This window comes from Pygocentrus nattereri, chromosome 15 (genome assembly GCF_015220715.1).
Source record: "Pygocentrus nattereri isolate fPygNat1 chromosome 15, fPygNat1.pri, whole genome shotgun sequence".
In the NCBI taxonomy this organism is placed as follows: domain Eukaryota; kingdom Metazoa; phylum Chordata; class Actinopteri; order Characiformes; family Serrasalmidae; genus Pygocentrus; species Pygocentrus nattereri.
Genome location: NC_051225.1, coordinates 26,600,563 through 26,661,510, shown reverse-complemented (window position 1 = coordinate 26,661,510; position 60,948 = coordinate 26,600,563). Strand labels below are relative to the sequence as shown.

Genomic DNA, 60,948 nt, shown 5'->3' with positions numbered 1-60,948 from the left:
AACACATGCAATATAAAATATTCACTTAAATATAGACTTACAGACAAACAGAATACCGACTAATTATAGTTTACAAATATAAATAACACATGAAAATATTATAACTGCAGAGGTGCCAACATTTTTGACACCAGACTTGTTTGGATGAAAATGGAAAGAGAAAAGGGGGCTGGGGAAAAAAACCTCAAAGATTTAAAAGGTGTACAGTGAAGTGTCAAAGTCTTTACAAATCATTTTAAAGGCAATGACAATAAGAAAAAGTGATTAAAACACCGTTTGTTCACTTTCCACAAAGCTGAAAGCTTCTTGTTCGACAGCTTCTTATTCAAATTTTCTGCTTCACCTTAAATGATGTGGCAGTTACATTCTGGGGCCTCAATATGTTTAATCATCTCAACAGGTTTGCATAAACCTCACACGAAAAGAACTGGATTAAAGTTGTGCTGGTTCTTGAATTGGACTTGTAAAGACTTAGATTGATTTGCAAACACAGCTAAACACAATGTCATTGGTTAGGCATCACCAAAGATAGTGTCTGTTGTGGTCACTCTCAGTCAGGCCCAGTCCCCCAATGATGGAAACACACACACACACGTTCTGAAACTGTGTATCCTTCTGGGTCGTGGGGGGAGCTGGAGCCTATCCCAGCGGTCACTGGGCAGAAGGCAGGAAACACCCTGGACGGGCATGATGGAAACACTGGAGTTCCAAAATCACAGGCTGAGCCACCATGTCTGGTATGATAGTCTGTAGACTGTCATAAGCAAATCTGTATTCCAGTCACAACAACCTTCTCAAAGAAACATTCTCCAAGCTCCATGGTGTCCACGGAGAGAAGACATCACAGAAACGTACCACAGGCCTCACAGATACATAATACATACACCCAGGTGTCACAAATATATTCTTAAGGAATATATTCTATATTATTACTTTACTGAGTTAACACAGTTAACTCATTTTCTAAAACCAATATTTATTCAGCTTGCCCTCGAGACAAGGGCTTAAACAGATTATAAAGAAAAAACATTAAAAATTAAACAGTGTGTAGTGCATAATAAGAACCTGTAGTTTCACAGACACTTTATATAAAAAACAGAGATCGAACAACAGGATAATAAATCTGTACCTCCAAACAACTTATAACCTTAAATGACATAGTAAAACTGTCCCATATGGAAAGTACTAGAGTACACAGAATTGACCCAAGTCATATTACAGAAATATTACACTATAGGTCAGGTCAAGGTTTAAAAAATCCTTTTGAATACTTACAGCAGACCTAACACCATGCAGTGAGACCATATACATCTAGTGGGAACCTGCAGAGAGAGAAAACACATGCAGATCTTTAAACTACTCACAACTTCTCGAACTATAAATAAGACTCAAAATTACAATGCAAATCTTCCTTTCACTTACAAAAGTGAACTTACACTTCACTTACACTTCACTTTTCACTTACAAAAGTGAACTTACAAAACACAGCTGTAGAAAAGAGTCTGGAAACCTTTTACCCACTCCCACAGCTGGAGCTAGAGAAAATGATCTCTTCTGCAAATTGCACAACCTGCACACTCGATGCAATTCCATCAAAATTACTCAAAGAATTACTGCCAGTTATTATAAACCCTATCTCAACTATTGTAAACTCATCCCTTAGTCTGGGCCATGTACCCAAACTTTTAAACTTGCTGTTATCAAACCTCTGATCAAGAAACCAAATCTTGATGTCACCGTTTTGTCCAATTACAGGCCTGTTTCTAACTTACCGTTTATATCTAAGATCTTAGAAAAAGCTGTGGCCCAACAACTTAGTTCATATCTACACAAGAACCATATATATGAAAAATTTCAGTCTGGATTCAGGCCACACCATAGCACTGAGACGGCTCTAGTTAAGATAACTAATGATCTTCTTCTTGCCTCTGATCAAGGTTACATATCTCTCTTAGTGCTACTTGACCTTAGCGCGGCTTTTGATACAATAGACCACAATATTCTCCTAGAAAGGTTAGAAAACATGGTTGGAGTCACAGGGACGGCCCTATCATGGTTCAGATCTTACCTATCAGAACGTTATCAGTTCGTTAGGGTAAACAATTTATCTTCCACTTATTCAAAAGTGAGATTTGGAATTCCGCAGGGGTCTCTATTAGGACCATTACTATTTACACTATACATGTTACCGTTAGGCACAGTTATAAGTAATCATGGCGTAAACTTTCATTGTTATGCAGACGATACTCAACTGTACATATCAGCCAAGCCTGATGACCAACACAGGTTAAAGAAAATGGAGGACTGTGTAAAAGACGTGAAAGGCTGGATGTCACGCAACTTCCTCCTATTAAACAGTAACAAAACAGAGGTTCTCCTTCTGGGTCCAAAATTAGCAAGAAGTAAATCACCAGATTTAATCCTAAATCTCGCCGACTTTCCAGCCGCACCTGGATTAGCAGCAAAAAATCTCGGCGTTATAATAGATTCAGATTTATCATTCGATCAACACATAGGCAGCATCACTAGGACAGCTTTTCTACATCTTCGCAACATTGCCAAGATCAGAAATGCCCTATCCCTGCGTGATGCAGAAACACTAGTACACGCTTTTATTACTTCTAGGCTAGACTACTGTAACGGCCTACTGTCAGGATGTACGAGCAGGAATTTAAACAAACTCCAACTAGTCCAAAATGCTGCAGCCAGGGTCCTCACTAAAACTAGAAAATTTGAGCATATTAGTCCAGTGCTATCATCACTTCACTGGCTACCTATTAAATTCCGTATTGATTATAAAATCCTTTTACTGACTTATAAAGCCCTACATGGTCTTGCTCCTGAATACCTGCAAGACCTTATTTCTCATTATGAGCCATCACGACCACTCAGATCCCAGAGCGCTGGCTTATTAATAGTTCCTAGAATTCAGAAGGTTTCATCTGGGGGAAGAGCTTTTTCTTATAAAGCCCCCAAACTCTGGAATGATCTTCCAGAAACTGTTCGGGACTCAGACACAGTCTCAATCTTTAAGACTAGGCTGAAAACTCACTTGTTCAGTTTAGCTTTTGGTAGGTAATGTCCCCCCCCTAGATAAAGGCAGCAGATCCAGGGGTCCATGGACACAGGGAATTATAGTAAACTGAGACGCCGGTGCTGTCGTCCCGCTGCTCGCACGCGGTCACTCAAGTTTGTGGACGGTGGAGTGGAGGGATGCCGAACTGTTTCAGAGTGCTGCCGTGTCTGTGTGTCCTTATGGTTCTCTCCTTTTAGTTATCAAAACACATTAACATTAAAAGTAAGATGTTGTGGAAGAAAGATAGAATGGTAGGCAGGGTAGGTGAGGGTGCAGCAACAGGGTGTTACCCTGGACACTGCACCTTTAATGTGATCTGTATTACTGTAAAATGGGTAGGTGCTGCTGTTTGTGGTGCCGACTGGCACCCCCTTGTGGCGCTCCTGTACACCAAACACACCAGGAGCCGGTCCGAGATCCCCTTGTTTTTATTTTTATGTAGCGGTCAGTGATCAGTCTTCATATCTTACTGTTCTTTTTCTAAAACCTGCATGTTTGACATTTACCTTCCAAACATTATTTCACCTTCATGCCTGTTCGAACTTCTGCTTCTTCACTTTTAGTGTTTTAGAGTTTAGTGGTCATGGTCATGCTGCAGGCAGGCCAGTGGGATGCATGTGGTCACTTATTTTCTTTTCAGTGTGCTTCCCAGTAATATGAAGACTGTTTTATGAAAACATAAGGTTTATTTTAACATTATTACTTTAATTCACATCTTTGAGATGTAAACAAAGTCATTCCCAGCGGTTTGGTGTGAAATGCTCCATTCCAGAGAAACTTCTGTATGAATTCTTCACAGTGGTGGTGATAGGGCCCAGATGTCTGAAGTGTTTAATGCCTTTAAAACCTCCCTTACAGAAAGATATTACATAAAGAGGTTATGAATACACTGCTTCAAGCTTGAGATATTATTTTACAATAATTTTATGACCAAATATTGGCCTTAAATGTACTTTCTAAATGTATTTATGGTGGAAAGATACATGCAGAATGTTGTAAGGTGAAACAATACCCAAAAAAACCTCAGATTTTCAGATTTGCCACTGTTTCACCATCATCATCATCACTACATATAAAAATTCAGAAGACATGTGTAGGCTAACTGGTTGTTCATTACAGTGAAGAACATGGATGTATTTTTGTTGTCGACATTCTGGCCGCTGGTTCTTATCACCACCATCAGTAGAAAATCAATCAGTAAGTTTCTCTACAACAAACCATTTGATGTCCAACCACTCCAAATGACATTGTTTACATCTCAATGATTGAATTATGCAGAAATTTAAGTCAGTGTAAATCCCACTCAAACGCTCCACATGGAAAGCTACATAAATTGAGGTTAGTCATATTTTTTGCTGATATTGTTGTGCTCTGTTTTTTATTATCCTACAAATTCAGTACAACAATACAGACCTTTCTGTCTCTGCTCTTCTCTGCTCTTCATTTGAATAAAATGTCAGTGTTATCTCACAGTGAAGTCTGTTGGCTAAATATGGATCCATCTGGAAATGCCTGTTGGGGATGATGTTGTCTGGAGCAAAGCACTGCAGATGGGATCCCAAATGGCTGTCTCTTCTTTAGTGGACTGGTTTTTTTGACACTTAAAATGACAAATGTATTACAAATTCAGTAAGAAACATGAGAGTGTGTGTTGAACAATGATTCATTGATGTGATGATGAATTCTCCCACACATTTGTGCATTAAAAGTGAACTAAACTGTGTTTTTTTTCAGAATTTCTGCATAATCAGGTCGTGTAATGTGATTTGGCTTTTAGAGGCATTAAACACTTTGAACATCTGGTTCCTATCACCACCATTGTGAAAAATCTACAAGTTTTTCTAGAATGAAGCATTTCATATCAAATCGCTCTTAATGATTTTTGAAAATTGGTAAAATTATCCTTCAACACAAATCTGCTGCACAAATCCAGAAGCTTGATTTCACATCCATTTTTTAAACGAATGACTTCAGTTCTCACAGCTGGAAGCCAAGTTTACACAGCATAAAAAGGTTTTGCCTGAAGCCTTGTATTACTCTTCCATAGCAGGTACCAAATACAAGAATAAATGTGGTTTGAGAGTTATGGCCTAAACTGTGTAAGTAAACAGTACGAGTCAAACCCCAGTTACAGGACACAGCACTGAGCAGTTGTACAACAGGAAATAAATCAAAACAGACTGCTCTTTTGGCATTTTTGAACATAAAATATGTAACTTTTCTATCATGTTTTAATCAGAAAAACATGTTTAATCTACCCACAGCCATCTTACATAGAACAAAATTTCTGCTGTTGAGATTAGCTGATTTAAATATTGCTGAGTCAGACATGGTTTTATTGGATTTCAAGTACCTCATAGAAGTGACACTCTCATTCACTCATGTTTAGCAGGCTAAGATTGTTCCACAAGGGGGCACCAATTAGCAGTCAAATAGCTTGGCACTCTGTTTGCATGTATATATAACCCATATATGGAAACAACACTGCAAGATCAGCTGCTTTTAAACACATTTATATACATCCACATATTCAGCCTACAGCTCTGGCCATTCATTCTCAAAAGCACAGCAATAAAAACAACTTGTCTAATTCTAAAGGAAGAACAGAGTTAATTAATTAACAGCTCAGTGTTTTAAACACCTCAGTGTCACTGTTGGACTGAGAATAGTGACCAACCAACAATATCCAGCCAACAGCGTCCTGTGACCACTGACAAAGGATTTAGAGGATGACCAACAAAAACTGTGCAGCAACAGATGAGCTACTGTCTCTGCCTTTAGATCTAAAAGGTGGACCAACAAGATTGATTTGTCTAATAAATTGGTTTGTCTAATGGACAGTGAGTAGACACAACTCCAGCAGCACTGCTGTGTCTGATCCACTCGTGGCAGCACACCATGTGGCTGTGTTAATGTTATGGTTGATCTGTGTGTTTTTATTGGTCTAATATTCATCATCCCTTCATTGGGGATTTAGAGCTGGTGGCACTTTCCATGAACAGAGTTCATGTTTTGGTTTGAAACTCTTTATAACTTATTTCCTTTAGGGTTTTTTTTGACAAAGTATTAATCAAAGTAAGTGCTTAACATACAGAAAATGTTCTTTTTCCACCACAGACTGTCAAATCAGATAATAAATGAGCTGTTTTCACCATGAATGACTTAGTAATAGGGTTGAAGCGAGTAATAGGACAACACTGAGATCAAATTCCCCATTAACCTGATATTAATGCAGTAAAAAACATAAAATTAGAGCCCAGAGCAGACACGAAACCTGAAAAATTGTTTCAATTAAAATGCTTTTATTAAAATGTTTTAAGCCATTTTCATTTAAAGTAACTGAAGGTTAAAAAGGACTAAGGGGGTTGCAAATGTAGCCTGAAACAAGCTAATAAGCTAAAATTCAGGAGTGGCTAGCTCGACAGGGTGCACATTTTTTTACACAGCAGTGCTGCTAGAGTTTTTAAACACTGTCCACTCACTGTCCACTCTATTAGACACTCCTACCTTGTCAGTCCACATTGAAGATGTAAACTCAGAGATGGTAGCTCATCTGCTGCTGCACAGTTTGTGTTGGTCATCCTCTAGTTCTTCACAAGTGGTCACAGGATGCTGCCCACAGGGCGCTGCTGAAGGATATTTTTGGTTGGTGGACTATTCTCAGTCCAGAAGTGACACTGAGTTGTTTAAAAACTCCAGCAGCACTGCTGTGTCTGATCCACTCGTACCAGCACACACTAACACACCACAAGGTCTCTACACCACATCAGTGTAGAGCAGTTCAATGTCAGGTGGAACGGCCCAAAATCACTATTTTAAAGATGGACACAGACATTTGAAGTGTTTAAATGTTCATTTTAATCGTTTGATTTTAAGTTAAAGATCCTTTCACTTTTTACAGGAATAAAAAAACAACTACGGTCAGTGTATTTCTTTTAAAAACTTAATGGGCCATGAAGTGAACTCTATTTATGGAAAGTGTCAGGTAGGAAAGTTTGGTTCAATCCAATCCAGACCCAAACCAGCCAGTCCACCTTTTAGTTGCGGTCCAAATCCTGACACGCCTGAGGCCAGGTAAAATGCTCTATATTCTGAGGCTTCAGGTATATTTGGAGTTAAACGGAATAAAATGGTGAGATGGATCGACAAACCGGGCTGGTTTCGGGGAGTTTCCCGCTGACTAAACGTCTCCATAAAGACTCTCATGTGATGTAGCGCGTCACGGGTGAAGCTGCTCTCAGTGCGGAACTGAACGCAAACAAGGAAAAGCTTCCCTTCATCAAGAGCCACGACAAAAAGCAGAGCTCCCTGGTTTACAGACAGAGTCGACGGGTGACTAACATTTACTGTATATTTATGAATCAGTCATTGACACTATGAACAGATGCTCAGCTCGCTTTTGTGTGTTCTTCCTTCTTTGTTTACTTTCTGCTGTGACGTTAGCTGCCTAGCTAGCCGGTTAGCAGTAGCGCTTCCTGGATGTGGTGACTGGATGTTTATTTGCTCGTTTCCGCAAGGTTTTACATGAAACTTCTCAGCTTTCGTTCCATTTTATCAACGGTATAGTGATTAGTATGTATATATTTGCGAATTTGTTGACGGAGTTAATTTGTTCAGCCACCTTTAAATGGGTGACGTAGCTAGCATAGCTGTCTTGCTAGCTAATTGGCTTCATGGAAACCTCACTTTTCGTTGCTGTTAGTCTTTCAAGTAGGTGCTTCAGTTCTTTCTTGCTCATGTTTGGGCAGCAGGTTACACTTATATCTGCTTAGCTGGAAATAGTGGGAAAAAGCTGGCTGAATGACTGATGTTGGTGTACAGTCCTTTTCCTGATAGCTACAAATGCCCAGGGGTTTATGGTTATGGTTTATGGTTGTGTTATACACATAAAAAATGATGGTTCTCCAAGGGTTCTTCAGTAAATGGAATGGTCCTGTGTAGAACCATCAGTTCTGTATATAAACAGTTTTACCTCAATCTTTATTTGGATGGTAAAATGGTTCTTCAGCTTGATGGAGGGTGTAATGTAAATTTAAAGGAATATATAACATATTTTGAATGCAGAACTGTGTACCACCAAAAAAGATCTTGCTATTGCTATGATGGTCATAGTTAAAGAACCCTTTTGGTGCTTTATAGAACCATTTTACAAGAGGTTCTATATAGAACCATATACAACACATTCTTATATTCAATCAGAATGACCATTTCACCATCCATAGGAGCATTTAAGCATGAAGTGTACCTGAATAGGACGATTCCCTTTACTAAACAACCATTGAAAGACCACCTGTTTTATGTAGAGCACCCAAAAAAACTGCTGTCATAATGGCCACTGCTGAAACATTCATTTCTAGCTGTTAGGCTATCTTCTCAAATCCATGCACGACTGAGTAAGCTGTCTGTTGTCCACAGAGGTCTGTCCATCATGCTTGGTGGTGGATTTAAGGCAGAGAGGCTGCGTGTCAATCTCAGGCTTGTCATAAATCGCCTCAAACTCCTTGAGAAGAAGAAAAGTGAGTAATTTCTCTCCTGTGTGTCTGAATATGCACATTTTAAGACTACAAATATTAACTCCCATTGTGTCTTTTCTTTGTCAGCTGAATTGGCCCAGAAGGCACGTAAGGAGATTGCTGATTACTTGTCAGCAGGGAAAGATGAGCGAGCACGGATCAGAGTGGAGCATATCATCAGAGAAGATTATCTGGTGGAGGCAATGGAGATCCTCGAGTTATACTGTGATCTGCTGCTGGCACGCTTTGGCCTAATCCATTCTATGAAGTGAGTTACCTAAACTACCGTGTAGAGAACAGTACCTTCATGATCCTCTTACCAGTGTTGGGTTCATTCTCTGAAATGTTTTTTTTTCTCCTCCACAGAGAGCTTGATCCCGGCCTTCAAGAGGCAGTGTCCACGCTCATCTGGGCTGCTCCACGACTGCAGTCAGAAGTCTCAGAACTCAAAATTGTGAATATGTATTTATTTGTGCAAAGAATGTGGGAGTTCTGTAATTTCATAAAATGTTGTTTTCCACTTCTTGATCACACCTATTGTGTCTCACAGGTTTCAGATCAGCTGTGTGCCAAATACAGCAAGGAGTATGGCAAGCTTTGTAGGACAAATCAAATTGGAACAGTCAATGACCGAGTATGATGCAGGCTTGTATTGATTTCACTAGATGTTATGACTTAATCTTTGCATTTCTGCTCTTAATCTTTACTTCAATTGTTTTCCCAGCTCATGCACAAACTGAGTGTGGAGGCCCCACCTAAAATCCTGGTGGAGCGTTACCTCATTGAGATTGCAAAAAACTACAACGTTCCATATGAACCCGATGCTATGGTTCGGGTAAGACTCACAAATTTCAGTTCAGTTCTTCAGATATCCAGTTAGATGTTCAGATATTGATTCCATTCTCTTCTGTTTAATACTGTACATACAGCCAGAAGTGTGCCAAGGAGAAGAGGCTGATCTCATAGATGTGGACAGTGACTTCAAGAAGCCTGGTGGTGGAGGTGGAGGTGGTGGAGGCTTCACTGCTCCTGCTGCTACTATGCCCATGCCCATGCCAATGCCTATGCCCATGCCCATGCCTACAGCCTTCAACTACCCTCCACCTAAAGGAGCTGTAAGACAGTCATTTATACTAATCATAGATGAATCACTGTGGTTAAAACTCATAGTTTAGGTTTGCATTTGCCATGAATTTGAATTAAATTCAAAATCCAGTAATGTAATGCTATCAATGCCTAATGCTGAATTCACATTTGCATGTGCAGCTGTTGGTGTCGTGAAGCTACACAAACATTGGCATGGTGATTGTGGTGCCAGAGAAAATGGATGATTATCAAAGAAGAGCTTTTAAGACTCTTTATTTAAGTTGTAGTAAAGCAGGACAATGCTTTGTACTCCTTTAATATTGTTGTGTAATACTAAGTTAAACTGGAATTTAACAACAAGACATTTGCCGTTCATGACTTCCTAAAAATCAACATCTGGTTTATTACATTATTAGTGTTAAAAGTTGGGAAAATTTAACTCTTGATGGAGCGTTTTATTTACTGTTGTGGACCGTGGAGAATTGGCGCTTGCATTGGCAGAATTTTCCCTTGCTGCTTTTTTGAAAACTTTGCTGTAGTTCGTCTCCCGCAAACGTGGACTCAGCATTAATGTGAAATGAATGCTAGCTAAACTGTCCTCTTCTGTCTGTAGGAGCCTTTTAATGGTCCTGCTGGCACCTATGATGGCTTTGGCAACTTCCAGCCACCGGTGAGAGGAGGGCCCCCTCCGCAACTTCCAAGTTGCCCCCCCACTTATGAGTCTGTAAGTGCAAGTTGTCCCTGCCCCTTCCCATCCTTCCCGACAGACCAGGACGACCTATTCGCCTTTCAGGGAAGGAGTTTATTATAGTTCATACATCCTGCTGCTTGAGTTTATGGCAGTGCTTTCCATCAATTCTTATTCTTACTTGGTGAGCAGTTGCAAGCTATGAACTAACCCCTAGAGATGTCTCTATGTCTATGTCTCTATGTCTCTGTTTTAGAGTTTTGTAAACTTGGGATTATATAGATTATAATCTATATAGATTATATAATCCCTGGTTAAATGAAACATGGGTACATCCTAATGTGTTTCACAGTTGAACATGGTGGGCACGTGAGGATGTAAGTTTAAATTTAGGTTCAGGTGTTTTTCCCCAATGAGCCTTGAAAGCTGGGTGCATATTTATCTTTACTGAGCTACTTTCCCGTGCCTGGGAATGTGTTGGGGGTTGTGCTGATCTAGCATGGGTCTTCTCTGAAATGAGAAAATATTGAAGCTTTTTCCACAGGGAAATAACACACTAACACCATTGCCTGAATGTAGCATTATGTAATGTAATGTATGAATAGTGGGGCTGGCCTGTAAGTATACTGAAGTGTTTGTTCATTACTTGGGCATTTGGTTCTCTGTTTAGTATTCGGAAGCTTTGTTTTTTTTGTGCTTTGCGGCTGGCCAATTAAGCAAGTGAAGATGCTTAAGAAATGGCTTTAAATTATCTTCTGATATGAAAAGAGAATACTGCAGAGACATAAGTTTGATGAATCATCTAAAATAAGTAAGTGTAGTTATCCTTATTAGAATACCGCTTGAACCACCTTGGTGAGAGTGATGCTAAAACCAGGGAGCTCAGAGCCTCAAACTGGTTTGTAATGTTGAGTTCTGGAAGTGGATGAAGATGGAAGCACCCATGCTGTTGAGTCTGAGTCTGGTATGGGGGTGAAGTTAACTTTTTAGTTTAAAAAGTTAACCACTTTTTAGTTTCACACTTCGAATCTAAATATGTGACTCATACACTGTATATAAACAAGAGGCTACAACCACTGATTTTGTCACAGCAAAATATTGTGCAAGAGCAGATGTTTATACGCGCTTCAATGTTGATACATCACCACTTATCCACCTATTGGATATATTTTGTACTGCAGTAATGGACATACTAAAACAACAAATATTGTTTTTAAGGATGATTATGAGAATAAGTATGAGAGTACTTATTCATAAAAACCAACAAATGCTGTTCAGGCCAGCCCTAATGAATGCATAGCATAATTTCTAAATGTTGATGCTTTTTCTTGAAGATTGATGACTTGGCTGTGAAACCATCTGATTCTCCCCAGGTTGTCCCAGGTATGTCCAACTCATGTGCTTATCATAGTTTGTCCTTATGGGATCGTTGTTCTGGTTTTATGTTTTTCCAACCAGTTGACTCTGCTTTCACTCTGTAGGCCCTGGCCCGTCGTCTCAAATCTACGATAACAATGCACTTCCCGAGCTCCCCTCTGTTCCTGACACACTCCCTGCCTCCTCCTTGGGTGGGAACACCACAGCTTCAGACGACATTGACTTTGACGACTTATCACGACGCTTTGAGGAGCTGAAGAAGAAGACCTAAACCCTCAGATGCCCGCTGTGCCCGCTGTATTATCCTGTTTATGGATCCTTCAAGAGATGGAAAGAGCCCTGGTCAGATATCTACCCAAAATCTTCATCTGCAGCAATGATTTCTAATCATTACAGACATCTGTGTAACCTTACCTCATTCAAAAACACAGTGGTGTCTTTCTGGTGTACTTCTGGTGGAGGTTTAGTATTTTAATCATAACTTGGAAATGAAGGATGTGATGGAGTTTGAACGTTTGTGAACTATACTGGCAGAAATTTGTACACCATTCTTTAGACTTTTCACTAAAACTATTGGTATATAAAAAATGGAGAAACCCTTTTTAAGCACTTTGCATATAAGGCCTTTCAGAGAGTTGGATGAAGTTAGGTATTTGTAGTGTAGTATAGCCAATGCTTTGCCACACCCAGGTGGCATGACATCATTGTCATTTGACCTTTTAGCTTCGTCACTTTCAAGTAGGTAGGAGTGCCATCAGTGAGGAATGACATGTGATATACAGAAGAGTTCAAACCAAAAACCTATACCCTTGTTGCTTGGATCTGTTTATAGGGAGTCATCAGTCTTTTCCGGTAGATTAAAAGGACAGGCTGGTTTAACCTGTTGTCAGATAACATCCACGGTACTGGTAGGACTGTTCTGAATGACCGGTATTCACCCTGCGCTCTACGTAATTGCTGAATGGGGCTTATCAGCTGCCCTGTGCGAATGACTTGCAGAATGTCTTTGGAATAACCCAGCTAGAGGAGTTGTGGACAGCACTTTTTCAGTTACTTGTTTGTCCTGTACTTCAAGTAATTATTTATCAATCTGCCATAAGCAGAGCATGTTTGTTCTAGATTTTGCTGGCTTTCAAATTGAACTGACCGAATCTTTCTGCGTTTGTTAGCATTGTTTGGAGTTTCAGTTTCAGTTTAGAGCTTATGTCATGATAAAGACTGCTGTAGACTTGTGGTAATAGTAAATGGCTCAAAAGATAGAGGAGGCACCGCTTGACTCCTGTGAAGTGTAATTCAAGCTGTGGAGAACTGAATGTAACAGATCTAGGATGGCTTACACTGCTGTTAATTCATTTTGCGTTCTTGCCCCACTGCATTTACATTTGCCTTTGCTCTGACCTGATTATCAGTGGCCTTGCCATTCTACTCCTCACTATGGGAAGTGTGACCATCCCGTCAGCCGGTGCAGTGAATACGACATTCAGATAACTGACTGTATATTAGTCTTTTCTTCGGTGAAGGTTTTCATTTTATTATTTGTTTGTTTTTGTTTGTATGAATTCACATTGCTTCTGGTATACGTTAATAATATTTTTTGAGATAGGAAGAAGGATTGGTTAATGTTTTATCTGTGTTGTTTCTCTGCCTTTGGTGTTAGCTCCCCCCACCCCCCCACCCCCCACCCCTCCCGCAGCCATTTATTTTCTCCTCTAGCGTGAGGCCTGTAACACTACTGCGCTGCACCCCTTGCGGTCAGTTAATGGAGCAGTATGGGGTATGGGGAATAGTAGGAGTGCTTAATTCTAATTTTAACATGTATTGGAAACGTATCAGATGGTCATATAATAAAGTATATTTGCTCATATCGTTTCTGACGCTACTAATAAATAATGGTTTTATTAAAGGACTACTTTGAATCTTGCGTTGGAATGTTTTTTTTCTCCACTAACACTGACATTAATGTGTGTATCAGTGGGATGAGCGCCAATTAAGTTTCTAAGAGCATGTAAAACTTGGCTTACTGCTGAAAAACAGAGTGCATGTTCCTTATAATAACCTCTAGAGGGTGCCATCATTCCATCTGCTGCTTAGTTCTCAGCCACAGATGACCTTGGAGGAATAAATAATGCACTTTATCAGATCCTGCCTTTTGTTTTTGTTTGCAGGCTAACATGGTTGTAACATAATATTGCTCTTTTTATTCCAAAATGCACTTAGTTTTTTTTTCCCCTGCTCTATTTAAGGTGGAAAGGGAAAATTCAAACAAGAGGCTGGCGAGTAGCTGACTTCAGCTTCATATCGCTGAAGAATTAGGGTTGGGTGATAAAAAATTATTGCATTCCCTTCTTTGAAAACACATATGATGCCCTAAATGTAACTAAAGCCCAGCAGTGAAGAGCTGAACTTCACCCCCCTCTGCTGTCACTGCAGACTGGCAGGGTCGCCTGCAGAGCGACGCTAGTAGCTGTTAATGAAGTAATGTTCTTTTTATTTTAGGGTCCCATTTCATAGAGGGAGATTTCTCCATTACTCCTTGTAATTCTAAGGGGCAAGATCACCCTCAAAAACAAGGGCTAGGGATAAAAATAAGAAAAAGGATTGGGCCCAAGTTTTCATTTCACATCAAACCATTCTGAGTAACTCTATTTGCATCTTATCAATTTAATTATATAAAAAGTGTGAAAAATCTGTGGAATTCCTTTTGTTTGTGTTTGTTTGATGTTAAATTATTGCTTAAATTGGAATTCTGAAGCTACATTAGAGATGTTATATTTTTGCTTATTTCCTGAAGCTGTTCAATAGCCTTTTCAGTTCTCCAGACATTCAGAGAAGGTTTTCAAGTTTTTACTGTTCTCCCTGCCAACATTTCCTAACCCCTACATGTGAACTGAACACTGCCGTGTATTGAACCAGTGGGTGAACATATGCGACTGGACGTTTATGCAGTGGAATTTGCAGTAGCAGCATCCATTCAGTTCAGCTTGCATCTGTAGTGGGGAAAGTCTATTAGGCACATGAAAAATGTTAGGGTAATAGGAGGCGATAGCTCCTATTCCCTAAAGACCAACTGCCTTGCAGTTTTCTGCTTTTGCAAGTTCTCAATTCTCTCCAGCACATCTAATTCAAGTTCTGAAGATTTAAGGTGTCAATTGCCAATAGGTTGCTTCTCAGAGTAAGAAGAGCACAGACTCAAGGGGGGTCATGTAGGCCAGGAGAGCAACCGAGGTTGCTTGTAGAGTGATAACACATGCAGGACAAAACAGTAGAGGGGAGAGGGGACGTGTAAAAGAGGAAATGACACTACTATCTGATTGTGTGAGCGTGTGTTGAGGGTTGTGCTGCACTGTCAACCTCTGTCAGCTTCTTCATGAAAAGGTCTTCCGTTGTCGCACCCACTTAAAACGGCTATTTACAGTTTTGAAACATTTCACATCTCATTAGCTTCTTGCAGAGCAAAGCCTACAGTGCACTGTTAGAGCTAAAGATAGAGTGAGAGATGTATCAGGGGTCACAATGTCTACAACACAAATATAGCCATTTCATTTACAATTGTTTATTATTTGTGTTTATGTACTATCCATACCAACTGGTGGACCTACATGTCTTCTGAGTTTTATGTGTAATTCTGATGATGGAAAAGAGTAGCAAATCTGAAATCAAGTGCATTTGGGGACTATTTGCAGGTGTGTTGAAGATCGGCTGTGCTGGCTATTAAAAATGGTGCTCATCAGTAGGCAGAGGTCAGTTGAAGACGTTGAGAAGACGTCTTTTACTCACATTAGCCAGCAGTCGGAATGTGACTACTATCAAAAGTATTTCAATATTTTACTTCTAAAGTACGTTTATAGTTATAGTTTTATAGACTAATAAAGTTATAGACTGTAGATTTAGATTAGTGTTCTGGATATTTATGCATTAACAGTTCATATGATTGAGCTGTGTGTAGAATTGCATACATCGCTGCAGTCACATGAAATACATTAACACAGAGTAAATGAGTCCTTCATTTAGTAACGCCTGTAGCTGCATTCTCTAGTCTCTAGAAGAACCGTTCCATCGATTTTTTGGAATTTCTGCTTAATACAATCGCAGAGATGTAAAGTCATTGAGAGATATTTGATGTGAAAGAATTCATTGTAGAAACAAACTTGCCTCCTCAGATATCTTTATAATGGTAGTGATAGAAACCAATCAGTGGACCTTCATGTGTCTTCTGAGGTTTTATATGTAACGCTGATGATAGAAAATAGCAGTAAATCTGAAGAAGAAAAAGAAGAAAAAGTTTATTCGTGGACTATTTTGCCTTGCAACACCCCACATATATCTCTCCACCAGGAATGAATTTTAAAGTATGTTTTATGCCAAAACCTTAACCCCAAACTATTGTAAGACAATGCTTGAGGCATTAGATAGCGAATTCATAAGCACTTCATTTCTTATCTTTTTGAGAGGGAACTTTTAGAACCATTAAAAGCTTTGGATGCCTTGGACTGTAAACAATTCAGACTCAGTAGGCTTCTCTCCAATCAAGCATTTCACATCAAACATCTGAATTATTTATTCATTTAGAAATGTACAATTCCCCTGCAAAGTGATGGTCTTAAACTTGGATACAGGGTTTAATAAGCCAGAGCATTTCATGCAGAAATTGGAGAAATAACTTGGTATGGCCACTGTTTCGGCTATGTCAACATACTTTTGTCCACTTTATAGAAAAAAACTGTGTCAAACAGTGTTAAATGTTTGTGTTTGAGGTCTGTAGTTTGAGGCCTGAAGATGTAAAAGCCTGTCTTCTGCCATGCTTTCCTAATGGTTTGCTGGCATGGAGGTGACATCTAATCATAGGTTTAGAGATGTAATGACCATAAATATCATCTTTTCCAAATCTCCAACTGTGATCCTTAAAGACATTTTCACCTCTTTAACCATCTTTCTTATTGCACATGGGCATAAGATAAACATGCAAGTTTAAGTTCATGAAGGTCACTGCACTTGTGTGATTGCATTAAATTTTTTTATTGGGCCCCTGCAACATGATATATTAATTATTTATCTATTTAAAGGTGGTCTACTGAGAGCATTTAGGATAACATTAAATGTTATTGGGTGTCATACTTTAAGAGAACCAAGTTGTTTGAGACATACACTATATTACCAGAAGTATTCGTTCGTCTGCCTTCACATGCTTATGAACTTGAGTGACCTCCCATTCTTAATCCATAAGGTTTAATATGATGTCGGCCCACCCTTTGCAGCTATAGCAGCTTCAACTCTTCTGGGAAGGCACCTGCTATCTATCTATCTATCTATCTATCTATGGGACAGGTCCATTATTTTACTTTGTACTAGGGCCCTAAGTTACATCATGGCTCAGTTCATTAGTGTACTCTCTAATGTTCCCCATGTTCAGGAATGAATAAAGGAATGTGGTTTTTGTGTCACCTTATATTTATACTTTATAGTAAACACAATATAAGCACTGTATATTTATAGATGCATGACTACTTATGGGAACAGTTGTTAGTTACATTTTGTTCCTGAAATTGTCTTGGAGTGGCACTAATTGTGACGTGGTTTTGTTAAATTTTTTTTTTTATTTGTGTTTTCTTTTGCATATGGCTGTGTTTGTGTCAGCCTCGTACAGTTACAGAGATTCCGTAAATGTAATTATAGTAAATGCAGTATGTCTCTTTGCAAAAGCTGCTAGTAAACTGTATGCATGCTTAGATTGTAAAGGGAAATGAAGACATACACATAAACACATGCTTATGATACAAACCACACTATCATCTACATTAAAATCTACATCTTAGAAACTACAAGGTACTTTTTTCCCCCTTGTCTTGGTCCTGGTCTTTACTCAGCATGTATCAGTACATCTGTCGTCCACAGTACAACTGGCACTTTTCTCGTTGTTCTGCAAAACAAAGCACATGTAAAACCATACAGTTCTTCACTGAAGGTGACAGTGTGGAAGAATATAAACTTGACAGTTTCCCTTTAGTCCAAATGTTTTCAGTCAACCTAGACATGATTGGTGTCAGAAGTTTGCTGCTTTTGCTTTGCACTGGTACTACATGGCTAATGTTTATAGCATTGTGTAGACTGCTTGCCTAAACCATCACACAAGGTCGTTTAGACTCTCTTACATGTTATGTATAAAAAGGATAGAATAAAAAGTATAACTGCAAGATGACATAAATGGTTTATGAAGAACATCATGTTTGTATTGGCATAGGCAACCTTTAGCGTGACTTGGTGTTGCTATGGTATCCCAGGTGGTTGCTATTATGTTGCTAGGTCGCAACTGTGTTTAAATGATTCCTAGGTTTTGTTAGATGATTGAAATGATGTTCTGGATGGTTACTAGTGTGTTGCTAGGTGGTTGCTAAGGTAATCCCATCGCAACAATGTTATGTGGATGCAGTGGTGTCCTATATGGTTATATGTTACTACACTCTCAGAAAAAAAAGGTACGCAACTGTACCCTTAAGAGTACATCTCAGTACCTTTATTCAGGGAACACAGTTGTACCATAATCCATTGAGATCATATTTTCTAAGTTGTATTGACTTTGCACAACCGTCTCGTCCCCAGGCTTTTATTTTATTGTTCTGTTTTAAAGCATTCGGTTATGAAAAGGCACAAATATGTACTTTTCACACATAAAAGCATATTCAAGGTACACAACCTTAAAACCACTGTTGTACCTTTAAGGGTACATTTACATTGTTTGCACCTTGATGAACAAAAAATGTACCTGAACAGCACCTTTATTTCTAACAGTGCAGTGTACTTTTATTTGTGATGTTAGTGAGATAAGCAAATTTTAGCCCATGATTCATTTCCATGGGAAAAAAAAACACAATTTATGTATGAACAATGTATGAAAACTGTACGTCTGATCAAAAGCATATGTATACAAGCACACCATTCATGATCAGAGTTGGAAATGCAAGACAAGTTTGCCAAACAAAATCCGGCAGAAAAACAAGAAAAAGAAATCAGTGGTGAAGCAATGGACTATCACTAACTAGTCTTCTGCTTTAGAAGTTCCATTATTTGGGAATGATGCTTCATAACAGTGTTATAATAGGAACACAATGTCTATCACATCAGTTTAAGGCAAGTTAAATACAACATCTCATGTTATCTTGCGAGCTGTGCATAAGTATTGCTTCACAAATACATTATTCAATGCTAATGTGTGTGAAATGTACAATCTCTATGTTAAAAGCCTTCAAATAAAGCGTTACCCTCACATTACAGCATTAGTCAAAAATAAAGAAGCAAACTTAAGACACCAAACATGTCTCTGCTGATAAAGTACGTTTAGGCTAAGGGGAAAATTGTGAAAATGTGATATTTCACCTTTCACTAGGACTTTTGCTGTAAAGTAATGGCAGTCTGAAACTTTTGAACTCGGCCAGATTTTACATTCTTAATACTTAATATCAAAAGAGGGAAAACAGCTCCTTTCAGCTTGTGGTTTGATTAAAATTGCATGGTCTCTTGCATATGCAGCACTTTAGTTAGTGATCACTGCAGAAGACCTTGATATGTCCTGTTCTTACCTTGCAGCAACAGCTCCACCTCCTCTCTCTCCTCCACATCCACCGGCCTCAGGATGAGTGCAAAGAAGATGGCCAGACCTACAACCTATGGTTTCAGCCCACATTCATAAATTATGTCATGTTCAACAGCTGGATGACATTATCACTTGAGGAGTGACTGAATGTGACAAACATCTTTCATGCTCACCTTCAGGGGCTGGACGATGAAAATACTCTGGAAGAGAGAGAGCGTGAGGGTGATCACCCATCTAATGGAGGACTCCTTTCCATACTGAAAGCCATAGAGTAGGGTGAAGAAGGTCGAGACGCCACTTATGCCCAGAAGGAGAAACCATGCGACGAAAACGAACCACCAGGGCAGCTTGCAGCCTGTTTTCTTCTTTATTGCTGGCACAGACATAGGGCTGAGATGAAAATGAAAGGGGGAGAGTGGTGAAATGATAATAGCTAGACCAAGAAGGCAGTGAGTCAGGAGGAGAAGGTATTACAGCAGAGCTCTGTGCAATGTTTTTGTAGTTGGCACGGGCTTAATCCTGTGCTCTCGTATGGCTTTTTGTAATTAATTGATCATGTTTTTAATAGTCAATAATCTGTTTTATACCACATTATGCTTTGAATGTTTGCAGTGATCTGCCACCAAGAATGGATGAGTGATTAGGCCATTGAGGCCAGTGCCCAGGAGCCTCTTAAAGCCAGGGACCCTGGAAGGCCTTTAGACCACAAGGCTTGAGATGGCCTAAATAATTGGACAATACCGCATATGTCCACAATAGATGAATGAATAGCCGCTGAACTTGTACAAATGAGTAATGAGATACCAGCTCTCAGGCCCCAATTTACATTATTATTGACACTTATTAGTGACTGTTGCTGTTCAAATGGGATGCATTAGACAGTGTGTGGAAAGTGTTAATGTTTACCCTTCATGACTCAGTTTAGCTTGAAAAAAAGAAGAAATCATGACACAAATCCTACACAAAAATCTTCAAATCCTACACAGAAAAACTGTTGGAATGTAGATGCAGATGAATGTTGCACATTAATAAGGACAATTGACTTTGCTTTCAAACTATGAAATAAAACATTGTTAGTCTCAATTTTTTAGGGCTTCTTTTTCTGTTTACACGTAACTGTTTAAGTGTGGGGGGCCCTCTCACTTAGGGGCCTCAAGAGACCATGATTCGTTCCTGTCTGCCATGAGTATCTACCAGCCGTTTTCATAGATAATCGCTGAACATAGAGCTTTAGCCTGTGTTGCTAATGTTCAAAGCTTACATCGTTAATAATTTCTTTCTGATAAGTGCTAAAAAGTTAGTTCATTATTGTGGCTAGTGTAATGACAGGTTTCTTTTATTTAGTGCTTTTGGTTAAAGTTAACCTATGCCTGGCCCACACTGCAGGATTTAAAATTCTAATAAATGTTGAAACCATAAGAGACATTATGTAGAGCTGGGCAGTATCACAATATTTATCATTATTCTCACAATATGTCACAAAATGTGTTGTGGATATCGCCAGTACTTAAAAACACTCCCCAGCTTCAGCTGTGATTACAAAGAGAGCACAATTAGTCCTATTTAACTGGAATAATGCAGCATAGTGTCTTAAATGTAGTCATATATTCGTATCATTGTATTGATGGTTTTTAATAGTATTGTTAATAGTGGCACTACTTTGTCTGTTCTAACTTATCAGGTGTGGGGGAAAAATACATATTGTGACATATTGTGTATCGTGAAAACTTCCTGGAGTATTGTGATGTTGCATTATTGTCCAATCGCCAAGTTCTAACATCACACATAATGACAAATTCACCTGAGCCCACACTGCAAGATTTGACCAGAACAAAACACTACACAATATCTACTGTACCGTCTCTCAAATCTTCACATCTTGCAGAATTTCCTGTGATCAAACATAACTTTGGATCAAAACAAACACAGCAAGTGACAGACTACTTTCCTAGTTCTGCTAGTTTAGCAGTGAAAGTATTTGTAGTTTTCTACATTATTGAAATTATTTTTATCTTTTTGATAATTTCACACATTAATATTGTGGTTTATATTTCAGAATTGGCATTGCAACTCTACACTTTACAGGAGTCTGAGTCGTAAATATTGAACAGGTTGACTGTTGGATTAGGCATATGCCCACACCACAGATAATCTGGGAAGACAATCATTCAAGACCGGCCTAAAATCAGGCCAACTTTTGCGAATGTGGGAGAGGCGAATAAGCTTCAACACTGGTCAAGTTATCCTGTAGAATGGGCCTGGCATAAGCAAGCATTTTCTAGCTCTGCTAAAGCTTTAACTGTAGCTACATTACCATGTCATGGCAATATTTAGGTTCAATCTTTTTCATTCCTTAAATATTAGCTAAATATAAAATATTTCAATAATAAAACAGGCACCAAAATCCCATGTACATATATTAAGAGAAATGCTTTGTTTATTATTTCTGTCAGAATAGCCTGATGCAAGAACTGGCAGAAGCAGGTCATGCCCAGAAAAGAACTGCTAACAAGAACTGAAGTGAGAAAAAGGACGAGGAACAGATCAAAAAGTCCTAATGAGCACCAGAAGACAGCAAGAGAACCAAAGTGATGGAGTGTTTACAGATGACATCAAATGAATAGCTGCGTTATGAAAGTGTGAAGTGAGAGAGGAGATGAGAGGGAGGCAGGCATGGACAGTGACAGAGACAGTTTTCATGAAAACGTTGAATAAAATCAGGCAGGCAAAGAGAGGACACACTGCCTGTGACAGTTGTTGACTGTTATTGCATCACTAAGCCTGTTCCAGCCAAATGATTGTCACACGACTTGTTGCTAGTGTGGTGGTTTCCTGTTTGAAGGATATTCCTGTCCCGTACATCTACCTGCCTACCGCACCCACCTCAACTACAATACAGACACTCTTGGGTCCCTGCTGTGTATTTTATTTATTTTTTTTTTTATTTTTAGCATGTAGCATAGAAACTATTTTATGTGGCATAACACATTTTCTCAGACAAGTAGTTGCTAAATGTAATGAGATTATGTAATTTATGAAGCATATTATGGGTCAAAAAATTATTTTGGTTTTATTAAAAATTCAAATGCATGAAAAGAAGCTTTTGATTCACAAAATGGAATAGTTTCAATTAAAACTGTGTAAATAGTATTTATACATCCTAAAAATAACAAAATAAATAAACACTGTTGTTGATCAGTCATTTATGTCATGTTTTTTTATGAATATGTCTGTCCCACATTTTATGTGCTTACTGCAATGTGGACCTAAGAAACCAAATATCTTTTCATTATTATTTAGTATTCAGTATGTTCTGCATTTCCTTCCTGTCCAGCTTAAAAGCTATGCATTTGGGTAATATCCCTAAAACCTTTCATATTCATGTGAAATACAGAAATATTAGAAACCGTCTGCCAAATCTAATGTCACAGGCCACGCACCTTGCCATTTGTACTAAAAAACTGCAAATGACTCTACCTGACACATCCTGACCACAAGAGTGTTATAAAGACAAAATTCAATGAACCCCCTTAAAAATGGTTGGTGTAGTGTAGTGGTTAATACCTCTGCCTTCTATGCTGTAGACCAGGGTTCAATCCCCCACCTGGGTAAGCACCCTACACTATACCAATAAGAATCCTTGGGCAAGACTCCTAACACTACCTTCGCCTACTTGTGTAAAAATGATCAAATTGTAAGTCGCTCTGGATAAGAGCGTCAGCCAAATGCCGTAAATGTAAAGAGGCTCCTTATTCATGAACTACAGGGACTTCAATTCAAACTAATGGAGATTTTCTTAGGATATAGACGTGTGTAATAAAATAAAAGGATAAATTCATATTTTGCATAGTTCAAAATGACTTAGATCCATATAAATCATTTTTGTTTATAAATCCATTTTCTAAGAATTTGGACAGTCAAAGGCCTATGTAGTTGCTGAGACACTCCATTACGTCATTATATTTAAACAGTAGGGTGAGATCGCAGTACTAGCTCTGGATCAGGCATGCACAACTGCAGGCCTAGAGGGCCAAACACACCTGATTCAACTCTGTTCTCAAATTTGTTAACTGCCACGTTTTGTGCACCTGTTTAAGTAGAGGAGCTACCAAACAGTGCTGGACAACTCCAGGACTGGAGTTATGCACCGTTGTTCTAGATTTCTAATTTTAAAAGGTTTAAAAAATAGAACAAAATGAAAGCAAAAACTTCTAATAATGCTGGACCAGAACAAATAAACAGAATTCTGACCTCTGCATGGTATGGCTGGTAAACACCATCTCAGCCTTTTTTAGCAGCAGATGCACGGTGTTCATGGCCTGCTGGAGCTCCTCAGGGTTAGGAAAAGCTTTCTCTCCAGCGTGCTCCAGCAACAGAGACAGATGACACATGGAGTAAAACACGAAGCGGCTGCACTGGACCCAGTGTGGGTCACTGTCACTCTCCCCTGAGTGGACACAGATGAGAGGCTTTCAGTCTGACTTGTGGTACTCGTATTCATTTAGCAAATGTAGACAGTAGATGGCACAACAATACAAGTATACAGACATCCAGGAAGAACACCATTCTCTAAAGACAAGAGCTTTTGTGAAATGTGTAATTCAACTAGATATACTCTAATCATGTTGTCATAAGCTAAATGTAACTATACTAGCTAGCTATATAAGCTAGAGCCACAACTAGTACAAAGAAGTGCTTAGAAGCTTTTGAATGAAAGAAAAAACACTTAAAGGGCCCATATTCTATATTATTCTAGCATTTTATTTTCCCTCCTGAAATCCACTTACAGTTTTTGCATGGTTTATATATCTGTCTTCACACATTTGTACACTTTGTCTTATAAACCCAAATTAATTAATATAACAGTATTGTGCAAAAGACAGATCACCTTTTATTTAATTCATTTCCAGTCAAAAAGCCCATTAAGTTACCAGTTATTAATTTTTAACGAGATATTTATGAGGTTAGGTATATTTGAATCCAATTGTATAATAAAGGAGAAAGTCAAAGGAAAGCAAATCAAAAACAGGAGTCTCTAAAACAAAAAAAAAAGGAGTTCAAAAACTTATTCTATACTATCATAAAGATGCAGAGAAAATGGGGCTGGTAGGCAGATAAACGGGACATAAAACTCTCATCTTTGGGAGAGAGGAAAAATTCAAGCTGTTTCAGATCTGAAAACATAGGTGTTTCTGTTCATCCCTCCATTGTGAGAAGACAATTCAGCACTATAGGTCTGAAAGGATGTGTAGCCGTCAAGACGCCCGTACTGAGTAAAGGACAAAAACAGAAAGAAAATTTGCAAATCAAACAAAGAAGCTCCTGGTCTTCTCAGAACAATGGACTGGCCACCACCTCAGTCCAGACCTCAAAATCACTGACCATGTTTGGGATTAATTGTATTGTGTGAAGGAGAAACTTCTAAGACCGAACTTTGTAGATGTAGTAAATCTCCCAAAAACAATGAAGGCATGTGATCAAAAGTGTGACAGCACAGCCATGATGAATTAAAATAGCCTGTTTGTTGCAGCTTAGGTTCCATAAATGGGCTCTATATACAGTAGACATGTCAAACTTGGGACTTTCCAGGCCAAAGTGCTGTGGAGATCAGTGTTTCCCCCCCATCTAACACTCTGAAATGCACTTCACAAATGCCTTGCTGATTAGCTGACGAACTGAATTAGGTGTGTTCAATGAGGCAGTGCGCTGAAGTCTGCAGTGTTTTGGCCTGCAAGGACTGGAGCCTGACAGACGTAATATACAGGGTGAATTAAACATTTGGAAGTTAATTAAAAATAAGCAAGAAACATTTGGATTTCCATGATATGGGCCCTTTAAATGACCTATTTTTTAACATAATCTACACCAATTCTTTGGCATTTTGAGAGATCCTAATGTCAGTTGTAAGCTCCTAACATAATGTCTGTTCACTAAATGATGTTCAAATATCATTAAAAGTAGAAAGTAACGTCTATAAGTGAGAGAGGCACCTTGCATAATCTGAATGACATCATGCACTTGATTTAGAGCTGAGAACAGATCTGCACTTGACTCTAGCTTCAGCTGCGTTACCACCGCTTGACATTTGGGGCTTTTGTTGAGAAGAATCATCATGTCTTGTGTGTCCTAAAAAGCAAAATGGAAAAAAAAAAACACTTACATAAGACCTCGGTGTTGAGGAGCAGTGGAGGTTTTCACTGCAAACTTGTTGCTTTCAAAACTATATGCTTTAAGAGCCACTGCATAAGCGCTCAAGGTCAAATTTGCAAAAGAATTTTCACTAAACACAGCAGAGCTGCAATAGTACTAAAGTGTTGTTTGACTCTGGATGATGTACAGGACCTTGAGAATAGTCTGCATGGAAACAGCAGGAGGTTTGCTGCAGTCGCTGGTCTTGGGCCTCTCCTGAAGATGAGGAATACGGGGCTTAATGTTGCGGAATATGGTGACGATGAGTATGTTGATGGGGAACATGAGCAGGGCACTCTCCACCGCGACCATTAACTGCTGCCAAGTGAGGGAAAAAGACCCTGTGGAGGCAAAGAGACGAAAACCTCAGCTCAAGTGCTCTAATTCAGGTGCATGTGTTTGCTGTGCTGCTATATTACATCAATCTTGTAAAATGAATTCATTCATGTAGGAAATGTGGTTTACTTTGAAAGTTTGAAATCTATAACACCCCCATCAAAAGGTTTGGTAGACTTTTGCATACTTTTTGCAAATTTTGAGAAAATTTGAATTCTCTCATTGTTTTTGTCCCAATTAAATAAGACAAATATCTGCTTAGGTTCTTTTCTATGGAGTGATGCCATAGAAACACCACTTTTGGTTCACTAAAGAAACTTTCAATGGAATTAACCGTTTTGTACATTGAGTACAATGAACCTTTTTAACCCTTGTGTGGTGTTGATGCGTTTGTTACTCAGTGGTCTGGTGGACCCATCGCAATATTGATTGTTTAAATCAATACAGCCAGAACAATTTATGTAAAAACACCAGATGTTCAAAATATCACAAGCGGCTAGCGTAGGGTTCTCCTTTAGCAGCTGTAACCAGTCAGCAGCCTGTCCATGTTGTCCAAACTCACAAACACACATACATACACACACACACATAAACAAACACACACAGACACACACACTAACAGCAGGCCATGTAGGAGGAGAACAGAGTGAAGGACACAGCACCTCCACTCTTTTGGTTCACCCAACACCATGTGTAATATAAATGTGTGGGGGGTGAACAGTGTGAAGTGTGTTATTTTACATGTTCTTCACCGAAAATGAGCAAAGGCTAAGGAACCTGGGGTTGAAATAATAATAAATCACATGATTTATTATTTTGCTAAACATTGAAAATGGGTCCAACAGACCCCAACACCACACAAGGTTTAAAGCATGAAGCATGAACTGGTTGTATATAGAACTCATGGTTTTATTTAGAAAAGCCCTTGAATGACCATCTTTTTACAAGTGTATGTATGTAGACTATGTACTTTTGATGGGCAGTGTGTGTAAAACCCCAGTCCCTGATGTTCATATCACGCCAACTACACATGACTTTGAGTGTCCTGAATTTACACAGCGGCAGATGATGAAAGTCAAGGGTATAAAATCTTCACTTTGATGTTGATTGCTCCAGGGAGGCTCTCTGACCTATCTTGAAGATGACAGGAGAATCCTCGTTAGTGGGAATATTCCAGAACATGATGTTGATGGCCATGGTGCACAGCAGCAGGGACATACAGCAGGACACTCTTTGCACACGAGTGAAGGGGCTGTGCCGCGGGGGGTCAACTATAGACATCCAAATGTGCTCATCCCGGAATCCAGTTGAAGTCCGAGCTTGGAAAATATTGCTGGGGTGAAACACAGGAAGTTACATTAGTGACTTATAAGCCAAATAAACTGATGTGAATGTTGAACAAATACAAAGACAATGGCCCTCATTCTCCAATATCTTCCAAAATAATTTCTTAAATGCGTTCTTGAGAAAGTTCCTGAGAAAAAGTCTACATCAGATTCATGATGTGTACTTAAACCGCAGAACTCTTCGCACATTTGTGCTTGTGTGTGCAGATTCTGTTCTAAACTAAGAACAAATCCCAAATACGAAAACAGTGGCGAATGTCAGAATCTTCATGAAAACTGTATAAGTGGGATTTAAGAAAAAATTTCTTCGTAAGAACGGTCGGAGAAAAAGACCCAACCTGAGTGATAACTACAAAGAATTTTCTAAGCAATAAAGATCACTGAAAACACCACTTGCCCCATTGGCCTACCGGCATGCATTGTGACAAATGCATCATCACAACCTCTGCTCAAAATAAAGTGAGTTTTTAAGTGATCTCAATTACATTATGTGGTTTCTGAAACTATAAAAATCAACTTTTTACAGAGCTTATGCCTTGGGTACGCTACAAACGCTGTCAAGAGGCCAAAAAACTGAGTCTGTGCCCCCTCACAGAATACTCGATTCTCTCTCCAACTGTTGACTTTGACTGACTCAAAAATCTTTAGACTAGAGCCAACTAGCACAGACTCAGCCAGACCAGGATTCAGGGCTAAAATCGGGGGTATGGCTATGCAAGGTAGCCCTCGGGTGGACACCACAACCCTAGCGTAAAAAGAGTATCTAAGAGAATTTTATCTGTGGACTACTAAATAACCCTTGAAGAACCATCTTTTTTTAAGTGTGAAGCTAAAACAGTTTTGATTTTTTTTCTGCAATTTCTGTAATAGACTTTTTATAGAAGATGTCATACAGTGTCAGAAACCACATATGAGATTAATTAACCAACTGACAGGGTTTAAATAAAGTCAGTAATTATTTAAGCACACTTTTAGGTTAAAAGCTAAAATAGTGGCTATAATCTTCCTTTACATGTTACATACATGATCCTCATAGACTCCAAAACTAAGCAGTAGAGGTCACACAGCAAACACGTCAGCTGATTCACTTATTCATTTATCCTTTCATTACCCAAAACTGGCGATCTCATTCTTCTTTGCTGGGTTGAATGTCATTTTACAAGTGCCATCACCTTTGGGTTTCAGCCAGGTGGAACACAGGAAGTGCCAGACTTTCTTTGACTGCAAGTCCTGCACTGTTACTCTGTTCAAATACCTGGTGGAACAAATATCTTCTGTTCAACTGATATCATTATTACTGTGCATTAAATTACAGATACCCATTTATCTACAGCAAAACTCTTTTGTGAGCAGGTCACATGTATTTAGAGGAAAAAAGATAGATTAGAAGCATTAAAGGCTATTTTGAGCTGATGAACTCATCAGGCTCTCCTGAAGGGAGAGCGTAATTTGGTGATAACATCATGTCCAAATGGCTTCAGAGAAGCTTTCAAGAGCTTATTGCTAAATGAGTTTTCACACAAGCGACAAAGTCAGGATGACTTTTTAGAAGGTAAGGTCAATGTGAAAATGTATTCAAAGCCTATGCAAAAAAAGGCATATTGGAACACATGTTGACCAGTCAGGGTGGCCTCCAGAGTTATCGTGCCAAAGTTTAATGTTCTGCAGCTCTCCCAGAGAAAATGGTGCGCTGAGCAGGAACATGTCCACCCCTCCCCGCTCAAACACTGGCTTGTCTGGGTCAGACAGATGATGGGGCTCACTCTCTCCTTCGGTGCCCTCTAGGGTCATCATAACCTGCCAAAAACAGACACTGCATAAGAAAAAAAAGATACATGACAATACACTGGCTGCCCTTATATGTATGAGTTACTGATACCTTTACATATACTACATGAACATATCACTGTTGTTGGAACAAAACCTCGTATCTCCATTTTTGTCTGGTTCCACTGACTTACATTAAAAGTAATGTATGTTTTTCTTTCTCCTGTAAAGTTTATTTTGGAGATACAAGGTTTTGATCTGACAGCAGAAATATATTTATTTGCATTTAAGTAGTGTATGTTATTTGTTTCTGTGTAGTTTGAGTCTTAAAAGCAGACAATATTTAAAATAAAAATTTAATTGAAAAATAATTTGTAATTTATTTCTCTCATTAGGCCACAAATCATTAAATGATCACAAAACAAAATGCAAAGCACATGTACTGATGCACATATTTGGCAATATTACTGTTATTTTATGTGATACAGAATCCAGTAATTACCCATCTTCCTATCACAAATGTAGACATTCATGGTCATATACACATTTAAAAGTTATTCATGTAATATAAATGCATACATTTTCTACCAATCAAAAATCTGAATAAACTCGACATCTTAATAAATATTGTTGTTTTATTGATTAATACTTTAAAAGGAATAAAATACTGAAGGTGTTTTCTTTTTAAAAGATATTGTTATTCCAGGTTTTTGGAAACTATTACACAGTCATTATCTGTTAATGGTCATTTCTTGTTATTTGCCTCTAGATTTGATTAAACATTTTCAGATATGAAGCATTCTGGGTATTAATTTTACTATTCCAAAGATGGGGATTTGAATTGGTGACTCAGACTAACTTGTAACTCGACTCAGAATTGCTCTTAACTGGTTCATAACCATCCTACCCATCCAGAGAGCAAGGCCAATTGTGCTCTCTTTAACTCCCAGCTACAGATGGCTGTTGCATCACCAGGGATCAAACTCATGATCTCCTGATGACAGGGCCAATACTTAGACGGTTGTGCCACTCGGGAGCCCCCAAACACCAGGTTTAATGCACGCAGCGGGTTGTTCTGTCCCTTTCTATATTGAAAGGTACACTATTTGAAGCCATGTCAAGCCTGACACATATTTGGAGGAATTCACTTTTTGTACAATGTAAAGCTTTCAGTTAACAACAAAACTAAACGAAATATCTCCTCTTATTTCTTAGCCTCCTACCAATTATTGAAACCTGTGAAACTGCACAAGACTAGCATTAATAATTTTGTACGTTTGAGTGCAGCCAAAGTGGCTTCTCAAAAACATCTAGATACAACTTTTTAATGGTACTGTATGTCCACAAACCTTAGCCTAATCAGTTTATTCAAACGAGACACTTTGACTCACCCTGGCTGAGGTGCCTGCCCCGTTGCGATGGCCTGTCTGTATGTTTAGCATGTAGTTGTAATGAGCACATGGATGGTTGTCCTCCAGCAGGGTCATCTTCCGCTGAAAAAGACAAAGGATACACGGTCATCTCTCTCTGTGGTTTATGTGTAGTTATGGAGTTGTTGAGGGATGTCAGTCTGTTTGTGCTCCGTACCGTTCTGAGGGCTCTCCGATCTGTGTACCACGCCCACATTACAATAATCAGATATAGCACATAGAAAGCACCGAGCACAGCAACAACCACATAGTTTTTTGTCACTGTGGCGAAGAGGGCCGCTGTTCGGGACAGGTCCACGTGATTGGGCATCACAAAGAATGAGCTCCCATAGAAAGTGTTATGATTACACAAACAGTGGGTCATGTTGGGGACTGATTTGGGACCAACCTGTGTGACAGAGGTTACATACAGATACATACCATCATCAGAGAAAAGACACAATGAGAGAAATTAACCAAGAGGGCTTTGAGACACTGACAATAAGTCGGCATTAAAAAAACTGCATTTGGCACTGATGTATATCCAAATCTGTGGATTGTACTCTATTTGAATGGTAATGAGTGGTGAGCAAGTTATTTATGCCATGTGATTTTGAAATCAATGACAATGGACTAAAGGCAGAAGAGTAGACTGGATCAATAAATCATGTAAATGTAATTTGTTATGTAATTGTGTTATTAATAAAGTATGTATAAAATACTGAATATAATAATAATAATAATAATAATAATAATAAGCACAGCAAAAGGCAGTGGAGTGTCCAGATCAATTATAGAGGTGGGGGTTAGTGAGCTGTCCAGCCAAAGAGGGTGGATGTGGATTCTTAAACAGGAATACACAGGGTCATTGAGGTGAAACACTGCTCTTATGAAGCAGTAAAAAGGCACCCACATGTGGAGAACACTCAGCCTGCTAAATGTGAGTAAGTTGCAAGCCTGGTCAAGAAAGGTTACAAGAAAACTTTTTACAGCAAAACTCCTCTTTCGAGTAATTGAGGAAAAAATATTTATATTATACAACAGTTCTCGCCATGCAAGCTGATTGGTTGAGAAACATTCTAACTGTGCTGTTATTTCACATTGTATCATTCTGCTGCAATGCCATTGCTAAGCAATGAGTAGGACAGCTGAAGAGACACTCAAGCCATTTGAATGCTTTTATTTCTTACTTTGGGCACAAACAGAAAATGGACACTTTTAAGATCACATTTGACCAGCAGCCAATTTGGTCAGACTCTGAAGATGAGACTATACTAAATACCCAGACTGTCATCACCACTGAGCAGCTTTTCAGTCGGTAGTAGTGACAGAAGAACAGCTAAAAAACAGCTAGAAATTGTCTCAATACCATTCGCCAAATGTGTAGTCTGATCTTCAGAGTCTGACCAAATCGGACTGAGCCATAAAACTGCAGCAATAAAAAAAATAGCTGCTCAGTGGTGATGGCAAATTGGGAATTTAGTGTAAGGAGCTGGAGAACAAACTGCTGGCTATGTAGCAAGTGGGCGGAGCTCGTTACTCTGACGATAAGCAACAAGCTGCTTGTTAAGGAACTATAATTTGGTGGAAGGAACTGCTAACATTAAACCATGTTCACCAAATTATTTATTTATTACATTATTTATTTAACTGTTGTATAAGACAAGGGTTGCAAGGAGAAAGCCACTGCTCTCCAAAAAGAACATTGCTGCTTGTCTGCAGTTTGCTAAAGATCACGTGGACAAGCCAGAAGGCTATTGAAAGAATGTTTTGTGGAAGGATGAGACCAAAATAGAACTTTTGGGAAAGGGAAACACTGCATTCCTGCATAAGAACCTTATCCCATCTGTGAAACATGGTGGTGACAGTATCATGGTTTGGGCCTGTTTTGCTGCATCTGGGCCAGGATGGCTTGCCATCATTGATGGAACAATGAATTATGAATTATATCAGAGAATTCTAAAGGAAAATCTGTCCATGAACTGAATCTCAAGAGAAGGTGGGTCATGAAGCAAGACAACGACCCTAAGCACACAAGTAGTTCTACCAAAGAATGGTTAAAGAAGAATAAAGTTAATGTTTTGGAATGGCCAAGTCAAAGTAATGACCTTAACCCCTTCGAAATGTTGTGAAAGGACCTGAAGCGAGCAGTTAATGTGAGGAAACCCACTAACATCCCAGAGTTGAAGCTGTTCTCTACAGAGGAATGGGCTAAAATTCCTCCAAGCCGGTGTGCAGGACTGATCAACAGTTATCGAAAACATTTAGTTACAGTTATTGCTGCACAGGGGGGGGTCACACCAGATACTGAAAGCAAAGGTTCACGTACTTTCACCACTCACAAATATGTAATATTGGATCATTTTCCTCAATAAACAAATGACCAAGTATAATATTTTTGTGTCATTTGTTAAACTGGGTTCCGTTTATCTACTTTTAGGACTTGAAAATCTGATGATATTTTAGGTCATATTTTTTTTTAGAAAATTCTAAAGGGTTCACAAACTTTCAAGCACCACTGTATTTATTTAGTTAAACAAAATCACATTTTACCCAGTTAAATTGTAAGGTTTAGTCAGGTTGCAGTGATTCTACTCTTTTATTGTGGCTTTTCAAGTTTTTGTCACTTGTCACAAGCATCATGCCACTAAAAGCATGTATAAAATGTTCTTATTCGCAAAAAAGAAGTGCTGCAGAAACATTTCCCTCTGCATGCAGTGCTGAGCTGCTTTTCACTAGGGTTAAAAATGTAGCTAAACATGTGTATCTAAACAGTCCATAGCACACTAATAGATGAACCCTTACCCAGCAACCTGCTCTGCTCCATTCTTTTTGATGTGTGTCCCAATACACGCATTTGAAATTTAAAATGGAAACTGAGAGCATGAGCACTTGGCTTGAAGTGTAGTTGATCGGTGTTACATTCACATGCCAGGTACCGTTACTGCCTCTCATCATCTCTGGGGTGATCAGCCAGCGGTAATCCTCTATTTCACAGGTTAGCAGTGAGCAGTAAAACAAGAAAAGGTTAAACATCCAAAACAACACAGCTGGTAATGATGTTATATTAGAACTACATTCTTTGATTTTCAAAGGAATTTAAATCTTTAAATCAGCTCTATGGTAATGTATTTGCACAATTATGCTTGTGGCCAGTTTCTTGTAAATCTAGTTTTTCTCAGTATGTGAGGGACATGCTAATATTTATGTGCCAGATCTGTGGCTGAAACAACTGCCCAGTGACTTGCATTATGAAAGGCTTTCTGGTTCTGTTTTCTAAATACAAAAAAACTGCTAAATTATCGCCTGTGGAAACCAGTTGTGTGCTACAGATGTAGAAGATAGAGGTTAGGTTTGAAAAAGTTGGACTGCTCCATTAGTCCTTATGGTAAATCAATGAGTTTGTTTACATGCACTCAATAATCCCATCATAATCTGATTTCTGCAGTTATCTGTTATGTATTATTCAAATGGTCATGTAAACAGCAACCTAATTTCTTAGATCGAAGTAAGGTCTAGAAATTCAATTTAAAATCTGATAAAGACAGCTGGAATTCTCATGCTGAAACTACATGCTTGATGAAAAAAATCCTCATCTTTTAGATGATATATGTTCATATTTTCAGGTAAAATTGCACGATGCCTTTTTTTTAAAAAAAGCTGCGGCATGAAGTTTAACATTGTATTTATGTCACATCTTCTTCTTTGAGTTTATTGGCCAGTTGCAAAGCAAAAATCTGATTACTACCTGATGCTTGTAGAGCTGGTGTTTTCCATCTAAGCACTCAAGTGAATGTAAATGCGTTGATCGGATTACTGACAAAATCTGATTTTCTATCGGATTATTAAGTGCATGGAAACGCACTCAATGGAAAATGTTTTTTCTTAAAGGACTTTACCATGTCCAGTGAGAATGGTTCTTTGCTGAACATTGCTGTTGTTTGACTGGTAAAACTGAGAAAGAAGCAATTGAAGGGAAATGTTCTGGTCAGGCCTTGCAGAAACGATGACAGTCGAGTTTACATCAGAAATATTGAAGGACGTGATGACAGCAAAGCCTTGTATCAAGGGCGTTTCAATAGCTGTGGGTTCCTCTGCTCCAGGACGAGGCAGAAATATCTGCAGTATGTGTGTGTGAGAGAGAGAGAGAGAGGGAGAGGGAGAGGGAGAGGGAGATGGAGAGGGAGAGGGAGAGAGGGAGAGAGAGAGAGAGAGGAAATCCCCTTTATCTGTACAAAATGATGTATTCTAAGATTAAGTTTTGCTATGTTATTATGAATTCTTGTTACATATAAACATTGTTTAAGAAAAAAGCCACACCTCAATGAACTCTGTGAGATTCTGAAGCTTGATTTCAGACGTCTCATTTTTCAAAGACAAGCTGCAAACGCTTCCAGAGATGCTTTCATTTGATTCTTCACTCAGTGGATTCACATTGAAATCGAACATCTAAGAGAAATGCAGAAACATCACAGGTGAATATCATACAAATCATATCACAAAATTATATTAAATATATTCAATGCTAAATTCTGTTCGCATCTATGAATCCAGCACCTGGGGAGTCAGCAGTTTGCATCTTTGTGTATTTATAGTACAGTGCAAAAGTCAGATATTATCCATTTCTTTAATTTACAATCAAAATTAACATTAACAACAAGTTATTTATTTTTAGTGTTGACAAAAAAATAGGCCTGAATAACTGAATATTAAATTTTTCAGCATTTAGTGCGTTCATTCTTGCCTATATTACAGCTTCCATTGTTCTTCGTAGACATGCATTCAGTTTTTGACAAAAATCTGCAGGGATATTTTTCCCAAACCTCCACAGTTGAGTCTTGGAGGTTGGTTACATTTTCTGCTGCTCACAATCCAAGGAATTCTAAATACATTCAGAGATGTTGAGGTCAGGACTCTAGGATGGTCAGTTATGAGAAAATCGACAGCTTCTTTGCTTAAATTATTTTTTTTATATCCATTCTGACTCCTAGTGTCGGAAGAAGTGGACAGAAACGTCTTCACATCTGAAGCAAAGGTGCATCTTATTTTGTATGCATCGTCTCTTTCAAAGATGGAAATCAAGCTCAGTCAGTGGTGACAGATTTGGTGGTCTATCAGGTCTTGCACTGTTGTTAGGAATCCTGTTTTTTTTTAACTCCAGTTTTGGAAACTCCTATGTTTTCACTCACTTTCCTTTGACTTCCTCCATCCTCATGCAGATGGATTCTCTCATATTTTATCACCTCAGTAATATCTGAAAAATGGTTAACATGTAATTAATTACTGTCCTAACTAGGAATTGAATAATTTAAGGGTGGTCTCTGACTTTAGCACAGTAGTGTACATGATAAAATGGCCAATGAATGTAGGTACGAGGCAGGGGGCCTAATAAACAGGTAACTCAGTAATTTGTTATATTCCACCAGCTTTTGGAAACCCTGAAAAGGATTGAGCTTGACTGAATAGCACATGTCAAACCTGAACATTGACAGAGCCACTTGACAGCTGTGACCGCATTGCGGAAAAAGAGGGAAACTGGAAATAAGGACCTTTATCCTTTGACCCAATGACCTTTCTGTCCATCTCTTGTGGCTGCTGTCTTTAGAAGAAAACAAAAGAAGAAAACTATGTTAATATGCAACATAAAAGTAGTACCAGTTCAGTAATAAACATCTCTAAATACTACTCAGTTTTCTGTCATTTGAATTGCATCGCATGCCACTACCTACTTGCTAGCATAAAGGGTGCCAGTAGGAAGCTGCATGACAAGTGGCTCAGTGCCTAAATTGAGCCTCAGACTATTTATCTCCGTATAAATCTTGGAAGCGATCAACAGCAGGTCCTCAAACTGTTTTGATTGAAAGACATAAATGATAAGCAACAGCAGGTATAGGCTGTGAAAAACTACTGGGGAAATTTGGCCTACATGCAAATTTAACTTACATGTTCAGCTGCAGTGCCTCCCTGGTCACATTGCTCCAATGAGTACAGAAGCATGCCACCGGTGCAGTTGACAATGAGGTCCAACGCGCCATTACTTAAACCAACTTTTATTCCTTGATAGAGACTTGTGAAGTATTTGATCTATCCATTGAAATGGTAAAGCGATTGTTAGTTTACATATGCTTTACTCTGCTATGCTTCGCTAAAATTTCACCAATATTTCATAATGTCTGCATAATTAAATCAGTGAGAGGCATAAATAAAGTCATTCAGAGTGTTTTGCCATCAGCTAGTTTATTGTAAAAACTTAGTCCTTACAATAGTGCTAATCGGAACCAGGGGTTCCTACAACACAAATATAGCTATTTTAGTTACTCTCTTAAACAACCTGTGAACATACATGTCTTCCCAGTGTTTATATTTAATGATGATCATGATAAATCTAAAGAAAAAAGAAATGTTTTCTTCTGAGCCTATTGTTATTGCTTGTACCCCTCTGCCATGAATAGATTTTAACATATTTTAGGCCAAAACTTTAGCTCAGTACTATCATCACACAATCATTTGGGCAACAGGCAGCAAATTCATGTTTTGTGAAGCAGCTTTTAAAGACATTAGATGCTTTCGACATCTGGTTCCTTTCACCATCACTGTGAACAACTTGGATTTGGTAAGTTTATCTAGAATGGAGCATTTTACAACAAACAACTCTGAATGACTTTGTTTACATCTTTAAAATGTAATATTATTCATACAGTTCACTTGATCTCAAATGCAGAGGCTCAGCCAAGACTTGCTTGCTTTGCCAGTTTTGAGCTGAAGCTACATGGCTAATCATGCTGTCTGAATCATCACACTTAGCTCAAAACATGTCAAGTTGTTAAGTAATCTCAAATAAACATGCTTATGCAGTTTTGACACTGTTGTTTCTAAAAATGGACAACAGTGTGTCACATAGCTAGCTAAAATCATTGCTGGTGTCCATCTAACTTTCAACTCAGGCTACCTAGTTGCATCTCTAATACTAGTACTTAAAAAAAAGGAAAAAAAGTAGTGCAAAGAAAAATGTAGAAGCACAAACCATGTATTCATTAACTAAACCAACATGAAAGCAATTGGTTTTCATGTCTAATAAGTAGGATGTTTAAGTGTTGGAAGCTGCCTCTTCAGATGAGCTAATGCTGAAGCTAACACTGGAGCTAACACTGGAACATTATGGTGCTTTTCCACTGCACAGCATGGCTCAACTCAACCTTTAACTTCAACTTTTACTCACTTTTGGTACCAGCTACTTTGTTTTCCACTGCAGATGTAACACCCCCTCATTGTAACTGGTCATCATAGTGACACCATATGAAATTGTCATCATGTCAAGGAGACAAACTTTGTTCAGGAGAGGCTGATATCAGCTGAAAAAAAACAGGAGAGCATGGGAAAAACTACATCAGAGTTCAGATGACGAGGTGGTTCTGGTTGCTCAAAGGTGACACAAGCAGGTACACTAACCTGATGTTAGCATATGTGTTTAGGGGGGTAGAGAAGATTCTTTCCAACCAATCAGTAGCCTGCAGTTTTTTCACATCACCTTTTGGTGTGGATTCTTGTTTGAATCCTCAACAGAGGTGATATCAGAATGAAATCAGTACCAGGTACTAGATTTGCCTAATAGAAAACTGAAAAAGTGAGTAGAGACAGTTGAGTTAACTCTACTTGCCTTTTTTGGTTTTCCACTAGGCAAATCTGGTACCTAGTACTGGGTACTATTTTTGGTACTACCTCTGTTGAGGTTCCAAGCGAGTCGATACCAAAAGGTGACATAAACACACCTAAGACTACAGATAGGTCTGAGAGAATTGCTGAACACATATGCTAACATTAGCTACTAGATGTTGCTTTTTTTGAGCAGCCAGAATAATCTCGGTGTCTGAACTGATGTAGTTTTTCTGAAACTATCAGCATCAGCATCTTCTGAACAAAATTTGTCACCATCACATCACAGCAGTCTCCTTTGGCATTGCTATGATGAGCAGCTACATTGAAGGGGGTATTATATCGAGTCAGGTCAGGCAGGGACCATGCAATAGAAAAGTGGCTTTAGATACTAAGAAAGAAAGAGTTGTAAATTATAATGAAACAATACAAATAATGCCATGAGTATGAGTGCATTAGTCTTTATTAATGTTTTGAAATTGTTTTAATCACAAATACATGCACAGTTTTTAGCAAGTAGTAACCCATATATATCTTAGAGCCAGCATTCTCTTAATAGTTGTGAGTGTGGTCTTGCATTCTCTGTCAAGATTGACTACTTCTTATTTTTTGACCAAAAGCCAAAAAAGGTATAACATTAATACCTCAAAATAAATCCAAAACATATCTTTATCTTTTAGCTTTTTCTCCTCATCTTCTCCTTTTTGAGACATGATTAACCACTCACTTTTTCCCTCATTCTAGCATATTTTAGACAGCATACTGGTAACTTACATTAGCTACCTAAAAGCAGCTACTTATGTTGCTTATTAGGTAGACCCAATTCTGATATTTTCATTGAATGAACATGAATAGTATAAAAAAGAATGAACTGAAGTAACAAATAAATTGAGGGTGCATAGAGATACATCACCTTTCCATCATGTGAAATCTGTACTGGTTGATTTTCCAGTGTGGTCAGTGTTTTCTGAGCAGTCTGAAAAATACACCATGATGTTAATCATGGTACCAACAATTGTCTAATCCATCATGCTATGCAAGAAAAGAAACACCTCACTTACTCCAAGAAGATTATTTATGTTGAGTATTTCAGAAGCCATTTCATTTAAGAGATCACTTACTGTAGAGGGAGAAAGAGTGAGATAAGAGTGCTTGTATATAAAATGTATGACCTATAATCTTCTGTTGTTGTATCATGTTGACTTACTTTGTTGATCCTCCCCTGCACTCCTCCGGTCTCTAGTACTTCCAGAAAAATTTGTTTGTATCTCAAAATCTGTAAGAGTAAAGAATCATAAATCTTTATTTTAATTTATAGAGTTATATATCGGTGTTATATTTGCTATACTGACTCAAAATACAAGTAAGGTATGACTTTTTTTTCTTTACCTAGAGTGCACAGGTAACCAAAGGTCAAATCGCAGTTGGGTGTGGTCACCAGCTGAAAAGGTTCCAGGATCAAATAGGTGCAAAGAAGTGGTTTAACACTATCCTTCTCACTGCTACCTTTAGTCTTACCAGAGGATGAACCTGTACGTTTATCATAACACATATTCAAAACATAGTTACATGCAGAAAATAAATGGTCGCTACATATTTGCATCCAGCTTTCACTGAGGATTTTCTACACCTGTGCAACACAGTTACTGCGGCAGTGTTAAAATAAACAGAAGATCTTACATGTGCACAGTGATTCATGATAGTGGTCAGAATTAAAACCTTCAAAATGATCAGCAATTTGACATCTTCACAATATAGTACATGATTAACCCATTCCTGTCCAAAAAAAATATCTTGGTCTAAAACTATGACAATTTGTCTAGTTGCACCTTGAACTAACATCTAAAAGTACTCATTTATTCATTTATTTTACTTACAATCCAATTTGAATTTTCTCTTGCTTTGTAGAAAGAGAACAAAAGATAATACTTAAAGGGGACATCCACCACTTTTTCAAAAATTCATCATAATTCAATCGTGGCGATGTAAATTAATTAAGTGAGTTTTAATGTTTTGAAATTTAATCTGAATTTGGAGGTGACAGGAACCAGGAGTTGTCATGTCTACAATGCAAATATAGTAATTTTCTTTGCCGTCCAAAATGACTATTGAACCCACACCTGTGTTCTGAGTAAATCCAGAAAAAAGACAAATTTAAGTAATTCTTTTCTATGAAATGCTTTGCATGTATTTATTTTAAACAAACATGTTTGAGTGATCATTTATGAGAAACACAAATCTTGAACCTCAGGCATCAGACAATGCATTCATAGCTATTTCATGTAACTTTCTGTGAGGTAATTTTTTTGGAGCATAGAACTCTGTAGACGTCTATCACCACCACTGTGAACAATTCTGAGTTGTCAAGTTTTTTACAGATCGTTTCACAACAAACAATTGAATGACTTTGTTTACATCTTAACCATTTAATTACGCAGAAATTCACAAAAAATCAATTTCTCCTTTAATATGATGAATACTTGCTTTTTTTTTATTTTATTTGTTCTCAGGCAATTTAGAAAACCAAATGGAATTTAACATTTTATATAAGGACATTAATGGGTTAATCAAGATATCCCTATTCAAGACATTAGACCAAGCCAAGAAGCTAACCCTAATCATTTAATCATTAACTCTTTAAAATCCCAGCCTTATTACATCCTACAGCTTAATATTCAGTAACCACATAGACTACAGTGCATTTTTCTTAGGTTATCAAATTGTATACAATAAAGGTATTGATCTGCCAGCAGGTCCAAAATCTTTTAGTATAGCAGCTTGAAAAAGCTTTTGAAAAAACTTTTTAGAGAGATAGGTACAACAGAGAAAGTTATCCCACCGACTTTAAAATGATAGTGTTACAGTATTCTTTTCTACTCACCACTAAAATTATTATTATTGTACAGTCCCATCAAACCCTCACCGATCCACCAGCCTTTAGATGTAGTCTCAACATCTGCGATCAGATTCAGTAAAAACGCCTTAATTTTGCAGTCTATAAATGTAAGAAGTTGCCCTCTTCGTTGTCTCTCACATGCCTCTCTTGCCTGGGCCCAAGTCTTCGGCTCTGCAGCAAATTCATAGCACACATCCCCAAGAACACATTTGGCCATATGTCTGTAATCATATATTTGGCCCTCAGTGTTATTGTCACAGGAATCAGCAGAAACAAGAGAAAGAAAAGCCCATAAAATCCAGCAGTAAATGCATATCTGCCTTAAGAAAGCCATGGTGGAAGAGTTGAAAAGTAAACTTCACTTCCAGGGAAGACTACAGAGACTGGGAAACAGGCAGTCTCTGTCCATCTTAGGCAAATTTGGCAATGCATTGTGAAAACAGTGAATGTGAGCTAACTTCATTAGGAAAATAACAGCAGACACTCAAACTACATGCAAAGTCTTGACTTACCTTAAAGTTTCATTTCTTGCTTGCTTGGTGTCGGATGTAGCAACGGGAGGCTATGGACAATATTTTGTATTTTTTACCAAATAGTGCAGTAATACAATATGAAGTAAAATGTAAGCGTATTTGACAGGTTCAGTGGCCTACTGTCAAGTGGAAATACAAATCTGTGAACCATGGCTAGCAGGCCTAGCGGGTGAGAAAATAAGGAAGGCTAACACCAAGACTCCCTAATATCTACAGTAGAACTGGTATTTTTTATTCTTATTCTTAAAAAGAACACATCTTACTGTAACACGCTGTAATATATATCATACATATGTAAATATAGCATAGCAATTATAAGGAAAATGACAAACATAAATCTGAAGATATACACATCATTCGCGGGAAGGGTTTCGCTGGGATGATGACGTGTACATCTGCGAAAACTGGCGTGCTCGATATCGCGAGAACTCATGGAGGACGTGAGCCTCGCGGGAAGCGCTTCTAGTGTTTACAACGTGAGTGAGCATGGCGGCGCAGCTGAAGGTAACTTTTAAGAAGTGCTGCATATTTCTTCTATGATTTATTTGCTTCCCCATGTATTTTTTCCCAAATAATGCTAAAATAACAAGCATTCCGCCGTAGCAAAAACATGCCACAGTTGTAACGGTTTAACTGTAGTGCTTTTAACTCCTAATCGGTTTGCTGTGTGTTTCACTCACATGGCAGACAGAAATGCGGAGTCCAAGCGAAGTTTTACCTCTCACAGTCAGACTTTAGGCCTTTTCTCTATTTTTGTTACTCATTTTCTATCTTTTGCCAAAATGTATGTTGTGAGGTAACGTTATAGCTACGACTGAAGGATTTCCTCAGAGCAACACTGCACATGACCTAAATGCCTCAGCTAACTAACTAATCAGCACTTCGCTCTCATTCTGCCCCGTTATCCGCAGTCAGCCATTGATCAGAACCCCACACAAGCCCCTCTGTCTTTTAAAGTGTAAATGCGAAAGCGGTTTGAAAACCTATTTATCTCAGAAGCCTGCATTCCTCAATCCAAGGTGTCAGTAGTTTTAGCTAGAAATGCACCAGCATTTTTTATGTCCATGTCTGCTAAAGCTGATACACGTCTTTCAACGTTGAAATTTGGGATTAAATCCACCTGGATTAGCATTATGGGGAAAAGCAGACATTTTAGTACAGTATTAAGCCAATGTGCCCTAAATGTGAATGATAAACACGTCATCAAATATTATTTTGAAATTTTGTCAAAAACGAATCATCTGTCCAATGCTGGTAATTGTTTTTAGGCAGTAATCTGCTGACACTGAAGTGGTCCTGATATGACACTGATCATCGTGCATCCCCAGTTTTGACACCCAAATTATAAATGTTGCTTCCCTGGTTTGTACAATCCAGATGTATGATCTCTATAGAGATTTCATTTGGTGCAGTATCTCTGGATTTGGTCGACAGTCTGTGAGCCAGAAACTGTTTAACTGAGAGCACTATTACGGACTTGTGAACTTTGGACTTCTGAGAATGAGATGTAAATTATATCCATTTAGATATGCATGGGTTTCAGACTACACTTGAGGCTATAATCACAAGCTGTTGATTGAACACCTTTGAAAATGATTAAAATCAGTCATGGCCGTGGCTGAAAGGCGGTTATTCTGATTGAATCCGTTGGCTCAGAATGACCAAATCAAGCTGCTTGTTATGACAGTAAGCTGTTCAAAAGTAGAAAAGTTTACATTAACATTTGCGGCGATCTGTGCGCCCTGCCAGCTCTGACAGAGGTGTCCCTGAGTTACAGAAGACATGAACTTATGTATGAAGTTTCTGTTTGCTTGCAATAATGATAATTATTATTAAGGGACATCAAATCAGTTCTGGCTTCTGGCGACCATATGGATAGTGATTCTCCAGCATATTCTGTCTTCTGTTGGGTGTAGTATGTTATCCAAACTATGTGGGCAGCCATTTTCTTGTTTTCTTTTTGATAAATAGCTGTTAATCTTGAGTTTTTGAACTGAAGATATATGTTTAAGAATAAAAACAGAAATCGCATCGTGCATGCATGTGAAGTGAAGTTGTGATTCGGCACAACAGCGTCATCTGAAATGACTGTCCACCAGTTTTAGCTACATAATCAAGCTTTGTTCAAGTGTATTGTTCAAAGTCCATATTTATTAAAAAGTCTGTATGTATGTATGTATTTATTTATTTATTTTACCCAAAGTTCTCCCCAGTTTAGTCGTTTCCAATTCCACCCACTAGTTAGGACTCCCTCAATCACACTATACTATCAATGATACTACAAGGGCTAACACAGGCTTCCTCCGAGACCTATGAAACCAGCCACCGCTTCTTTTCGAACTGCCATCACTAGCATCATGCTGAATGATGGGCGAGAGGGGGGACCATCCTACCCACCCAGTGAGAGCAAGGCAAATTGTGCCCTCTTGGACTCCTGGCTATGGATGGCTGTAGCATCACTAGGGATCGAACTCGTGAACTGATGATTGGGCCAGTGCTTAGACGGTTGCATCACTCGGGAGCCCCGAAAGTCTGTATTTATTAAAAAGGTTTAAGTGAATGGGTTTTGGGTGTTTTTGGCAATGTTTGCCTCCCAGCTCCAGCAGTAAACTAAAGAAGTTCACCCTGATGGGGATGGTTGACTACAGTGTGTTCAGCATTATTAAAGTATTTGAAACAAACACTGTACTTCATAGTACCCTGATCTAATGTTCAAGCCACAAGTTAATATGTTAGCCATTATGTGGAGGTTGGCAGTATGACAATATTTAATTGTTATCGTAATAAACAGTGTACTTATCTGAACATATTGCTGATATTGTCAGTACTTAAAGTACACTGATCAACTGCATGTTTCATGATAAAGTAAAATTAGTCATATTTAATTGAATTTAGAGCAGCACTATACATGAAATATTAAATAAAGTTATTGTAAATATAAAGATCTTCAAACTGCACCCTAAAATCTGTAACTACTATCCAAACGGTTAGACTTGAGTATGTCTAAACACAAAATTACATACAATAGAAGTAAGCAAATGACTCGCACGCCAAACAGGGAGGCAAAATAGCCACAAAATGAAAATATATTTTGAAAGACATAACTTTTTTCTTTATGTTCCAGATATAAGTGCTGAAGTGCAAAAGTGAGATAAAAACAAGGCAGCAAATGTTTGTCAATAGACCTTCATCAGTGTAACACACTGATGCTAGACAGTGTCAGAACTAAATGAATACAAGAACACTGTCAAAAGTTTACCCAGTTTAATAAATTTTCGTACCCAGTTTTTGAAATGTGCCAGTACTAGTTCATTGTATGTATCAGATGATTTTTTTGTCATAGTGGCCACCCCTAACATTATGCTACTTTATGATAAATTGTATTTTTACATCTCCAGTAAAAAATGTTATGTCTTTCTGTCTGTTTGTGATCAGATTACTTGAGATGGTTGCTAATATGTGTGAACTGGACCTTTGATGCTGAAGTGGCCATAGAAAGTTTGCTGTACATACTGCCTGATTCATCTAAACAGAGTCTTCTTTACACAGGAGCGGCTGAAGGATGCAGTAAAGATTTTGGGATGTGGCAGTGCTCTGTTCCTGGGTTACCTCACTGTGTCTGGAGATGAACGGTTCTACGCTAGCGCCCTCATGCCTGTCCTGCAGAAGCTGATAGGAGCAGAAACAGCTCATGTGATGGCTGTGCGGCTTCTCAGTCTCGGCCTGGTGCCCAGAAACCGCTACCAGGACCCTGCCTCACTGGTCAGTTAGCAGGATGTTCATCTCTCCATTTACATCTTTTTGTGGATTTTCTGTTCCTCTCAAAATTTGTGCCTTTGGAATATTGATGTAATGTGATCATATTTTTATGCTTAGAAATTGAAAATGTTTATTACTTTATAAAGGTATTACACAGATTTTTCCAAATCATTGAGTGTTTTGAAGAGAGATGGTTACAGAAACATACCATACTTTTGTACACTGATGGTGACCAGAACCAGGGCTCATGTCTATAATTTTATTTACAATCAAAAGTGGTCTGTGAATTTGCATTTGTCCTAATAAGTAATGTCAAATTTGAAAACAGTGGTTAATCCAAAATAGGTGTTCTTTGGGGACTATTTTATCTTACAACAACCTGCACATGCAGTGCCCTCAACAAATATTGGCAGCTATGGGAAAGATGAGCACAATGAGCTGTAAAAAACATTCTTTATTGCTCATCTTTTTTTTATCTTTTATTCAAAGTATTAACAATCAAAGTGTTGACCTTACATTAACAATCATGCCTTAAATGTTCTGCAGTTTGATTCAGCCCAGTCATGTTTCATGCTCTGAAAGCCAGCCCTGCTTAAAGCATGTCTAGGTTTTATGTATAATTTAATTGCAGGTTTGAACCACTGCTTTCGTTTTCCCAGGAGGTGAATGTGATGGGTCAAAGATTTAGAAACCCTGTTGGGATCGCGGCAGGCTTTGACAAGCACGGGGAGGCAGTGGACGCTCTATACCGGTTGGGATTTGGCTTTGTGGAAGTGGGAACAGTCACCCCTAAGCCGCAAGAGGGAAACCCCAAGCCTCGTGTGTTTAGACTTGAAGCTGATCAGGCAGTCATTAACAGGTATGTGCAGTAACTGACCCAAAGCTGTTGGTACAGAATTTATGTTTGAGTAGTTGGCCATATAGCAAAATGATAGTAACGACACTCAACTTCAAAGGGATAGTCTCCTAATTCTGGTCCTTGAGTATGAATGCACTGGATATGTTAGGAGTGCCCTTATTTCAGCACACCTGACTGAGTAAAAAGCCATTCATGAATTTGACATGAGTGCCTTGGTGCATTGGAAGTGTATGGAAAGCACTGGTTTAAAGCAGTCGGCCAGGTGATGTAATCAGTGCAGATGCACAGCCTGAATCTGCAATTTTTGCTTTTAACACAAGTTTAGCAGCTGTACAATTTATTACTTTTTATTTTGGCCAGTCTATGATGCAATTGTTTGATGGAAATAATGCCACTGCTACACGTACACTAAAAGATCGGAGTATAATTAAATATGAACAGCCAGTTGTCTCTTACTTTTACATTTTTTGATTCATGTTATTTAAATAGGCAACTGATGTTTCATTACATTGTGAAAGTATGGGAAATGTGCTGGTGTGTTTCATGTGTTACTCACACAGTAGCATAAAGATTTATAAATTCATAAAGACTTTTTTTGTGTGAAATGTTTTATTCCTTTAAAAGGTTTATGGAGCTAGGCTATGAAATTGGACAATCATAGAAAAAATGTGACTATTAATAAAACTTTTTTTTTTCTATTTAATTTTAGTGGAAAAATTGTTCATCTATATCTGAAATGTTGCAAAAATCTATATGCAAACTTTTTATTTCTGGACAAAAGCTACATTTAGGCATTAATGTAGTGTCATGTGAGAGAGATATCGAGAAAAGGCTACAGCTTTTCTAAATGGAAAATCTTCAAACAGCTTTGAATGGCAGAGAAACATGAGCTCTCCACTAAGTGTTCAGATGGGAAAATAATGATAAAATAAAAGCACAGGATGCAGTAGGAAATTAGGGATGGTAACGTCAGACAAAACTTTTCAATAAACAAGAACTTCTGCAAAAAACATATGACGGTGTAAATAATTTTTATCGCTAAAAGTCAGTTTAATGGAAATAAGATGACATGGCTTTTGGCCAATTGTATTGTAAAGAGTTCAAGATCAGTGCATTCCTAGTGATATACCAAGTTGAGCTATTGCGATTAGATCCAAACCAGTATGAAAATAGTGTGGTTGACACTGATACTGATTTTAAGGGGTTAAAAATCATCCAGTATAATTTTATATGTACTTTATAATTCATTTTATTGACATATGAATGTTTATTCCACAATTTTCTAACTTCTTAAAATACAATTACTTAAAATTGAAATGATAATAAATTGTAGCACTATGGGTAGATCCATGCCTAAGCTTTTGCAGTTTTGTTTTTCTGTTAGTTGTCTTTTATTTTTCATTAGTTCTCTCTATTTGTATTATAACATTATTCTAAAGCTTTGATTTGGATACATTTTACATGTTTTACTATTATATGATCTATGATGATGTTTTGTGTTCAGCCTTTATTGCTGTGGTGGAGGTAAACAGGGCATGACTCTTAATGGTGATTTAACCATCAGTTGTCCTGCCCGGGTTACAGCAACACTCTTCTAGTCCTTTGAGGGTTCTTTAGTAAAGACAATGGTTCTTCATAGAACCCTGAACACTCAAAGAATCATTTGCATGCAAGGGTTTTGCTGTTGTTACATGCTTGAAATTGTAATAATAGCAGAACCCTTTTTGGTGCTATATAGAGAACTGTTTTCAAAAAGATGCTACATGGAACCATATACATCTCCATCTGTCTGAAGAGCCATTTTACCATGCAAAGAACCATTAAAGCCTCCAAATGGTTAAGAACCCTTGAAGAACTATGTCTTCCTTGTATCTTTTGAACCTTAATTGCGCAGATGGGGCACCAAAGACAAGCATGTTGTTTCTGAATGTAAAGTTGTAGTATATAGTGTTGGCATTAGCCTACCTAATAGATCCCATGTTTGTCTGATGAAGCTCAGCGCTGTAGTGAAATAACATTGTACAATGAGTGCAATCAGTGTCCACTATACTCATAAGCCAAATGAGTGGACAACATTATGTAAATGAGATGCGAGCTGTTTGAATAGTTGTACAGCTTGTGTAGAAACTGGCCTGTCAGGATTACTAATGTCTGTTTCAGACACGTCCTGCACCTTCAATAGGAAATAAATAGCAAAATATGTCGCTATATGGCTGTAGCCTGTATGGCTTGTATTAAAATTCACAGCTGTGAATGAGTTTGATTCTCGCTACATGCCCTTATCAGCCAATAAAGCGAGTTCTGTCTGGGCTTTTTTAAAATATGGTCTTTCTCCATGTGGAAGTAGTTGAGCGCTCGGGGTGAATGCTAAAGGTTTTGAATGGCAAATTCTCCCTTGGATACGCATCTTGCATAGCATTTGAAAGTTGCCCTCTCACATGTGCAATAAGCACCTTTCTGTCTCAGTGTAGTTTCTCATTTATGATACCATTTAAAAGTCAGAGACCACCTTTCATTTATTTCCTTTTGGGTAGAGAAACAGCTATAATTGTTCATATTTTTTCAGCATCTGGGGAAAAAAGCAGTGAACATATATTTAACTACAGAAAAGCATCAACAACTAAATATACATTAATACATTTTTACAGCTTCTATTTTTTTGGAGACCTTAGTTGAACTCGATACAAACGTATTTTTCCACAGCTCCAAAGTTCAGTCTTAGAAGTTGGTTGCATTTTCTGCTTTTCGCAATCCAAATAATAACAAACACATTCAGTTATGTTGAAATGTTGAACAGCAGCTTCTTTGTTTAATTTCTTTTGCTTTGTTGCTAATTTCTTTTCTCACTAAGGACTTCTTGACCACTACACATCCTTTCAGATTCATAGTGCTGAGTTGTCATCTCATAGTGGTCAGCTGGACAGAAACACCTGTGTTTTGTTTCAGATCTGAAGCAAGAATGGAGCTTCATTTTCTCTTCTTTCTCAAGCATGAAAGCTCACGGTGACTGTTTAGATGGACAGACGGCTGTCTGCATCTTCGTTTTTAGACGACTTTTTTAACTCTACAGACTTAGAAATGCTGGTTCTTCAAGGGTGCTTAAGTAAAGAAAATCATTCTATAGGGTGGGCCATTTATTTGGATACACCCAAATAAAATGGGAATGGTTGGTGATATTAACTTCCTGTTTGTGGCACATTAGTATACGGGAGGGGGAAAACTTTTCAAGATGGGTGGTGACCATGCTGGCCATTTTGAAGTCGGCCATTTTGGATCCAACTTTAGTTTTTTCAATGGGAAGAGGGTTGTGTGACACATCAAGCTTATTGAGAATTTCACAAGAAAAACATTGGTGTGCTTGGTTTTAACGTAACTTTATTCTTTCATGAGTTATTTACAAGTTTCTGACCAGTTATAAAATGTGTTCAAAGTGCTGCCCATTGTGTTGGATTGTCAATGCAACCCTCTTCTCCCACTCTTCACACACTGATAGCAAGACTGCAGAAGAAATGCTAGCACAGGCTTCCAGTATCCGTAGTTTCAGGTGCTGCACATCTCGTATCTTCACATAAATAACTCATGAAAGAATAACGTTACGTTAAAACCAAGCACACCATTGTTTTTCTTGTGAAATTCTCAATAAACTTGATGTGTCACACGACCCTCTTCCCATTGTAAAAACTAAAGTTGGCCGCCATGGTCACCACCCATCTTGAAAAGTTTCCCCCTCCCATAAACTAATGTGCCACAAACAGGAACTTAATATCACCAACCATTCCCATTTTATTGGGTGTATCCATATAAATGGCCCACCTTGTATATAGAATCATGGACATTTAAAGAATCCTTTGCATGATAGTGTTTATTTGCATTATGAAATGGTTCTTCATATTGGTGGACAATGTCTTATAGATGGTGCTACATAGAACCTTTTTGAAAAAGTACCACAAAAGGTCCTTCTATTTATACAAGCTTGACATCGTAACAATAGAAGAACTTTTTAAATTGCTATATAGAACCCTTTTCAAAAAAACCTTTATTCATGCAATGGCTTCTTTGAGTGTTCATTGTTCTATACAAAACCATTTTCTTTACTAAAGAACCCTTGAAGAACCATCTTTTTTTAAGTGTTTTTTTCCCCTGTATTATTTTTCAGGAGATTAGATATGAGACAGTCCACTTGCATAAGGAAGGCAATTAAAGGATGCGAAGGAAATTAAGTGATAAAACAGGAGTTTACAAAAATAGTTCTAAAAGAAACGTTCAAAGATGTAGAGCAAATGGGGGCTCCTAACAACTGTGCCTGACCTGGTAGACCACCAGTCCTGTCACTATAAGATAAACAGCACTGAAAGCTTTCCTCTTTGGGAGGGCCAAATCTGACTTTTTTTCTTAGGTTGTCACAGTGTCTTTTAAATGTGTCCTATATGCGACATTAGTCTGAACAGGTCACGCTCCAATCTGACCTATATGCGCAAAAGAACAGTGCTTCACGTGGCTCATCCAGGTGTAAACAATTAAAAAGCAATCAACAGTAACAGCGCTCCTGCAGATTTCAGTTTCATCTTCTCCAGCCTTACAGCTAAAAATGATGTTGTGATGCTCGAAAGCTGGGCTCATCGCACCGAATGCACTCAAGCTCCCTGTAAAAAGGGCCTGTTTTTTGGCCATGGTCACTTCTTTGGTTTGCGTCCTTGTTTCTTTAAACTTTTTGATGCTGCAGCTTCGTTCTCTTGTGACCACATTTGGTCATTACTTTGAACATGGAATAATTAGAAGTGTCTTCTGTTTTAGTTTGTTCAGAAACATCACTGTTGGAAGACTGAGCAGTGTGAAATTATGACGCATTTAGAGGTGAGAGCTGTTCGGACAGAAGCCACATTTCCGCATATAAGATATGTAACAGATTTTAATGCCACATGTGAAAGTGGCCAAAACCCAAAACTGAAACGGTCAGGTATAGTTTTCAGACAGTCACATCTGTGTCACATAGTAAGAAAAAGATCAAAATTGGGCCATTTCTATCTGCAGTGTGAACAAAGCCTTTCACAGCAATCAAAATACTGTCATGCGTTCATATTAAAAAGAAAGACGTCTTACAGACCCTTATATGCTCCTAAAACAAACACAATGGAAAACATGCTGGAATACAGCCCGAGAGAAACGTGAGCTGTGCTGAGTCAGACATGAGATAAAAGAGATAAAAGACTGTGTTTATTACTTATCCTGCTGTTCATAGATGTATATGTTTACCGTGTGGGAGATGTGCTTCCATACATTCAGAGGAATATAGTCAATGAATGAGAAATTAACACAGTAAGGGCAAACAAGGTTTATGCTGTGTTTATCTTCGTCTGTATATTCCTATGCTAATGTTGATCTTTGTCGATTGTTAAATTAATGTCGGTGACAAAACTGGCTGTGTGTGTGTGTGTGTGTTTCAGATACGGGTTTAACAGTTGTGGCCTGTTAGCCGTTCAGGAGAGATTAAAAGCCAGAGCATGTGTTCAGTCGGAACTCACAAGAGGTAAACCTGAGAACATTTTACATCCTCCTGCCTCGCCCGTGTTAATAGCTGTCCTTGGCTTGTGTTAGAAGACATTACAATCAAGGATGCTTATCTGCTGTAAACACTGTGAGCATCAACTTGGAATGGAGCCACTTAGCATCTTCTTCATCTCTCCAGTTAAATGAGAATCATTCTGGAGCAGCCTGAGAAAAACAAGCTTGCTCCTCAGTCGCTACTGCACACCTGCTATTATTCGTTCACTTTGCGTTTTTTTCATAGTCATTTGAATGAGCGTCTGTAGTGCTTACAGCTGCGACTCCTCTAATGGCGCTATTGTGCTCTCTCAGCAGGCACACCTCTTGGTATCAACCTAGGTAAAAACAAGCTGTCCACTGACGCAGCAGCTGATTACCTGGAGGGCGTGCGGACTCTCGGCCCCCTCGCTGATTACCTGGTGGTGAATGTTAGCAGCCCCAACACTCCTGGCCTCCGAAACTTGCAGGGCAAAGAAGAACTGCGCCATCTTCTGGAGAAGGTAGAGCTGAGTCCAGCTACTGAGTACCAAAACACAGCTACCTACTACTTATTGTGTAGCTGCTGGCGGTGGTTTTATTTGTTTCCTGTCACTTAATGTTTTGCAGCATTTTGTTCCACTTTCTTGTGATGTAACTGGACAGCTGTAGTTGGACTTGCTGTGTCTGGCATGTAGAAGTGCCTTAGGGGTGTTTTGTGAAGTATTGTCTTGTACAGAGGATAGTTTGATGCATTGATTTTTGGGAATGTTAGAATCGATTGAACTCATTGTGTCAGAAAACTCTTATTTATTTATTTAATTTCAGTCTAAAAGGCCATTAAGCCATTCATTTATCAGTATCAGAAAAAGCAGGAAACATACATTTATCATTAAATTATACTAAAGTATAATATCACAATCAGTATTAAATTTTTTCCGTTCTTTATTTTTGTGCACCTACTGCCACTTTAACTCTTCCAGTCTTAAAACCTGTGGTTTACAGCTGTGGCCTTCCAAAGCTGCTCCAAAAGGTGTCAGGAGGCCAAAACAAAAAAGAGTAAAAGAAATAAACAAAATGGGTCTCCTTAAGTTTAAGTTTAAGTGATACTGTTTTGATCCCACAACTGGGGAAATTCCATCTCCGCATTTAACCCATCCATGCAAGTGAAACACCACATACACACTAGTGAACACACACACTAGGGGGCAGTGAGCACACTTGCCCGGAGCGGTGGGCAGCCCTATCCACGGCGCCCGGGGAGCAATTGGGGGTTAGGTGTCTTGCTCAAGGACTCGTGCTGGGGATTGAACCGGCAACCTTCCGGTCACAGGGCCAGATCCCTAACCTCCAGCCCACGACTGCCCCAATGTGTGTTAAATGTGTTACTTAAATGTGTTACTCATGTGTTAAATCAGTGCAACACATGATAAACCTCCAAAAACTCCATCAGATAAACAGTACTTAAAGCTTTCGTTTTTGAGAGAGAGGAGAAAATCAGACTTTACTCTCTTCTTCAGATCTGAAAACTTCCACAGGTGTTTCTGTCCATCCATCCACTGTGAGAAGACGACTCAACGCTATGAGTCTGAATGGATGTGTAGCTGATAAGCTCTTACTGAGAAAGTGAAATGGACCAAACAAAAGAAAAGTTGCACTAGAACACCAAACTGAACATCTGAGATGTGGAGTAAGGTTTGCTGATGAGTCTAAATGTGTAACTATCATTACTTGAATGGTGAGAATCAGAAAATGCAGCCAAGTTCTAAGACTGAACTTTGGAGGTGTGGAAAAATATCCTTGCAAATTTCTCTGAAAAACTGAAAGCAAGTCACCCTAAAAGAATGGAATGAAAGCAAAGAGTGGACTGAAAAATCTGGTATGATATTTAGTTGTTAAGGCTTTTGTGTAATTTTCTATTAAATATGTTTTTTTCCTGATACAAAAATTTAATATTGCACAGTAATATAAGTGAATTTAATAATATTTAATACCTGTGTAAATAAAGTACTTTATTTAAAAATAAAAAACAGAAAACATAAATATATTTAAACATATTGCTGTTGTTGGAAGAAAACCTCTCCGTTTTTGACGTTTTTCATTCTTTGACATTTGAAAATGTCTGATACCCTTTTCATTGTATGTAAATTTCATGATGAATGGACTAAAAGAAATGGGGGGGGGGTGGTCTGGTTCCATTGACTTACATTACAAGTAAAGTATGTTTTTTCCTTCTCCTATTAAGTTATCATTTTGGAGGTTTTCTTCTGACAACGGCAATATATGTTATGTAATCGTATATGTTAAATATATTTGTTTGTTTTTTTCCATTGACACTGTAAAATGAAAAACGTATACATTATTAAAATCAAATAAATTAGTGCTCTTTTGCACTTTTGCAGACCTGTAAGTGATTATAATGGTATTCAGTGAAATCTAAATCAAGTAATTTGCTAAATATTTACTAATTTTTGAGCATAATATAATTATGGGGTTAGAGAATTACACCTGTAGCGTGTATGTGTGTACACAGGTACTGAAAGAGCGCGACTCTCTGAAAGGGACGAACCGGCCGCCAGTGATGGTGAAGATTGCTCCTGATCTTTCGCAGCAGGACAAACAGGACATTGCTGAGGTCATCACAGAGGTCAGTTAGAGAAATATACATTTATATTGAGAAAATGCATGTATGGATAGAAAAATCCATTGGGACAGAGTCAGTACCTTTGTTGACTGGTGTGCTCTTTCTTGTTAGCTTGGCTTGGATGGCTTAATAGTCTCCAACACCACTGTGTCCAGACCTGAGACCCTGCAGGACCCCAAAAAGAATGAGACTGGCGGGCTCAGTGGTCAGCCTCTCAAAGAGCTGTCTACTTGCATGGTGTGGGAGATGTATACCTTGACGAAAGGTAAAAACCAATACATGGTTGGGGACGATCTATAAGAATGAGATCAATGACTTTAATCAAATGTGAATGAATATTTATGAATTTGTCAGGCACATGACTAAGTAATAAACGGTATTAACAGAACTGGAAATGAGCCACAGTTAGCAAAAAGGCTATTTTTTCTGTTTTATTTTTAAAAAATTTATTCCTGGCTAGATGTTAAAAGGCAACTTTAAGAAGCTTAAACTAAAAATACAAAATTAAACAAAGTTTAAATCTTGAAAGTACCATTTAAAAGGCAGTGCAGTTGTTGTGTTATTGGGTGGCATTTGGAAATCTGAATGAACTGAAGAGCCCAGTTTACTAGCCTAATTATTTTTATTTTATTATCTCATAGCAACTTTCCCTGATGTCTATTTGGTTGGTTAAATTCTTTACAACTTACACTATAGAACCAAGTTAAAAGGGAACCCCCCAGTTTTATGCATAATTCAGTCATTGGGATGTAAACAGAGTCATTCAGAGTTTTGGTGTGAAGAATTTCATTGTAGAGAAACTTACTGACTCACACTATTACCAGTGGTAGTGAAAGGAACCAGGAGTCGCAGTGTCTACAGCAAAAATATAGCCTTTACACTGACCATCCAAAATGACCAGTGAACATTTATGTGTCTTCTGAGTTTTATATGTAATGTTGATAATGATATAATAGTGTGAAATCTGAAAAAATAAGATTTCTTACTGGGTACTACAACACGCTGCACGTACCTTTCTGCCATGAATGGAATATAATGATCTCATTAGTATCATTTTCTCAGGCCCCAGACAGTGTATTTGTTCCTATCTCAACTGACTGCAGTGAACGTTTGAGAGTCAATACATATCAGTAATTGAATTTTGGAGAAATTTTGAAAGTGTTGAAATTTCTCTAAACTAGCCCAGTTCTAATAGTGTTTAAGGCTTAAGTGAATTAAAGTAAGCCACTTTTTTTGTGTATTTACAGGGAAGGTGCCCATTATTGGAGTGGGTGGAGTAGCCAGTGGTCAGGATGCCCTGGATAAGATCCGTGCCGGAGCCTCACTAGTTCAACTCTACACAGCGCTGGTGTACCAGGGGCCTCCTGTCGTCAACAAGATCAAAAGGGAACTACATGAGCTTTTAATGTGAGTTAAGACTTGTCAAAAAATGACCTTGTTTATTAGTTATTGTTGAATGAGTTGAATGACAACGTTATGGAGTAGATATTAAGTATTGCATGTTGTTTTTTTGCAGGGAGCAAGGATTCACTAGTGTATCAGAAGCAGTGGGTGCTGACCACAGAACTTCTGAAGGTGCGACACTATTGCGTGATCCTCAGAAGGACTGTGCTCATCACAAGGCCAAATCTGCAGCAGTTTCAGTGAGCTAGGCCCTAGAGCACAGCCCAGTTGTCATGCAATTACTTGGACCCTGAGAGCAGCCCAGGCTACAGCAAAGTGAAGGGTCCAAATCAGACTTATTTTTCTCCTTGAGGCGGTCAGATTTGCGGGTTTAGCCGAGCGTTTGTGGTCCTAGGCAGACATGACTCCATCAGTGATTTAACTGGCTCTAAATCAGAACTGATAAGTTCTGGGTAGAGGCGATTGATCGCTGCATGGACTTCAAGGAAAACATCAGCTTCATATCTGATGTGGAGGGAAAAATGTTTTGATCTAATGTGACTGGCTGTCTAAACAAAGCCTCCCTGTGAGTTTAAGTATCATGGTTCAGGAATCACAGTAGAACACATGAACAGAGAGGAGGATCAACAGGATTAAGGGGCAGTTTCATGAAGATGGACCATCTTTTGTAATCAAGTTTTGCCTTGTCTGTTAGCATTTAATAATAATTATGAATAATGTAAGGGTGATGTTCTCTCCTTTATTTTTGTTTTCTGTTGTCACCATCAAGATGTCGAAGGATTCCCCACATATTTCTAAATGAAAAATTAATAATTAATTTATTAATAATACTAGCGTAACATAGGCCTGTGCCTGGTGACGGTTAATGGAGTACAGTAAAAGCTCTTTAAGTGCCGGGTTGAAGAACTGTCTGTATCGTTCAACAATCATACAAAAGTTTTTAACACCCCTGATCAAATTATATGTTTTGTAGATTTTCTAGTTGGAGTTGCTAATTAATGCACTACTTCTGTTTATTTGCTGAGTTCAATGAACGAAACATGAATTGAACCTAAAATCTAAAATTGTTATAACTTTTGCACAGACCACAATTTTTTTTTCCAGAATGTTCATTTCAGCAAATAAACAGTAATTGTGCAATAAAATGGGCAGAAGTGTGCTCTCTGTAAAGTATGTGTTAACTTCTTTTCACAAATCTACAAAACATGTAATTTGATCAGGGGCGCCCAAACTTTTGTATAAGACTGTGTTTCATGCAAATCATAGCAAGACACTAGAATTCCCACACATTAATATAACAGAACTTTTAAACATGGTAGATGATGAGATCCTACAGTAATACCATCATTTTTGCACCTAACATACAGTAGAAGGCAAAAGTTTGCACACCCCTTGTAAAATGATTTGTTTATTTTTCTAAGTGAAAATATGTTAACTTCCTCCACAGAGGCAACACTTCTCAGTGCTTTTTAGTTCAGAACGGTTTTAAAATTAAGAAAAAGTGTTGCAATTATTATTATTATTATTCATTCCAATTCCAAATTGAGGTACCAAAAATTCACAGATCTTATTATGGCAACAAATGCTTGGGTATGTATGCACATGCATAAGCTATCTGAAAACTTTATCACGATTCTCTTGGGCACTGATTATGCACTCTTGTCTCCATGTTGACTGTGATCTATAGCAGTACATAGAAATGTATTCAGACAAACTCATTTGCATAGAGCAATAATGAATCTGTGTACTTTAAAGAATGTGGCCGTGCCATTATGTAATCTAATTTTCACAAATCTCTCATGCCAACTCTATTATGATGAAAGTCTCCCTACAGACTTGCTTACGCAGATCTGGAAGCAATTTCCACATTTTTTTTCCTTCTCTTTTTCCACTGCGTCATTGGTCTTTTACCAACTGAGAAGATTGTATAATTTTTAAGATTTCATGCTGTCAGTTTTGTGAGGGAGGAAGACAGCCTCCCAACCCATTTCCTGGGCTTTTCACAAATAGCCCACAGTCACTTCAGCGGGCATTTTTCTGAAGGATGCCACATTGTCAGTTTATGCCTTTCTGAGTCCTGCTATATTCATTCTCTGGACTGGACTGGACTGGTGGACCCAGGGTTCTGGCTGGGTTGGTTGGTCCCATGGCAAAGCCCATGGAAAGTTAAAGTGGTCACAGAAGCAGTAACATCAAACGCCTCTTTGTGCAGACGGTGATGGTGAGGAACATATGAGCATTTCACAGGTGGACAGAGGCCATTATAATGATGTGTGTATGCTGGCCTGTGGTTGGCCATTTGTTACACAGTTGCTTATGTTAGGGTTACATAAGAATAAAGGCGATGCCCTCAGGAGATTACTGTTCAGTGTTTTATGAACTGTTTACTACAGTGTGCTATAACCTTTCTTGTGATGTCATGGTGATGCTGCATGTTGGATTGCTGGAATATGCAGTTTATGCATTTATCTAACTCTTGGATCAGTTATTAGTCAAGACTTTTTATTCAGTAACTACTGTGAAACTAATGTTTGTTATGAGGAACAATTAAAATCTGGGCCTGCAAACTAATGCTTAAGGTTTAAAGGAATGGCCAAAAAAAAAAATGTTTGATTTATGAACTCAACCCCCAATGTAGTCAGTCTGCCAAGATATGTTTGGTGTTTTTGTTTCTGTAGTTTTGCCATGGAGCTATGAGGCCAATGTTGCTAGTAATGTAAGCTTAAATTTGAACAATAATTGAAAGTATGGAACAAATCAAGCATCACGATGGCTGCTTGTTATCCGTACACAATACTTTTGTACATTTTTATAGATAACAGTGTGTCACAAAGTGTATTTGAAATTTGACTTGAAAATTGACCCTGAAATCTGGCCAAAGTGAAACTTCTACAATCTTCTGTAAGCATATCTACTTGCCTCCTACAGTGGTCTCCCCTAGTGGTTTCTATAGTCTGAGATTTTCAGGTTTAAAACTAATCCTTAGGAGCTTTTAAAAAGATACAGTTGCATTGAAGTGAGTTTTTTGGGGATGTCTGAAATATATAGTTTTTTCACTAGCTGTCGAAGCTAATATTACTGCATAGAAGCCGAATATCTTCTATTTGACTTCAGTTTGACTTCTTGGGGAGGACAAGCTAAAGGATGAGGTTAGCAAAGCCAGCTAGGCTTAGTTGAGTTTGGCTTATTTTTTGGCTAAAATGGTAAACAAAAAATAGTCTCGGCAGCCCATCTTGTGCTAAATAAATAGAATTGCTGTTTTCTTTTCAACTGTGTTACTGTATTTATTAGCCTATAGATCTAGGCTAGGCTAACAATCAGGATTGGGTGACATCTCAGGGATTTCATGATGTATTTGTGTAATGCATGCTGGGTATTGTAGTGAGAGATCATTGATGAAAAAACACAAAAATGGTATAAAATCATGATTGGTTATCTGTATGATTTAGACATGCAATTTGCACAATGATAATTGGTGTACATAATCTTCTAGTACTTTCATATTTGCACAAAACTAAAAACAGTAAGCTTCAGACACCAGGAATGTCATCAGTGACTCATTTTTGAACAATGCCTTTGAACAGTTTTCATTTTTGTTAGCTCAGAAAAGTAGCTAGCCGAGCGTTGATCACCTACGGCCAGGTTAAAATTAGATTTGATGGTGCCTTTTGATGATGTCTCTGCCCTCTGTGGCCATTACAATGTGCGCTGTTGGGAATTAGAATTAACAGCACCAAAATAGATCTCTTTGAGAGCTGTGAAAGCAGTCTTGGAGATCTTGTGGATGTCAGAACTTTCCTAAGGCCTGTCCTGTTCTCAACTGACCTCTCACCTCTCCAAAAGCTCTCAAGCTTGCTCTACCTTCCAACCCTCGCCCACTTGGGCCACTGGCTGTCGGCATCCGCCGGACAAACTTGGCAGGGAGGGAGGTGCCACAGGATTGGCGATCAGCTGCATGAAAGCTGCGCCCCCATGTCATTGCGGGTAATTGGACATGATCTTTGGTGTGCTTACATACTGACACATTTCCTGAAGGGGTTTCCGTGTTTCTAGCCCCGGCTGCCTGTGACCGGCGGGCAGCTGCAGACGCTCTCCAAATAGACCCCGGCGTGCATCAGCTGTTGAGCTCAAGCACTGGCCCCAGGCTTGGACACTTTGTACCCAAGCAGGACTCTCAGATAGAGCCGCTGTCAACAGAGACAGCCATCAGATAAACAAATGTCGGAAAACAACCCAAATGGCCACAGCCCACATCCTTTATTGTGGTGAAGTTAATAATTAAATTTGCCTGTCACTGTTATTAGTAATTTTGAGGATTAATCAAGTCATGGATTGAAAAGGGCAGTTCACTGCTAACTAGTATTTCATATGTAATGTTTAGTAGGGCTGTATCCTCATCTGTTTGACAGAATACCTCATTTTGTGTCCTTTTTGTTTCTGTCCAGTCAATAATCCTATCAATCTGATTTTTGCGATTTTCTGTTTATTCAAATATTAAACATTATACTCTGATTTCTTAGCTCGGAGTAAGGTCTAGAAATCCCATTACGAGATCTGTAATCAGATTTCTCAGGACATGTAAACTCTTACTCTGATTTCTTTCATATTTGTCTCTCTGCACATGCGCAAAATGGATGGTGGTAAGGAAATAAGCGAGCAGCTTTGCCGAGAGACACAGCAAAACACTTTTGAAGTGATGAAACTAACTACATGCTTGACGAAACCAAGGATTCGAATATTCTTCATGTTCGAGATGATGTATGATCATATCTTCACGTATGCATATAAAAGCTGTTGATATGCATCGGATTACTGACAAAATCTGATTTTGTAAACACACACGGCTCTCTCACTACAATACACAGCATGCATTACACAAGTGCAGTATACAAGCTTTGGGAATCTTTTCAGCTCCCTAGCTATCTGTTGGCTTCCCTCTGAATTAGCCAGCTAGCAGAGAGAGATTAGACATTTCTAACTGCCTCTCTTTATGTAATTGCCCTAAAGCAGTTGTAGTTCTTCAAAAGTTCCTCCCACCTTCAAGACACATCATCAGAAAGGCGTTTTGCTAGTCTTTAAACAGGAAATATCTCACAGACTGTTGTAGACCTACTCTATGGCACAAGTAGGTAGGTTTATAACAAATGAGGAAGTGTTTAAATGTTTAATTTTCGCCTGAGTGCCATTTTAATCGTACAATAACAACCCAAAAACAAAATGTGATGGAGACAGAGCAGTATTGCTTGATCTAATTACTTTTTATGTCATAGCGCCACCCTCCTTCCTTTTTTCCCCCCACAAAGTG

At 38.4% G+C, this 60,948-nt stretch overlaps 3 protein-coding genes across 4 annotated transcripts; 2 read left to right on the top strand and 1 right to left on the bottom strand.

Annotated features, from left to right (window-relative positions):
• The first annotated feature begins 7,170 nt into the window (after positions 1-7,170).
• On the top strand, positions 7,171-13,656 carry ist1 (IST1 factor associated with ESCRT-III). 2 transcript variants are annotated; one of them, XM_017712041.2, is made up of 10 exons: positions 7,171-7,408; positions 8,492-8,592; positions 8,677-8,857; positions 8,956-9,043; positions 9,140-9,223; positions 9,314-9,424; positions 9,519-9,704; positions 10,289-10,399; positions 11,737-11,746; positions 11,845-13,656. In XM_017712041.2, the coding sequence occupies exons 2-10, from the start codon at positions 8,505-8,507 to the stop codon at positions 12,009-12,011; spliced, it is 1,026 nt and encodes a 341-aa protein (XP_017567530.1). In that variant the 5' UTR covers positions 7,171-7,408; positions 8,492-8,504; the 3' UTR covers positions 12,012-13,656. The 2 variants fall into 2 exon arrangements, with proteins under 2 accessions (XP_017567530.1, XP_017567529.1); XM_017712040.2 differs by having other exon boundaries at positions 11,698-11,746.
• Positions 13,657-17,347: 3,691 nt separating this feature from the next.
• Positions 17,348-42,148, bottom strand: LOC108435907 (polycystic kidney disease protein 1-like 2). The gene is made up of 25 exons (XM_017712042.1): positions 42,138-42,148; positions 41,437-41,486; positions 41,067-41,095; positions 40,910-40,984; positions 39,418-39,558; positions 39,236-39,304; positions 39,090-39,148; positions 38,942-39,004; positions 36,319-36,459; positions 36,105-36,223; positions 35,854-35,974; positions 34,696-34,824; positions 34,275-34,494; positions 33,181-33,362; positions 30,554-30,784; positions 30,358-30,459; positions 28,818-28,996; positions 28,311-28,454; positions 26,984-27,186; positions 25,671-25,858; positions 25,319-25,454; positions 23,580-23,775; positions 19,502-19,718; positions 19,315-19,399; positions 17,348-17,657 (listed from the first exon to the last, which is right to left on the bottom strand). The coding sequence occupies exons 4-25, from the start codon at positions 40,938-40,940 to the stop codon at positions 17,611-17,613; spliced, it is 3,003 nt and encodes a 1,000-aa protein (XP_017567531.1). The 5' UTR covers positions 40,941-40,984; positions 41,067-41,095; positions 41,437-41,486; positions 42,138-42,148; the 3' UTR covers positions 17,348-17,610.
• dhodh (dihydroorotate dehydrogenase) lies at positions 41,892-59,180 on the top strand. The gene is made up of 9 exons (XM_017712044.2): positions 41,892-41,961; positions 45,007-45,219; positions 45,876-46,075; positions 51,520-51,602; positions 51,932-52,119; positions 54,129-54,242; positions 54,351-54,504; positions 55,487-55,646; positions 55,756-59,180. Exons 1-9 carry the CDS (start codon positions 41,944-41,946, stop codon positions 55,889-55,891), a joined length of 1,266 nt encoding a protein of 421 aa, XP_017567533.1. The 5' UTR covers positions 41,892-41,943; the 3' UTR covers positions 55,892-59,180.
• The last annotated feature ends 1,768 nt before the right edge of the window (positions 59,181-60,948 follow it).

Excerpts from the sequence above, each read along its gene's own strand:
- LOC108435907 (XM_017712042.1), bottom strand. The coding sequence starts at position 40,940 with ATGGGACTGTACAATAATAATAATTTTAGTG. Across the intron at positions 30,785-33,180 it reads GGAGCAGAGCAGGTTGCTGG|GTTGGTCCCAAATCAGTCCC; the intron begins GTAAGGGTTCAT and ends TCTGTCACACAG. Across the intron at positions 30,460-30,553 it reads ATCGGAGAGCCCTCAGAACG|CGGAAGATGACCCTGCTGGA; the intron begins GTACGGAGCACA and ends TGTCTTTTTCAG.
- ist1 (XM_017712040.2), top strand. The coding sequence starts at position 8,505 with ATGCTTGGTGGTGGATTTAAGGCAGAGAGGCTGCGTGTCAATCTCAGG. Across the intron at positions 8,858-8,955 it reads GGCCTAATCCATTCTATGAA|AGAGCTTGATCCCGGCCTTC; the intron begins GTGAGTTACCTA and ends TCTCCTCCACAG. Across the intron at positions 9,044-9,139 it reads AAGTCTCAGAACTCAAAATT|GTTTCAGATCAGCTGTGTGC; the intron begins GTGAATATGTAT and ends TGTGTCTCACAG.
- dhodh (XM_017712044.2), top strand. Across the intron at positions 51,603-51,931 it reads TCAGTCGGAACTCACAAGAG|CAGGCACACCTCTTGGTATC; the intron begins GTAAACCTGAGA and ends GTGCTCTCTCAG. Across the intron at positions 54,505-55,486 it reads GATGTATACCTTGACGAAAG|GGAAGGTGCCCATTATTGGA; the intron begins GTAAAAACCAAT and ends GTGTATTTACAG.